The sequence below is a fragment of the Podarcis vaucheri genome (assembly GCF_965113315.1).
Source record: "Podarcis vaucheri genome assembly, chromosome: 8".
Classification (NCBI taxonomy): Eukaryota; Metazoa; Chordata; class Lepidosauria; order Squamata; family Lacertidae; genus Podarcis; species Podarcis vaucheri.
In genome coordinates, this window is record NC_138766.1 from 16022654 (window position 1) to 16094742 (window position 72089).

The 72089-nt window shown below is 43.8% G+C and overlaps 2 long non-coding RNA genes across 3 annotated transcripts in view; one reads left to right on the forward strand and one right to left on the reverse strand.

The window, feature by feature from the left end:
• Window positions 1-12173, forward strand: part of LOC309538956 — an 18144-nt gene extending 5971 nt beyond the window's left edge. Inside the window, exon 3 of the long non-coding RNA XR_014222546.1 lies at window positions 11701-12173. This is a non-coding gene — a long non-coding RNA (uncharacterized lncRNA). The remainder of the gene's footprint in view (window positions 1-11700) is intronic.
• Window positions 12174-31605: 19432 nt separating this feature from the next.
• LOC309538913 lies at window positions 31606-49233 on the reverse strand. Of its 2 annotated transcripts, XR_014222491.1 has the most exons (4): window positions 49069-49233; window positions 47952-48107; window positions 39714-39857; window positions 31606-31770 (listed from the first exon to the last, which is right to left on the reverse strand). It is a non-coding gene; the product is annotated as an uncharacterized lncRNA (long non-coding RNA). The 2 variants fall into 2 exon arrangements; XR_014222492.1 differs by lacking the exons at window positions 39714-39857; window positions 47952-48107; window positions 49069-49233 and adding an exon at window positions 33480-33650.
• Window positions 49234-72089: the final 22856 nt, after the last annotated feature.

A 72089-nucleotide genomic window follows, 5' to 3' on the forward strand; every position in this document is an offset into this window, starting at 1 on the left:
CCCCTTGTCAGGGGTTAATGAGAGTTGCGGCCCCAAACAGCTGAAAGGCACTAGGCTGCAAAATGCTGACACTCCATTTAAGGAACTCTTTAACAACTTGCCATAAAATGAGATTCTTTAATACAGAGCCAGTCCAATGTCTCCTATAACTCCCATAATGTGGGCAGCAATTCTTCTGGTTCTGCTAAGGAACCATTCCTTGGTATTATCTATTGGAATTACAGCATTGTGACATCAAAGACTGGCTCCACAGTGATATGCCTTAACTGGGTGGCAGACGCATAGTCCTCTGAGAGGAATCCCTTAAGTTTTACCAATAATTGCTATTATTTCATATATCCCTTCCAATATCTCACTACCTCCATTGCCACTAATGCAAACCAGGAACACAAATGTTAGTTTGAAAATAATTTCCCAGGGCAAAACTACTATGTGTCCCTCTGTAAATAAAGAATTATCCCCTTTCATCCAGGATATGGACTATCCAAAGAAGCTGTGTGTTTGTTGTGTGGAACTGCAAAATAACATACCTTTAATTGTGTTTGGACCATACGTCTTAGCAATTATAGCCAGCTGTTCCCTCAATTTACTCACCAAATAATAAGTCCCCCAAGATTTTACCAGAAACTGTTTGCATAACTTGGAAAACAGAGCTCAGCTGTTGCATAAATGGCAGGTCACACTCCCCCCCCCAAACTGTATAATTAAATTATTCTTCATGCCTTCACAGGGATGCAGTTATTGATTATTTAGAGCTCAATCTTCCTTCTCCCTGTGAAACTGAGGACCAGTTTATACATTCAACAGAATGAAGTGATGAAATTTCTCCTGGATCACATACCACAATAGACTGAAAGCAAGGGATCACATGTCTCAATGCTCTTCCTAAACACTACCCTGCTCATATGGAACTGGAATGTCAGGGAGAAGGGTTGGCCTAGTCTTCTCCCTCGCATGCTATGTGCAGGTAGCCCTTTAGTTGGGGGAGCATTCAGACTCTGAAGAGGTACAGGTCAGGCAGTGCCAGCCACTGAGGTGGTTCCCTAAGGAAAATACAAGCCAACACTGCGTAGAAGCAGAGAGAGGCTGCCGTGGTTTGGGTGGAGGTGCAAGTGTTTAGCTGCATACCTCCATATGGACATCCCACCATAACCACCAACATTTCTCCGATGAAAATACAGATGTCCCCTCCAGCATTTCTCCAATGAAAATAGGGACATCCTACCTGTACGCCAGCTCCCTCAGCCAGTAAAGCAAGATGAGCGCCGCAACCCCAGAGTCGTCTGCGACTGGACCTAATGGTCAGGGGTCCCTTTACCCTTAACCTTTTACCATACCCTCCAACATTTCTCCGATGAAAATAGGGATGTCCTACCATACTCTCCAATGTTTCTCTGATGAAAATAGAGATGTCCCCTCCATCATTTCTCTGATGAAAATAGGGATGCCCTACCATACCCTCTGTAATGGCTTGGGTCTCTCCCACAGACGCGAGACAACTCTGAGATTATCTGAGATTTATTGCTCAAACATGCAAATCATTTCAGAGCTCACTCACTCAGCATCTTCCCCGTCTGCTGTTGCCAAGTCTGAGCTCCGCCTCTTCCTCCTCCAGCAATAAAGCCCTCACTTTTGCTTTCTTTCACTTCCCCACCTCTCACAAACTCTTTCAAGCCTATGCGTTTTTGGAGAGGCTATTTCCGGTGTCCCTGAGTCTGAGCCTGAGCTTGAACTGACAGTTTGTGTTTTGCCCCTTGGACTCCCCCCTTCCTGCTCTTTGTTCTCAGAGATCAGGTTTCTACTGCAGCTTGGCTGCTCCTCCCCCATTCCGCATTCCAGCCTAATCTCTTCTCCTTGCCTCTCAGCGTTTCTCAGCCTCTGTCAGCTGCGTCTTGTCTCTGACACCCTCCAAAATTTCTCTGCATAAAATAGGGAAATCCTACCATACCCTCCATCATATCTCTGATGAAAATAGGGGCATCCTAAGGAAAAGTGAGACATTCCAGGATCACATCAGAAACCAGGTGTTAGGAATGAGCCAGCTCCCAGTGAAGGTTTTCAGCCAACTGCAGGAAGCAGCCAGGAACAGAGAGGCTTAGTCGTTAGGCAGGGGGGAGCTGACAGCTGCAGATTTCGGCTCTTTCTGACCTTGATGGGCAGGATGATAAGGCAGTAGCTGAGAGCAGGCTAGAACACAGCCAAAGCTCACAGGATGCTCAAACAGGAGCAAAAAAGCACACAGAAGTATGTCAGAATAGGAAGGGGCTGGAGCTAATCCAATAAGTCTGAAGAGTAGGAGAATGGGAAGGCTGCTAGATAGGAAGCAAAACAAGAGACGCAAGGGATGACAGTTCAATATATTCTGTAGAAGAATATCTTGAAGAAGTCTTCAGAAGGGGCATCCTGAGTAATGATGCCAGAGGCTTTGTCAGAGCCATCCAGAGCTATCTGTTCCTTTTCCCAATAAATCCTCCTTTTTAATTACCTACGCTTACTGTGTTATCAAGCTGGGAACCTTGACTCCTGACAAACGGCTTCTGTAAATTTGGGACTGTCCCTGGAAAATAGCGATACTTGGAGGGTCTGCGCTGAATGGGTATTGACTTGGTGACATCAACAAGCTGCACTGCAAAAAGCCCTCATCCTGCAATTCTGCACTTGCATGGCATTGGGAGCAGTGGCGGAGGAACCCTCTCCGGCACCCGGGGCAGGATGCCAAGGAGCAGGGCGAACAACCTAGCGGCGCACACGCAACATCCGTATGGACTGTACACGCGTGGTGGCCCATACAGTCTCCGTGCGAGGGGCAGCCTGTACGGACGCCCATATGGATAGCGCATGCAAGCGGCAGCCTGTACAGACTGCGCTCGCACGGCAGACCATATGAACTGTGCATGCATGGCAGCCCGTACAGTCACTGTACAAGAAGCAGCCCGTACAGACACTGTGTGAGAGGTAGCCGTACGGACACCCATACGGATGGCACGTGAGAGCGGCAGCGCGTACAGACGCCACGCAAGCGTCACCCATACTAACTGTGCATGTGGCCTTGGCTGCTCTACAGCTGGGGGGCAGCGGGCCATCTTGTCACCCCGTCAAGTGGTGCCCGGGGCAGACCACCCCCTCTGCCCCCCCTTCGTATGCCCCTGGTTGGGACTTGCACCCCAACCACTACTGTAGCCTCCCAATGTAGCAAGGAAACAGCAAGCTGATCTTCCCTCTTCCCTGCATCCCCAGCCTCTGGGCACTCCATCCTATTCCATAGTGGACAGTGTGTTCACTTCACAAACTGCTCTGTCTGCAGAGTGCTTTCTTTATTACTTGATTCTGCTGATAGTATAAACTGACCCTGAGTAAATTTATTGCAGGCAAATGTCTGGTTCTTTGGTTTCAGGGAGACTTCTAATAAAATAACATCTTATACTGAATTGCACAAAGACTGGCAAAGCCCTCTGGTTTCTCTCTTTAGATATTTTCATGCCTAATAATAATTTCATTGGTTTGCTTCATATGGTTAGGGCTCAGATAATGCAGAGAAAATAATTCACAAGAGACCGAAATGATGGATTAGCAAGGGATGTGAGCCACCACTGATAAAGACAAGAAATATTGGCAAAGAAATACAAAATCCATCATACTAATTCAGTTGAATTAAATGTATCTACACTCTTCAGCCCTCGCCAAAATAAAGGAATGTAGTTTTTTAACAGTGGGGAAAAAACCCTGCTGCTCTTTGTTCGCATTAAAACTGAGAATTTTGATGAAAATTAAAGCCGTACACTAATTAATGGTGAAGAGCATGATGTAGCCAAATTGAAGCCCTTTTAAATCCCACAGAGATTCAACAGGAGAGTTAAACAGCAATAGGACAAAATCAATGGGATGGAAATGTTTTACTGTTAAGTACCTTCCCCCGACACTTGTTTCTGTTGAGTCTACAACAGGAATAACTCAATGGACTGGCATCCATGTCAATCTCTTCCAGGAGAGATGGCTATAAAACTTCGGTGGTTAGGTGGGATGGTTTTTACATATGGGGCCAACCAAAAGTAAGGCAACACAATAGGTAACGGTAAACATGTTGCATTTCTCTGAACAACACAAATGAATGCAAGATCCAGTGTTTTAATACAGCAAAAGTGGAGGAGAGGGAGATTTTGCACTCAGGCCCTACTTGCAGAGGCACCTTGTCGGCCACTGCAAGAAAAGGATGTCGGGATTCAAGCCTTATCAGAGGAACTGGCCACTCTCCAGGCACCCGGCTTGAACTCCTTGTTGACCTCCCTGTCTGCGTTCCCGGCAAGATACAGGCTAGGTCACTATCGGCGATCCTCCTCATGCGCGAGGAGAACACACCACTCTTCCCTGCCTCCCCCAGGGAGGGGAAAGAGACAGACAGAAATGTATTTACATAGCTTTATTTCTGTCTTTCCAGCAGTACAGAGAAACACATCTGCTCTCTCCAGACACCAACAGCAGAGGAAAAAAACTCCACCCCTGTACTTCCAGTACAGGTCAGATGACACTCTGAGCTAACATCCGGTGCTCAGTACAGTGAAAAGACTGCCCCTTTGTTTCCCCGGTACAGTCCCAAACATTCACATCCTGTTTTGCTTTCCAGCCACCTGCAGCTCGCTCCCGCATTGCAGCTTTTCCGTAACAAAGGATGCTGGATGAATTAGGCCATTCGCTGGCTTGATCCAGCAGGACTATACCCTCCAATATCTGGGTAATCCAAATCAGCAAGATCCATTTTTGATCCCAAGCTCCCACCAGAGCCAGCAGACTCACACCAGAGTGTCGAACCAAAAAACGGGACATTCTGGGATCCAATCAGAAGCTGAGATGCCTTCTGTAATTTCAGTATGTCCCACTTAAATCAGGATGGTTGAGTAGTATGCAGGACTCTTATGTGATATTATCTTTTTTATTATACTAATTTAACACTTGGAGTAGGACTACTGCTGGACTGTGTATGTTTTCTCACTGGCTTTGCTACACATGCCAATACTGCTACTCCTCTGGAACTAAGCTATTAATGAATAGTGCGGTGTTATTCTCCCTTAACACACAACCCTTTACTGTTTGTTGCACTTATTTGTGTTTTTTACCAAAAGCAAGAAGAGAGGGACAAACTGTTTCTTGAAAAATATGCTTTTGAATTAGGAGTTCCCTATCTCATGAAGCTATCGTGCCCACTCAGTTCATTGATTTATCTACCTCAGTATTTTCTATATTGAATAAGGTAAAAGGTAAAGGACCCCTGGACGGTTAAGTCCAGTCAAAGGTGACTATGGGGTTGCGGTGCTCATCTCGCTTTCAGACCAAGGGAGCCGGTGTTTGTCCACAGACAGCTTTCCAGGTCATGTGGCCAGCATAACTACACCGCTTCTGGTGCAACGGAAGACCATGACGGAAACCAGAGCGCACGGAAATGTCATTTACCTTCCCGCTGCAGTGATACCTATTCATCTACTTGCACTGGCATGCTTTCAAACTGCTAGGTTGGCAGGAGCTGGGACAGAGCAACAGGAGCTCACCCTGTCACGGGGATTCGAACCACTGACCTTCTGATCGGCAAGCCCAAGAGGTTCAGTGGTTTAGACCACAGTACCACTCGCTGTTCCCTCGGGTTTCAAACAGAAGCCTCTCCCTGCCAGGTGTTACTTATCAGGGATTTGCAAAAAGTACAGCATCTGTGTCAACAGTTCTACTCTGTAGTGCAGCAAGGCAAGGCCCAACCAAGGGGTAAGACAAGGCAAAGCAAAAAAAAAAAAAAAAAGATTCAGGCTGTGCTCTTGGGAACAAAAAGAGCTCTGAAGCTGCTCTAGCAAGGAACAAGCTGGACTGAACCCTAATACAGTAGCAACTAATTAATGATGACAACAGCAACATTTTTGTTGTAGGTTTGTCTTTCTTAAAAAGAACTAACAAAAAACATACTGCAACTCTGTGCATGTTTACTCAAAGGACGCCATGAGGACTTCAATGGAACTTCCTTCTGAGCAGTGCTTTTATTAAAAGTTAAAAAAAGATGTTTAGGGGTACTCTCATTTTCCTACTCCCTCAATAAGGCCAAACTTAGATTCACAAAATGTTTAGGGGTATGCGTACCTCTGCGTCCCCCTAGAAAAAAAAGCGCACTGCTTCTAAGTAAAGTGTGCATCGAATGGCAGCCCAAATCAAAATCAAGTTATCTGATTTTGGAACAGTAGTCCCAGTCAGGGAACAATTATGTGCTAGTTTCTGACGATGTTTCCATTACTGTCTGCTAAATATTGTCAGGGGACCACCGTGATGAAAAATAGGCCTGATTTAATACACTGCATATACTAAAATGAATAATTGAGTATACATATTAGGTACTTAACTGCTTGGTACTTTGCTTGATTAAGGACACATCTGTACCGGGAGCTACCCATGTTTTCTTGCAGTGCTTTTGTGGTGAACAATGGCTGAGATCCAAAGCACCACTTTAAGGCATGGCGGGGGCTCACCAGTGCCTGGTGGGATTTGAGCGGCCTTCTCTCTCTGGGAGCAACACACCATGCCATAAAATACTTTGGTGGAAAAAAACTACGTTCCAACAGCGGTTTTCAAGGTAGTGTGATGATTTGCTGGGGGGAGAGGTTAAGGGGGGTTAAGCAGACCCCTTAAGTGTCCGGTTTTAATCGGAACAGCAGGAATTGACAGAAGCCACCCCAATCCCAAATGCCAGGTCTAGGGGGGGGGGGCGTGTTGTCGCAGTAAGCATCATTACACAATAGGTGAAACATGCATGAACAGTTTTTAAAAATTTCCTTCTCTTTATGCTCCCATCGCCCCCTTATTTTTATTCAATGGCCCCCATTGCACCTGAGGCCCCACCCCCAGATTGTTCCACCACCCCCAAGGGGGCGGTATTTCCCACTTTGGAAAAAATTGTTTTTACAGTATTCTTTTCGAGATGCAGAGATTCGAACTGTATGCAGTATTCCAAGTGTAAGGTAAAAGATAAAGGACCCCTGGACGGTTAAGTCCAGTCAAAGGTGACAATGGGGTTGCGGCGCTCATCTCACTTTCAGGCTGAGGGAGCTGGCGTTTGTCCACATACAGCTTTCCGGGTTATGTGGCCAGCATGACGAAATCGCTTCTGGCACAACGGGACACCGTGATGGAAACCAGAGCACGCGGAAATGCCGTTTACCTTCCCACCACAGTGGTACCTATTTATCTACATGCACTGGCATGCTTTCGAACTTCTAGGTTGGACACACCCACCACGGCTAGCAGGCCATTGGTATAGCTCCTCCCCACTGGGAGTTGGATACTGATTTGGGAGATTCAGGGCAGACAGATAAGAAGTTCTTCACTCAGCAGATAGTTAAACAATGGAACTCACTGCCCCAGTATGTAGTGATGGACACCTACACTGGTGGCATATCACAGAGGATAAGGCTATCAGTGGTTAGCAGTCATGAGGACTAGTATGTATTGCCTCCATTATCAAAGACTGCATGTCGCTGAATATACCAGCTTCAGGAGATCATGTGTGAGTGATAGAGAACCATTGTGCTTCTGTCCTGCTTATGGACCTCTCGTTGGTCTGATCTGGAAGGGCTCTTATGTTCTGTATTAGGAATTCAGACTATGAACTCGTGTGTCTCCTGGCAGCACGGGATTCAAAGGTTGCAGCGTCTATGGAATCAGGACTGGATTGAAAATGTAATAAATGCATAGTAATACCTCAGACAGGAAGATTTGCAATGTCTACAGTATGTCAGATCTAATAATATAAAAACTTCTCCAAACTGCAAATGTGCAGCTGCAGCAGAACTTTCCCACAAATAGTTCTGCTTCCGCATTTCAAGATGTAAATGGAACAATCACCCCTATAAATGTATGCTATTAATTTGTAGCACATGAATTTCTGGCATACCTGTGGATAGGCGAGCTTCTTTGATCAGCAGACAGTGCAATCTGGAGTCCTTGTATCATTTTAAATTGAACACCAGCTAAATGCTGGCTGTTAAATGTAACATAGGAACAAACTATAATTCTAAATTAATCCTAGTTGTAGGCTGGCCCTGAAGTTAGTATTTGGCTGAAGAGTTTCTTCTGCCTTTAATGAGTTCAAAAGAAGTACCTTCAGAGCTTGTACTTGACTGTAAAGTAAAAAAGCATTATAATATTATGTCTGAAGCATGGAGCCCCATTACAGCGAGGGGCTTTTGTGAAGCTTCATGTCAGGTCTATAACATTTAAATCATCCCAAATTCCAGGCCCCTGTTGGGATTTACAAAACATATATTTTGGTATTCCACAAAACACAGGCACACTTGTCAGATATACCTCTAGAGGAAAGAAAAGCCAGATGGTGAAAGAGAATGCAGGCATATTCCATAGGGGAACACAGAAGTCCTCCAATATACATGGCAATCTAATGTGAAAGGAAATTAATTCACAGCTCCAAAAAGGAGGATGCTCTGAGAGGGAAAAGCCATTCCCCACTCATTTTGTAACTAGATTCCACTTGTGCATGCACTGGGTAGCAGTAAAGATCTGTCCCAAGGCATAATGCAGATCACTGAACACAATTGATATTGTGCTATTGCTGTGTGCATTTGACTTACAGGGAGAACTTGAATATGCAGTTGTTGTTTAGTCGTTTAGTCGTGTCCGACTCTTTGTGACCCCATGGACCAGAGCATGCCAGGCACTCCTGTCTTCCACTGCCTCCCGCAGTTTGGTCAAACTCATGCTGGTAGCTTCGAGAACACTGTCCAACCATCTCGTCCTCTGTCATCCCCTTCTCCTTGTTCCCTCCATCTTTCCCAACATCAGGGTCTTTTCCAGGGAGTCTTCTCTTCTCATGAGGTGGCCAAAGTATTGGAGCCTCAGCTTCAGGATCTGTACTTCCAGTGAGCACTCAAGGCTGATTTCCTTCAGAATGGATAGGTTTGATCTTCTTGCAGTCCATGGGACTCTCAAGAGTCTCCTCCAGCACCATAATTCAAAAGCATCAATTCTATGGCGATCAGCCTTCTTTATGGTCCAGCTCTCACTTCCATACATCACTACTGGGAAAACCATAGCTTTAACAATACGGACCTTTATCCATAAAAAAAGTCTGTGAAAATACAGAGCTGGAAGGAGCTGTTCCGATGCAAAGCTCCACCAAGACTAGCTTCATTTGCAGGGCTATTTGCAATCTCTTTGCTCCTTACACAGAGGCCACCCACCTGTCAAATTTGGCCTATGAGAAGTGAAGGAGAAAAGTTCCCTAATCCTGCTCTTAATATTGCAGAGGAACAATGCCCCTCTCCTGTTGCTGTCACAGAGCTTCATTTACATCTTCCTAATCACTAACCATGATGTGATTTAAGGTCACATACAACAGTCTTTTTAACCAAAATGCTACTTATTCTTGGCCTTCGCCAACTCATCTACAGTTCCCTCTGGCAGCTTTTAGAGTTGTAGGCCACTTTGATACAAAATTCTGAGTGATATTCTGTAAGGCACCCCTTTCACTCAAATTCAAATACTATCTCACCTCAAATTTAACAAGGTGATTTAAAATTCAGGGTTGGATCCTAGTACTAGTAGACTCACTGCAGTTAATAAAAATGATTGCCTTGAGTTCAATAATATCTATTGGTCATTAGGACTGGATACAACCCTCAGTTCCATTTCTATGGTTTGGTATATTTCAGGGAGGGGGATCTCTGTGTGTTTTATGCTTCTGTTATCAATAGCTATTTCCAGCCTTTTCTCCTTTATTATCAGACAAAAACAACCGTCTGCTGGAACTGAATACCGTGTTTCTTGAGCCCACAGCTTTACAGATTTCTCATATTTTTGAACTTTTTCTAGTCTAGATTATTTTCACACAACAATAATTATTACCTTGACTGTAGTCCTTGGCACAATTAGATTGCTGAAACCTCTCAGCAGTCTAAACGCTTTGAATATTTTAGTCCAGGGAATATTGGTAATCATCAAATGTTATCTCAATAAAAGTGTTGATCTCTTAAAACTGAATCTTCAGACCACATATTCCAAATGGTCTCTTTGGCTTCAATATAATTAAATCAGAGACAATTATTTGAATGATGTTCAGTTACATAGACAGTAGGAATCCAGCAAGGCTACAATCTAACATAGGGTTGAGACCCCTAATTCCCCGATATGATTTTGTAAGGTTTAAGCATCTGTCCATAAACTTCTCAGACTGTACCACCCATCCCTAAGAAATGGGCTCCAGGTATGTATTTGTCCCCTTTTCCTCTGCTTTTCAAATCACATTTGCAGATTACTGTACACAACAGAGAGGGGGCAGAACAGTGCTTGCAAGCTCCCCGAACTCCTATCCATGAAGTTGTTATCTGCCCATGCACAATGGCTGTCTCAAACATACACACCTAAGTTTAACTGTGAAGTGAATGTGGCTTATGCTTTGGACGAATGCTGATTTAAGGGAAAACACATCCAACGGGAGTTTTTCCTCAAGAAATTACAAGATAGATATAGACTGTGGCTATCAGCATGTGTACACTGCTTCAGTGCCCGTGGGGAGAGCACACTGGAGTCAGAGGAAGTGGTGATGTGTGAGCCTCAGAGTGGATAATATAACATTTACCATAATGGCCATACTTACATTTATATTTTGGACTATTCGACATTGCCTTCTTGAGCCTCCTTATTTCAACTGTTAACAATGATCCATTGAGAAACTCCCCTGAATTCAGTAGGTCCTCATTTGCAAAAGAAAGCAATTTGCAATATGTTTGTTGCACTGTACTTTCCTGAGAGGGGGCATAATGCTTTGGAACAGACTTTGAATTGGCAACATAAAACTGATTCCATGCTTCCTAAACTGTCATGCTTCAACCACATTTGAATTTCACATATGGAGGGCCATCACTTTAAATCTGCTTGGGAAAATAAAAGTCGAAAGTCGAAAGCGCCCATCCATTTTTTGTGCACAGAAAAATAGAAGAGCCTGAATGGATGTGTAATAAAAGGAAAGATGTCTGCAAAGAATGAACGCTGTGTACTAATTCAGAATTCTCAGCCTACTTTAATGTCATTTCAATTCAATTGTCCTCTCCAGAGAAATGAATTTCATGAGATAATTGTTTCATTCTACAAGAGCCTCCTGTCAAGGGACATCTACAGTTAGCTATTCACATAAATAAATATGTATCACCACAACACATACCAAAATCATAAAAAGTACAAAACCAATAAAACAGTTCAAGCTTAAACTTTCCTTGAACTTCAGTGATATACAAGGTGTGATTGCCCAAGGCCCCCATCCCTTCTCCTGCCCAGCCAAAAGGCACACAAGATGCCTTTAGCTAGTAAATAATAAACAGCACAAATTGAGTGTGTTGTGGCAATGATTGCCACAGCAAGTGCATTTAGAATAAAAGCCCATAAGCTTAGTGACCTGAAAACCTCCATTTGGTGACATCGTTTGTCACATTGTGATGAATAAAATAAATGTCACTAAAATAACCTTCCTGTTGCTTCTCTCTGGACTCTTACGTTTGCATTTCTTTGTAAGCCTGTTGCATAACAACAACAATTCTGTCTCACTGCACACTACATAACCACAAATCCCTGAAATATATGGTAACCTGAAATATCTTATGCAAAATATATGACAAGGGCACAAGAAACTCTGACTCAGAAATCCTCCATTGTCTCTTCCTCTAGGTTTATCTTCCAGATGAAAGGAACTGAGATAGTCACTGTGGACTCTGGATACATCTTAGATGTGGCCAACAACAGATGCAGAAGAAGGAATTTGCTGTGTTTCAAAGTCCCTGTAAAAGCAAGATTAAATTCCCACTGTCTGTCCTATGAAATATAAATGTTGGTTTCAGGCTTCCCCATCGACTGCAGGCCCTTGGTGGCCCTAAGAAGTGGGCGAATGTGAAACAAAACTTGAATTACCTCAAGAACGAATTCATTATGAAAGACGTATTTGTCAATGGCATTTGTAAGATCTCTGGCACATGACCAGATGGTCTTCATTCTCAGTACACCACTATGAGGTGAGTACCGAGGAAAACACCTTCACAGGCTGAAACTTGTATTTGTAGCAGCTGAGCTTACCAGCCACCATTCAACTAATAACAAGAGCAAACTTGCTCGTGGAATTCAATAAAACTGGAATTGGAGTTGAATATTGTGGCCCTAATATTTCCTAACATTCTGGCATCCTTTGAATCTTCCTATCGGCAAGCATTGTGGACTTTTGTGGTTGTTTGAGACGTTTCAGGCACTTCACACCAACCTGCCTGCAGCAGAGGTGGAGAAACCTCAGGTCTGGGGGCCAGGCTCCTCTGGCTAGTCCTCAGGACACCATACTGCCTCCCCAGCCACACCCCATCTCCCAAAGCTGCCCACCTCACCGGCCCTACCTTGCAACCTTCTTTAAGTATTTCTACCTGACCGGAATGTGTCCTTGAATGTATCTTACAATGGTTCTTGCTTTCCTGGAGGAGACGTCTGTAGGAAGTAATTTACAGTACAAAGGGAGAACTTAATATTTATCACTCTGTCTACTTTTTCACCTTTGGCCTCACCAGAAAAGCGTCAGCCCCACGGTCTACAGCAGGCTCTAGCTGAACACCCGGTTTATGCAGGGGCAGACTTTGGTAATTTTTTGTAATATGGCGCCCTATGTGAGGCCAAAATTTGACATGCCCCAGTGGATCTTCTCAATTATGGCTCTTCTCAATTTTGCACCCCCACGACTTGGTACCCTGCGAGGGAGGGGGGAGGCAGGACTGCCTGCACTGACCTAAATATATCACTGGTTTATGCCTGCAAAAGCATGCATGCTTCCCCAATGGCTCCTCATTGTACCACTCAACACCACTGGAAGATGGTTTAGCGCACTGCTCTGCTCCTATTAAGCGGAGCAGCTCTATGTAGTTGGGTTGGTGAGTTGTTGTTTTGCAATACTCAGCTTGTGGTTGGTAGGTCTAATCTGTTTTTATATGTCTCTTAAAGACGTTTTATCTGAATGCCATTGTATCCTTATATTAATTTATATTAAAATGGTGGGGGGAATGTAAGCTGCTTAAAGAAGAGGTAGTTTGTATAGTGCCTTCAGATGCCCTCAGTTGTCAGGGATGATGATAGTCAGCTAATATTGCTGGGCTACAGTTACTTTTTATATTATAATTCAGGGCTGCCATAAGTCTGTTTTTTCCTTGATGTTACTGGGATTCCAAAGGCAAAATTGATGTCCGGGGGGTGGGGGTGGATTTCGGAAAGGTGGCACTTTGTCCTGGATCTTAGGAGTCAATCGCAAAATCATGATTATTATTATTTTTTGCATTTTTGTAAAAAAAACCAAAAACACCTCATCAATTTCAGTGGTTTCCTGGTTTTTACTTTTTGAAATATGGCAACCCTATTTTTATATTAAGCAGTGTATATATATTTTTTTAATAAAATAAATAAATCAGGACTAGCAGCCATAAGCTCCACGAATTGGTTAGCAGCCAGCCCCGTGTGTTGCAGCAGCAGCAGCAAGTTCCATAAATTCATTATGCATTGCACATAGAAGTATTTCACTTTGTCTCTCCTTAATCTACTGTCAATCAGTTACAATGGATGAACCTGAGTTCTGGCATTATGAGAGAGAGGGAAAACACCTCTCTATCCACTTTCCCCAGACCTTTGCATAATTTTGCAAAACTCTTATCTTGCCTCTCCTTCAGTTACCTTTTCTCCAAGCTAAAAAGAAGTCTCATTTGTGGCTGCCTTTCCTCAGAAGGAAGGTGGTCTTCTTGAGATAGAGCAACCAGAATGTGACACAAAACTCCAAAAGCAGCCACACCATAAACTTGCATAACTTTATGGGGTGTGTAATTGTTTTGCCGTTTTGTTTACTTTTTATCTTTTTATTTTATTATGTGAACTGCCTTGAGATCTTATGATGAAGGGTGGTTTATAAATGTGTTGTTGTTGTTTAAAAAATAGATACTGGTCAGGTTAGCCAGATTGATTTGAATGCTGTCGGCGGATTTTTGTTGCTGTCTTGTTGGGCTGTGTATGTGATAAAGGGGAACCATATCAGGATGAAGACATCTTCTTCTATTTGTCCCCATGTCAGTTTCAGTTTTGTTATGTACTGAGTTGAATAGGAGCCAAAATGCAGCAATCTGATTGGTCCTAGAACAATAGGATTCCGAATGCAGCAGTCTGATTGGTCCTAGAACAATGCAGCAGTATGATTGGTCCGCAGGAGCCACCCAATCCAGCTCCAGGTGGAAGTGAATCCACAACCTGATTGGCCTACAGGAGAATCCCGGAATTAGCCAATCACATGCAGCCCATTGTGTAAATAATGTATATAAAGCAGATATTGTGGGGGAACTTCCATTCCTCCTCACCACTATGAGCTGAATAAAGAGCATGAAATCCACTCTAGACTCCGAGTATATTTCAAGTTTGTTGGTTAGTTTTTCTAATAAGGCTGTTTCCCATACCTTTAGATAACATTGGTCCATGCTTACTCCTGACAGGTCTCTCCAGTGCCTGGCTATGATGCTTCTGGCTGCTGAGAGTAGGTGGGTTATGAGCTCTTTGTGTTGTGAGTGGGCATTATTACGTGGATGATATTTAGTAGGGCCAGTTCTAGCCAACCCTAACCTCTCTCACCACCAAAGGAATACAAGCAAATAGTAAAGAGAAGCCACAGAAGTGACACTGACACAAAACTCCACACGTACACTAAGTAGAATAGAAGCACTGCCACTGGACCCCACCCCACTCACCATTCCCCCCTCCACCTCTTTCCCCCTTTTCTTCCCAATATAACCCTAACGACTCAACAAATGAAACTGATCGGTAGAAAATGTAACTTGAAAAAAGAGACATTTCACATACTTTTGTAAACAAAGAAATCTTTAATGAGAGAGAGAGAGAGAGAGAGAGAGAGAGAGAGAGAGAGAGAGAGAGACTGATGTTACAGTAAGTACAGAAATTTTTGAGTAACAGAAATCTCTACATTATCACTAAATGGACTAAATTGATCATGAGCTAGAACATGGGTCAGCAAGGTAAGGCAATTGCCTTCTGGATCCAGCCCACAGATGGTCCGGGAATCACCGCATGGATCAGCATGGGGATTCTGATCGTTCGGGTTGCGCCATGCCTTGTGCCGATCAAATCGGCCGCGTTGCCTGGGGGCTCGGCTTTGCTCAGCGCTTCCCAGTGGAGAGGTGACGGTGGTTTTCCTCGCTGCATCCCCTTTGCCGGGTTGCTGCGCTGTGGGAACCACAGCTTGAGGCTTCATTTGGCTGCTGGCTGGGGTTTCTGCCTTTAGCTTGGAGGGGCTCAGAAGTTGAACATACCTGTGCTTGGAAAATTCCTTATTTTGGCTGCTGGTACCTTATTTTCAAAGCTGTAAGTTGACAGCTATGCACTCATCATCCCTCGGCCACTGCCACCGCCAGACCCTGCCGCTCATAAGGCATAGGTAAGCAGCCACCGGGGCTCATCCAGTGCTGTGGAGAAGGGAAGGGAGAGTCAGGGGGATTTCCCCCAAAAAATATAGTCTGGCCCCCCACAGGGTCCGAGGGACAGTGGACCAGCACCCTGTGGGAAAAGTTTGCTGACCCCTGAGCTAGAATCACAGAGCTGGAAAAGTCCTCAAAAGTCACTTAGTACAATTCCATGCCAACACAGAAATCTGCTATGTCATAGAAGTGCCAGGCAACCTCTGCTTTGCCTGGTCACATGGCAACAGTCTATACTACTCTCTTAGCCTTTTGGTACCTTTTTCTGGTCTGGTTGTGGAGGTAGAGGGTAGCAAATCAAGTGGAACTAATATAAGATCAAGGTAATGACTGTTTTCTTGGAACATCTGTGTCTTTCTCAACACACAGCAACTCTTCGTTTCAAAGACTTCCTTCAGCAATTGCTCCACTTAGCCACTGATCTGAATCTGCCATCTGGAGTTTGCATGTGTTACTCTCAGTGATTTTCAGCACAATATTTTGAGACAGCTCACGATAAAACCGCTTCCTGACGTTCGTCGCCAAACAAACTTTTCCACGGGATGCTCTGCCTGGTGCAAACGTGAGATCCTATGGAAACAGCATGCCAACAGCCAACTCTTGAGCAAAAGCTGGAGTGCAACAGAAATGACAGCACCACAGTAGGCCTAAAAGTTTTGCCTAAAGGAAAATTCAAAGCTTCAGCACAAGGAACCATCTCTGGAGGGATTCAATGGGATTTAAAAGAATGTTCAAAAGAATGGTGAAATTTAATTGGGGAGGAAAAATGCACATCTCATTTTGTGTAAAGTTTGTTTAAAACACAGAGCACTCAAAGGATAAAATTTACAGCCTGTAATGCTTTGAAAGAGAATGTGATGAAAATGATGTATAGATGGTATATTACACCAGTGAAATTAGCTAAAATGTATAAGACAAATAATAAATGTTGGAAATGTAAAGAAAAAGAAGGAACATTTTATCACATCTGGTGGGAATGTAAGAAAGTAAAGAACTTCTGGGAAATGATATATAATGAGATGAAAAAAACAGAAGCCTTTTTACTTGGTATTATAGGCCAAGACCTTAATAGACAAGATGTCAAACTATTCTTATATGCAACAGTGGCAAGAGTATTGTTAGCCCAGAAATAGAAGCAAGAAGAAATTCTGATGAAAGAAGAATGGAAGATGAAATTAATGGACTATGCAGAATTGGACAAAATGACAGGAAAGATTCGAAACCTGCAGGACCAGAGATTTACAGAAGATTGGAAGAAGTATATGAATTATTTGAAGAGCAACTGTAATCAACAAATTATGCTAGTAGGACTACAAGAAGTTTTGTAAGGAGAAATATGCAAAGTGTTACAAAGTAGAAAAGGAGATATTGGTTATGAGTTTGAAATGTAATAGGGAAAAATAAGAAATGCATACTAAGAGATTAGCTTGGAAAATTTTCAGACAGGACTGATGGAAGTCAAAAAAAATGAATAAGATGTAAAAGTATGTTTAATTACTGTTGAAAATGGTATGTTAAAAAACTAATAAAAATTATGTATAAAAAATAAAACACAGAGCACTCCCTCCTCAAGCTGACTCTGCACATAGAGAAGGCTGGAGAGGTTTCAACCGTAGTGGTCGGTGGGGTGGGGTGCTATTGTCTACCTGGCTTCCCAAGGTGCTGTCGGTAACCAAGGGGGAGAATGGTAAATGTAAGGTGGAGGAGCAATCAGTGTGGTGTGATGTGAGGAGAATCAGAACTTACAGGGTTAAACAGTTCTGAGTGACGTCTCACATTCTGAGGCGTGGCTATGTTTCACATACGGGAGTGTTTCTCTGTGTGTGAGTTCTCTTTCGGTTTTGACCGAGAGGCGAGATGATGTCTGCTCTTTCACCGGGCTAATTTATGATGTTATTCTACACGATTAAAGACTGTTGGAGATAAGCAAGAAGCCTGCGTACAGTCTGATTTATTACCCACACACGGCAACAGTTTCTCCCGCTGTGGAACTCTGCTGAGACTAAGCTAAGAGAGAGCTAAAGAGAGCTAGGCACAGGAGCGCAGTGGCGCAGCAGAAATGTGCCGGATGCCATCCTAATCCCACAGTGACAACACCAACCTCCCTGCCGCCTTGCCCCTCTCAGTTACTGGCAGTAGCCTCCATGTTAGAAAGCCAGGTGTGCTGGTCTGGGGGGGGGGGTGTTACCATGCAGCGTGGTCTAAGTCCGATCCTAGGTCGAGGGTAAGGAGGCTGTCTGTCAGGGGCGAAGCAAGGTCCAAAGCGAGGAGTCGGGCGTGGTCACGGTGCCGGCAGGAACAGGTTACCAACGATGTTGCTCCCGCAACCTGGGACTGGGCGGGCTGGCCTTTATCTCCTCCGAGGCATAGGGCGGCCCCGGTCCACAGGTGCCTCGCCTCTCCTGGCCTGGAGGCGAGCACTCCTCCTGAGAGAACTTAGTTCCCTCCGCCTCTCTGCCCTGAACCTCTGCAGCTCAGGAGAGGGTGGAGGGTTACTGGACCCAGAGGCAACCTCACCTTCCCCTGACGGGGCTGGGAGAGGAGCACCTGCAGGCAATGGGTCCTCGATCACCTCCGGAGCCAGAGCGGATTCAGCTGGTGTCTGCTCCTGCACAGGTGAGGGCCCTTCAGATTCAAGCCCCTGCCCCGGCTCAGCCGGCCCTGGAGGCGGGGACTCCTGTGCAGGCTGGGATTCCTCAGGTTCAGCCTCTCCTCCCAGCAGTCCTTCCTCCTCTGGTCACTACTGTAGAAATACAACCTGACTGCCTGTCTCAGGCACTGAGGTCGTCTGCTAGGGATTCCCGCATGATGGGGTTAGTGTTGCCAGCATTTATGTCATGTTTACAGACATCTTTGCAACACGTATTTGTTCTGCCAGTGGGCCTGGTGCCTGAAGCCAGTTCCCCGCAAAGCATGCCCTTGGGGTGTTGAGGCATCGTAAATCCCCCAAAAGGAGCATTCCAGGGACATGGCAGGGGTAGAAACAGAGAAGTGGGACTTAGGCTGGATCCTAAGCCCATTCAACTCAGTCATGTGACACAGTGTGAAAAACACTATTATAAAGGTCTGATTTCCTTTTGCCGGGCTTAGGCAGACCAGCAGCAGCCCCATCACAGAAAGAGGAGGAGGAGGAGGAGGAGGAAGGAGGAAGAAGAAGTTGTTTTATAAATTGTGTGTCTTTGTTTGTTAATATGATCCTTTTACATGGTTTTGTATTTATGGTGTTATATTCTACATGGCGACTTTCTCAAGGAGTTGAAAGATTCCATCAATGGTGTGTCCAAAAAATTTTTACATATCATTTGGAAAGACAGGTGAACTAAGGCCACTGTACTGGAAGAAGCAAGGATCACCAGTGTGAAAGCAATGATTCTTCAACATCAACTTCATTGGACTGGTCATGTTGTGCGGATGCCTGATTATCGCCTTCCAAAGCAACTACTCTATTCCAAACTTAAAAATGGAAAGCATAATGCTGGTGGTTGACAAAAGAGGTTTAAAGACTCTCTCAGGGCAAATCTAAAAAAACAACAACGCAGGATAAACACCGACAACTGGGAAACACTGGCCTGCGAGCACTTCAATTGGAGAAAAGCCTTTACCAAAGGGGTCAAGGGGTTTGAAGACATTCAAACTCAGGACAAAAGGGAGAAACATGCTAAGAGGAAAGCACATTTGGTAAACCCTCACCTTGATCAACTCCTGCCTGGAAACCTATGTCCCCACTGTGGAAGGACGTGTGGATCCAGAATTGGCCTCCACAGTCACTGACTCACTGTTAAGACCGTGTTCATGGAAGACGATCTTACTTGGCTATGAGTGATTGCCAAAGAGGAGGAGGAGGAGGAGAGGAAGAAGAAGAAGAAGAGAAAGAAGAAGAGAAAGAAGAAGAAGATTGTGACTGGTTGTTATTTTTATTGATCATATTTTAGTAATTATTTGTTGTAATTGTAAAGAGTGAATTTCTGTTTATTATTTGCTGGTGTTTTGAGTGTTAGTTTTATTGTGTACTACTATATTCTAATAGATTATTGAATACTACTTTATTTTATATATGTCATTCCATTTTAAAGTTATGTTTTAGTATGACTTTTTGTGTTGGATCAGTTTATTCTAAGATATATGCTCTTTGTTGTATATTTTGTTGCTGTAAACTGCCTTGTGTATAACAATATTAAAATATTAAAATTAAAAGTGAAATGAAATGTGAAATGAAATGAAAATGAAGTGGTGTAACTTTATGCAGCTTACCTTTACGCCAGCTTGCTTTGCACCAGCTTCTTGTGCCTAGGATTGCTCCCTCAACATGCAATTTTGAATATTTAATGCTGTAGAAACAGACCTTCTTTTAAAGCAACGTATAATTGTGTGGGCTCTCAGGCTCCAAGTCCCTTGCACTGAGTTCACAAAGTCGTGGGGAACATTGCTTTTCAGCCAAACAGCCACCTGCAGTGCAAAACTCAGAAATGCCAATTGAAATTAAAGGCCTTTTTAATGTCATCATTTATTCCTTGTGACAAGTGCCTCTTACTGAGTGAACTTTAAGAAAGTTAGGATTTCATGTATCAGCAATGGTTTCCCTCCAAGCTAGATACAAATGGCATTTCACAATTCTTTCAGCATCCTGGACAGCTAATCTGTGAAGGGGAAATGAGACCTGGCTCCAAATATCAATTCACCTATAGTATCCGACAAATGAACTAAGTGTCAAATGTCAGAGTGGCAGCTGAGACAGCGAGAATGAGAGGAATTCAGTGGAAATGTATCTAAAGTGAAACCTTTAAGGCAATATGCAGGAAGGCAACGGAGGAATATCAATGGCTCGCATCTCATATATTCAGGCGATGCATGCTCCCACCAGGGGTGTCCCTAAACATTTGACTTGTAGAAGGTAAGAGTGAATGAGAGGCTTTATTAAATATGTGTGGAAATCCCTTAAGAAATTTTGCTAATCCTATCAAGTCTCTTTTAACTTTCCTCAAAATTCATAAGGGTGTTTAACCTGAGGAGGACCTTCCAAATTCACTCTGAAGCTGACTGCAGCTGAAAGTCAGCATCACACAAAGATGCACAGAACCCCCTGAGGTGGTTGGCTAATTTCATTGGATTTCTTTTGACTTCCATTAAAATCCCTGCAGCTGTTTTGGCTAAAGGCTGAACTGGATTACGCATCATTCATACAATTAGCAATTGTGTGAATTGCTTTTTAAAAATTATATTGTAGATGCAGGGTTGAAGGACGGGAGATTGCAATCTGGTCCTCTCTGGAAAGGGAGTGGCAGGGGGCATGACCTCTTTGCCCCTGCTCCCCAGTGTGATGCTGATTCAGATCAGGTTTCCTTTACCAGCTATTTACACTGAGGAATTCTCCCATACACTCCAAATAAAGATTTCCCTCCAGTATAAATAGAGGGTGAAGAGGATACGATCCTGATCAGGACAGCAGGTGGAGGCAAAGGAGTCCCCCAGATCCAGTTCTCTGTGTCTACAGATTCTCATTCTGCAAGCCATCCATGCAATTTTAATTGCATCAATGGTGTCACATCTAGTTCTACTTCCTAATCCAGGTCCTAGGTGTACTACACATTTAAAGCAATATCATATCAATTTAAACAGTCACAGCTTCCCCAGAAGAATCTTAGGAAGCGTAGTAACATAAAGGTTTTTAGAGTTGTTAGGATATCCCTATATTCCCCCAGAGAGGTACAATTTCCAGAGTTCCCTGTGAAGACTGATGGTGGTTAAACCACTTTGAGGACTGACACTTTTAGGTACAGACACACAAACACACCCCAAGTATCATGTCCCCCCCCTCTCTCTAAAGAACAGATGAACAGTTTATTCAAAACAGAGAGCTGTTGTCATGTTCTCTAGTAACTGAAATATAGTTGTCCAGTATAATACTGGTGAAGCACCTAAATCAGTGATGGTTCCTGTAGGGCTGCCATACGTCCAGAAAATCCTGGACATTGCTGGGAATTCAATCCCTAAAATGGCGTCTGGATGGAATTAGTTATGTCTGTTCTGAACATCCAGGAAAACCCGAACATAAGCTCGCGAACACATCCCACACTTTCTGGTACAAATATTATTGGTACAAAAATGTCCCTTATTTCAGAACCTCCTTGTTTTCCACAAGACAACTGTTTAACTTCCACTCTTCTTTTGCCGATTTTCTTAAAAGTAGCCCCAAAAGGGCAAAAAAAGGATCCCCCCGAAAAAAAATCGAGGGGGGAACTTTTTTGTCCGGATTTTCACTTTCTGAAATATGGCAAGCCTAGGTTCCTACAGAATTAATGAAATACTTGGTGAAGAAAAGACATAACAATATAAATCAATAGCAAGAATTCGTTTTTGAATGACACATTACAGAAGACATTAGCATGAATTGTGCCCACTCAACTCATGGTAAATTGACTATTTGATAGGGAATTAATTCCCTGACTGGGAAACTCCATTTGGATGATACAATGCAATGGGAAGATATAACTGCATAGACTTATGTAGGTCTGCAGTATCAGCATAGAAAAGGGAGATGGAACAAGTGACTATTACTCATCTTCCATTTTCCTTCTGTGCAACTGGCCTAACAATATAGTCTCTAACAGAGCTGTGTTAATAAGATAAGGAAATATAGTAATATACCTAAGCCTTGAACATTAGCTGTGCTATGGATAAATCAGACTCTAGAGATAATGATTATGGAGCAACATCAATAAATGATTCTTAAGGGGTAAGGGTAAGGGTACCCCTGCCCGAACGGGCCAGTCTTGACAGACTCTGGGGTTTGTGCGCCCATCTCACATCTATAGGCCGGGGGCCAGCGCTGTCCGGAGACACTTCCGGGTCACGTGGCCAGCGTGACAAGCTGCATCTGGCGAGCCAGAGCCGCACACGGAACGCCGTTTACCTTCCCGCTGGTAAGCGGTACCTATTTATCTACTTGCCCCCGGGGGTGCTTTCGAACTGCTAGGTTGGCAGGCGCTGGGACCGAGCAGCGGGAGCGCACCCCGCCGCGGGGATTCGAACCGCCGACCTTTCGATCGGCAAGCCCTAGGCACTGAGGCTTTAACCCACAGCGCCACCCGTGTCCTAGAAATGATTCTTAGCGAGGGTCAAATTAATGATTTGTTCAAGTTGCCAATGCAACTTCCCTCCTCACTTCAATTATCCAGTAATACATATGACCCTGTTACTGTTTTCCTTCAGGCAGGATTCAGATCCTTTCACAGAGTTCCATAAGTGAAAAGAGTGAGGGCATTGGCTGCTGTTTCTTTAGCTCTCTTTGTGTGTTACTTGTCTGTAGGCCAATTGTGTGATGACTGCGGAGCAGGGATGCGCTTTTAGCCTCAACTCTTGACTTTGCATCTACTTCTTGGAACTAATGTGTTGCATGTGGTTGTGAATGGAGCACGGGAAGGAGAGCAACAGGAGCTGAGCTCTGCTGCCTACATACAGCAACTCCTAGATGGCATTTTGTTCTTGAGCCAGCGTGGTGTAATGGTTAAGAGCAGTGGACCATCTGGTTCACTTTGGTTCACTTGCCTGCTCCTCCACATGCAGCTGCTGGGTGACCTTGGGCTAGTCACACTTCTCTGAAGTCTCTCAGCCCCACTCACCTCACAGAGTGTTTGTTGTGGGGGAGGAAGGGAAAGGAGAATGTTAGCCGCTGTGAGACTCCTTTGGGTAGTGATAAAGTGGGATATCAAGTCCAAACTCCTCCTCCTCTTCCTCCTCCTCCTCTTCTTCTTCATGAGCCTGAGAAGCTGAGGACACAAATTGACCAAGGGAGACTGGAGTGCTGACAGACAGAAGTGGAGAGTGGACATTCTGGATTGGAGGAGGTATTTATTGTTTATTTTCATTTGAACTGAAATGGAGACTAGATAGATCATCTCAGGAGGATGGGGTGGGGGCTGCCTTGGAGACTGAAGAAAAAACACTGGGTTGGGAAGTTTCCAGTTCCACTCCAGCATTTTGCCCTTAAGCCTCCAGGGCAGTCCCCTCTCACTTGCTTTCCCCTGAAATAATCCAGCTGAAAACCAAAAGAATGGGCATAAGAAATAACTTTGGATATGGAAAAGAATGCAGTGATGGAAGGAGAGGAAGTGTGTTTAAGAAAAATGGAGGAGTTTTCCACAGTAACATTTGGATTGAAGACGGGGCTACATTGATTCACAAAAGGGCCTTCTGTTTCACCACCTACCTGCCCCAAGAAGACAATGAATACACCATTTGCTTTTTAACTATTTGAATCTTGAATTCAGCCAAGTATGAGCATCTGAACAGAACTGTTAAATCACTTTTGACGCCCCCATATGACGCCTACGTCTTGCACTGAATATAGTACTGCCAGCCTAAGCAGGTGAAAGATCTTCTGTAGCATACCTGCTTCACAACTCATGAAACTCAAATTCTTTGCATGGGTTAGGGTTGGCACTCTGGAAGGGCAGGGCTCATGTGCCTTTCACAGCTGTGTGATGGACAGAAATGAAGCAAGGCAAGGCTTGTCTCGTATGAGAAATGCTTCCCCTGTTGGCATTTTATATGTCAGGTATCTGATGACTTGAGTTTGACCCCCGAGTTATTTGGGGGCACTCCACCCCCTCCACCTGCAACACAGGGCAAAAATTTGCATACGACATAAAGTTTATGTAAATTTTATGCAAACTTTCTTCCCCCTGTCGTGAGTGCAGAAGAGGACTCAGCCCACATACAGTACACTGTGACCAGAGAACCCAGTTGGGAACCCTGCTCCAACCTTCTTAGTGAGCACGTATGGTGCTATTTTAGCTACATAAGAATCAGCCCTCAGAGAATAAATACATATGATGTTTGCAGGAGATTGGCAAATATGAAGGAATTACTTCGAGATCCTTTGAATGTTTGCTGATAGCAGGCTGTTGCTTTAAGCTGGTTTCTTCTTTCAGAATTCTAATTCTTAAAATACTTTAATATCATGAAAAGTGCTTAGGGCTTTAATAAGTTTTGTTTATCATTCCCCAGACTTTGCCCTCATCCAGTTTCATAAATATGCCCGAGTCATTCATGTGATGTGCTCAGCTCCTGATCTGGGAGCTCTCTTAATGCTCTGCAAGCATCCTGTTTTCTATTACTGGGATTATTATTTTGCTGTTACAAGCTGCTAATAATACCTTACATTTATACAGAGCCTTGTATCTTGAAAGCATTTTGTAAATTTATATATGCAAATGATAAGGATTTAGGCATACTTTTTATTTGGGGGAAAAATCACTGAGGATTATATTACACACTCCAGGTGTGAAATTCAATAGCTCATTCACTATATGCAGAAATAATGGTGCCACAGGTACAACAATATTGGGATCATGGGCCGTTGAAACCCGGGTAAATAATATTTGGAATGTGGCTCTATCAGATCACCTTAAAAGGTAAAGGTAAAGAACCACTGACAGTTAAGTCCAGTCACAGATGACTCTGGGGTTGCGGTGCTCATCTTGCTTTACAGGCTGAGAGAGCCGCCGTTCGTCTGCAGAACGAACGTTTCTGGGTCATGTGACCAGCATAACTAAGCCACTTCTGGTGCAACGGAACACCGAAGCCAGAGCAGCACATGGAAATCATAGAATCATAGAATCATAGAGTTGGAAGAGACCACAAGGGCCATCGAGTCCAACCCCCTGCCAAGCAGGAAACACCATCAGAGCACTCCTGACATATGGTTGTCAAGCCTCTGCTTAAAGACCTCCAAAGTAGGAGACTCCACCACACTTCTTGGCAGCAAATTCCACTGTCGAACAGCTCTTACTGTCAGGAAGTTCTTCCTAATGTTTAGGTGGAATCTTCTTTCTTGTAGTTTGGATCTATTGCTCCATGGAGCAATTGCTTCTCTGGAGCAGCAGAAAACAACCTTTCTCCCTCCTCTATGTGACATTTGAACATGGCTATCATATCACCCCTTAACCTCCTCTTCTCCAGGCTAAACATGCCCAGCTCCCTTAGCCGTTCCTCATAAGGCATCGTTTCCAGGAAATGCCGTTTACCTTCCCACCAGAGTGGTACCTATTTATCTACTTGCACTTTTTGGCATGCTTTTGAACTACTAGGTTGGCAGGAGCTGAGACCGAGCAACAGGAGCTCAGCCCATCACAGGGATTCGAACCGCCAACCTTCTGATCAGCAAGCCCAAGAGATTCAGCAGTTTAGACCACAACGCCACCCACGTCCCCTTACTAGTTATAGAAGGATAATTAAAGGCACTTCAAAGATAGACACTTTTAGCAAGACTTGGCTTCTCTTCTTTTCCTTTATAAATGAGACAGAATATACTTTTATTCCACCCACAACACATGAATCTCTGCGGAAAGGATCTTGAACTGACAATACTTAAACAAACGTATTGCTTGTATACTGTGTACTGCATATGAAACTTAATAAGAATGTACCACTGGACAAGCTTCTGTAGTTATATGTTGTTCTTGTATTTACATGAAAATCAATAAAAATATTGGGATCATGGGCTGTGGTTTACAATCTGCTAGCCCTGATGCTGCTACAATCCCAGAAGACCTGGTCATTCATTAAACACTAGGTTGAATTGTTTGTTAGTGCATGTAATCAGCACTCCATTCTAATGTGGGGCAAAGAGAAACTGGCTGGCAGGTGCCATCTTGTGAGCCTGATTTCATAAAATATTCTGATAGCATGTTAATATGTAAAGGTAAAGGGACCCCTGACCATTTGGTCCAGTCATGGCCGACTCTGGGGTTGTGGGGCTCATCTCGCTTTACTGGCCGAGGAAGCCAGCGTACAGCTTCCGGGTCATGTGGCCAGCATGACTAAGCCGCTTCTGGTGAACCAGAGCAGCACACGGAAACGCCGTTTACCTTCCCGCTAGAGCGGTACCTATTTATCTACTTGCACTTTGACGTGCTTTCGAACCGCTATGTTGGCAGGAGCAGGGACCGAGCAATGGGAACTCACCCCGTTGCGGGGACTCGAACTGCTGACCTTCTGATCGGCAAGCCCTAGGCTCTGTGGTTTAACCCACAGCGCCACCCGCGTCCCTATGTTAATATGTAGGTGGCCACTTACCACGTTGTCTTAGGGCTAGCTTATATATATATATTTCAAGCATTCAATAGCCCCTCCTCCAGCCCTCAGAGGAGCATCCACTATTAAAACAATGGGGAAAATGAACTATCTGACAATAAAACACATCGGAACAGCAGTAAAATGAGGGCTGCTATACGTCTGGGATAATCCTGGACATTACCGGGATTTCAAAGGCGGAAGTGACGTGTGGTGGGAAGGTGGTGGTTTGTCCTGGATCTCTGGCAAGTCAATCAAAAAAGATTAACAACAACTTGGTGGTTTGTCTTAAAAAAACCAACAATTTTCGGGATGTCCTGGTTTTTACTTTTTGAAATGTGGCAACCCTACATATCAGAAAACAGTGTACTGCTATATATGCCTGCTCAGATGTAAGTGTAAAGGGACTTGTATATCTTTTGCATGTTCTTGAAACTAATTCATTTTTAACATGACCCATACTGAATGGGATTAGGAGGATTTTGTCCATGTGTGTAAACACATGTGTTTTACTGTCACACTTAATGCTTGTTTTAAAAAGCACCAGCATAAACACAAACTGTCCAGCAACAATCATATTGTGTACTGCTAACCTGACTTGGCACCTACAAAGGTGACTGGGTAGAACCCAGACTTAATTAGAGATGACCTATTGATTTCAATTGGCCTACTTTAAATCTAGATCAATTCACTGTTGGATTTAAAAATGAAATGTTTCAGCTGAATATGAAACCCTTTGATACGTTTACTAAATTTTGTTAAGAATTTGTTTAAGAATTCCATTTTGACATTTGTAAACTGCTTTGAGGGTGGGTGTGTTTTAAACAATCAAGCAAAGTATGAATTTTGTGCAATAAATTAATCAAAACAAATTGGCAGATAAATAACAACAATTATAGGGACACAAAAAGAAACAGGTTTCATATATCAACAGTGATGGGTTGGCCATACTCAGAATAGACTTATGGGCATGACTAATTAAGGTCCATTGATTTCAATTGGCCTATTCTGAATAGGACTTACTTGGATGCAGGTTAATATTTGGTACATCTAGGAAGAGCTGCTAATAAAAAAGTTGATATAGTTAATAAAGAAGAAAATATGAAGCAGGAGAAATAGGTGACAACACTAAGGTACAGGAACTATTATAGAGTAACCCTGAGAAGTTGAAAATTAGAAATACTGTACAATATGTTAAAGAGTAATTAGAAATTAAGGAAAGGGAACAGAATATGTGACGTCATAAAATAAGCTGAATGATATGATGAACCAATCACTTAACAGATCATTGTACTTAGGTCTGTTCACCTCATGAAGAACAGTGTGTAAGTAACTGTTGATATATATCTTGCAGTTTCATAATCAATCAATACGATTGACTCCTTTGAGAGTGGTTATTACAGCTGCATCTCTGCATCAAAAGTGATTGAATGATCCAATCATACCCAATTATACATTTAAGTCAATTTCATGGCAAGATCATTTACACACTGTAAGAGGCTACAGGGAAGGGCGGCCAACTAGGGTTGCCATATTTTGAAGAGCAAAAAAGAGGACACATTTGCCAGCTTCTACTTTTAACTATGGGTCACTATGACAACTCTACCCAGGAAAAAGAGGACATGTCCTGGAAAAAGGACATATGGCAATTCTAGGCTCACAGGAACCTTTCGTTATTTCATTTATTTATTCCTTGCTGCAGTGCATACAGTTTGGGAATTCTGGAGCTAAAAAACCCGTTATGCCCCCCACACCGGCAATTTCAGAGCAGTCTCATTACTGCCTTAGTAATATGGCTTTTACTGTCGTCCTTTCATTACCTGAGTCCTAGTGAACCAATGAAAATCTAACCGTTACAAATACAGGGGGGGGGGAGAGGGAGCCTTAGTCTTTTAATTACAATGGTACTAAAAATAGCATCCTAGTTCCAGGCAAATCAAAGTTCTTTGTTTTCCTTTCCAGTGTGCACTTCATGATAATCATGCTACTTGTTGTAAACAGTAAACTGAGCCAGCTAGTCAATTAGCCGAGCACTCTATTAATCTTTTCATAGAAAGAAACATTAAATTCAATTAAAATCCCTCCACTTAAAAATGATAATGAGCACCCTGATCCACAGATATTTTGTTTAAGAAGGGGGATCTGGATTTAAGCCGATTTCATTCCCTTGAAGTTTACGTATCTGAGGGTTCATGTGACATAACTTGATACAATCCAAGTTATGCTAGTTAGTCGATTTCACTACGTTACATATTTATGCAAAATAATCAATTATTAATCATCTATTTTGGTATCATAAGTCAATATGAAAACAGGGTCATTACAAAAATAAATTCAATTCTATTCTTATATGATGGCATTGTGTGTTCCAGTAGCTAATAAATAGCATCAATTTGGTAGATCAAACAGATTCATATCTTGGATCAATTAAATCACTTATATTTTCTGTTTCCATTGATGCCATTTGCTGCTTTCTTGTGACAGGAGGAGTTAGGAGTTAGTCACAGGTCCAAACTGTATTTAAAACCAGTAATAAATTTATTATAACAGGTTTTAAAAAACAAAGACTACAGTGGTACCTCGGTTTAAGTACTTAATTCATTCCAGAGGTCCGTTCTTAACCTGAAACTGTTCTTAACCTGAAGCACCACTTTAGCTAATGGGGCCTCCTGCTGCCGCTGCGCCGCCAGAGCATGATTTCTGTTCTCATCCTGAAGCAAAGTTCTTAACCTGAAGCACTATTTCTGGGTTAGCGGAGTCTGTAACCTGAAGCGTATGTAACCTGAAGCGTATGTAATCTGAGGTACCACTGTACTGTATTCTGTTAAATAAAGCTGCCATTATAGGGTTCAAAGGCAAGTTATAACCCACTGAGATGCAACCCCTAAAACCTGGGTCTTTGTGCCATTTGATATCTGTGCTGCAGGTGGACAAAATCTGAATAGGGCACAGAGCACTTCCAGCAATGAATAGAGCTGTGGAAAACATTGTTTTTGGTCTTGCCAAACACTGGTGAAATAGGAACTTGCATTGCAAGTTGGATCATCTTAAACGATGGTCCAGGTTGCGGGCAGGCCCTCAACACAGCTCCACGCTCCACCCCAGCGTGGGTGGAATGAGGCTTTCCATGCTGCGGTGGCATCACGATCACCCCAGGCCTCCTTGGCCAATCACTTTGAGTGGGGTGATCGTGGGGAGGTATATAAGCGGCAGCGTGTCGTGTGCTGTGCATCTGCTTTGCGCTGCCAAACACCCGGGCGCACCCGCCCTTTTATTTTAGGTCTCCTCGGGCCTTGCTTTGGACTTTGGTTGGTCGCCTGTCTTGGGATGGGGGATGGGTAGGAATTTTTCCATTTGGCAGATTGACATGTGCTGGTCCCGGGGGCTAACCGAGAGGCGAGGTCCGAGTCCAGTCCGAGGTCGAGGGTGCAGTATGGAGGCAGTCCATCAAATCTGAAGCTGGGTCCAAGGCAGGGAGTTGGGTGAGGTCAGGAGCTCCGGCAGAAGAGCAGGACAGGGTGCCGGCAGGAACAGGCTACCAACAATGTTGCTCCCGCAACTTGGGACTGGGACTGGCTGGCTTTTATCTGCCCCGAGGCATAGGGCAGCCCCGGTCCACAGGTGACTCGCCTCTCCTGGCCTGGAGGCGAGCACTCCTCCTGCGGGAACTTAGTTCCCTCCGCCTCTCTGCCCTGAGCCTCTGCAGCTCAGGAGAGGCTGGAGGGTTACAGACCCAGAGGCAACCTCAGCTTCCTCTGACGGGGCTGAGAGTGGAGCACCTGCAGGCAATGGGTCCTCCATCCCCTCAGGAGCCAGAGCAGACTCAGATGATGCCTGCACCTGAGGATCCAGCCAGGCTCATGCCTCAGCCCTGGCCCAGCTGGTTCTGGAGGCAGGGAATCCTGTGCAGGCTGGGATTCCTCAGGTTCAGCCTCTGAATCCGATTCCCAGGCCATCACAGGCATTGGCCACTGGATTTTCGCCTACCTCTTAGCAATCGGCACAACTTTGTAAGGTTTGGCGGTTAGGCATTGTGGGGGAGAGCAAGTCGGCCATCGCCTGCCCCTCTACGTCCAAGGGTATTCTGTTAAAGGAATCCGGGGCCTGGATCCTGTCTGAAGTCTGCTTGAGGGGCTAGGGCCATGCCAGACCTCTGGGAATACCGAGGAGAGCTGCAGGCAGGTTCCCCCTATGTGGCTACCTCTTTTGGTGGTTTACCCTTTTATTACTCCCTGCAAGGTGAGCAGGAGTCAGATATAGTCTATTGCCAATGCCTAAGACAATACCACTCACATTTGCTGTAATCAATAAAGTTGTGGCCTAAATTTTGCCCATTAACCCTAAACCAAAATTCTGTGTCAATGTGAATTTATTTCTTATGGAGGGCTGGCTTGGGGCCTTGACATGCAATTCTCTTAGAGCCGGGTAGAGAACATGTGGCTCTTCAGAAGTTATTAGACTCCTCCTACCATAAACACCAGGGTGCGGGTGGTGCTGTGGGTTAAACCACAGAGCCTGGGACTTGCCAATCAGAAGGTCGGTGATTTGAATCCCCACGACAGGGTGAGCTCCCGTTCCTCGGTCCTTGCTCCTGCCAACCTAGCAGTTCGAAAGCACGTCAAAGTGCAAGTAGATAAATAGGTACCACTCTGGCGGGAAGGTAAATGGTGTTTCCGTGTGCTGCTCTGGTTCGCCAGAAGTGGCTTAGTCATGCTGGCCACATGACCCAGAAGCTGTACGCTGGCTCCCTCGGCCAGTAAAGCGAGATGAGCCCCACAACCCCAGAGTCAGTCATGACTGGACCTAATGGTCAGGGTCCCTTTACCTTTACCTTACCATAAACACCAGCTAATGGTCAGGGATTGTGGTAGTTCATCATCATTAGGGGGTCACACTCCTGTCTTACAGACCCTACTGGAAGAAAATGTGTCTGTTCTATTTAATAATTTCAAAAATCAGCAGTTAGGAAAACCTTTGGGGTCATATTTTAAGAACAGCTTTTATGGAATTGTATTTTATGAACAGCTTTTATGAACCATTTCCTTGAGTCATCTGAAGCAAAATGTTCTGCAGCCAACCTCTCACTACCCAATGGTGCTGTGATGTCATCATGTCCACTGGATGATCTTTGACTCATATGACTAATCCAGGAAGAGAGAAGAAACAAGCTGACCTGAAAGAGAGAAAAAAATAAATTGTGCAAAATTCACACAATCTTAGTTATAGGGGACAGTGTGCTACCCCAATGAAATTGCTAGTTTCTACCCAGCGTTTAAACTGAAGAATACTTAGCACAGTTTTGATATGCAAATTATGTAGATACTTCTACTCTTAAATGGGTCATACTTCACTTGGATCAAGACAAAATACACTCTGATTTCTATAATTGGCATTATCTTCAGTTCGGGACCAAGCTATAAGCGTTTACCATTACAGTGGTACCTCGGGTTACAGATGATTCAGGTTACAGATGCTTTAGGTTACAGACTCCGCTAACCCAGAAATATTACCTCGGGTTAAGAACTTTGCTTCAGGATGAGAATAGAAATCGTGCGGCAGCGGCAGCAGGAGGCCCCATTAGCTAAAGCAGAACCTCAGGTTAAGAGCAGTTTCAGGTTAAGAACGGACCTCCAGAACGAATTAAATTCTTAACCCAAGGTACTACTGTATAGTAAACTGGGTGTTATTAATACCCTTAAATAGCTCATGCGAATCTTGATAAAATGCTAACTCAAAGTTCAGAACTAAGGTTATTTCATATATAACGGAAAATATCAGTGCTTGCGGATAAGACTAATGATTCAGAATCTATGCATCTAATGGAAGACATCCAAACCAGATTACTAACTCCTATATGCCTAGTTTTATGGTTATATGACTGAACCACTTCAGCCTGCACTTAGTGACTCAGATTCAAATATGTCATCTCCCACCTGCAGTCTCAAATGGAGCAAGCCAAATGCTAGTTTAACGGTGAGAACTAATCCATGGGGACAAGGATGAAGTGATCGTGACTTGAAAAAGCAAGGACTTTTAAAAGAATAAATTTGAATATAACTTAACTACACTACACTTTCATACGTCATTAGGCTAATACTCTGCTTAAATATGGTTATCCATCATTTCCTGATTAAAGCTTTTGTGCTCAGTAACATATGCTTATGTGAAGCCAATACGTCCCCCCATTATTTATGCCATCGATTTTTTGAAAAATATATATAGAGAGAGATATTCATTTGAGAAATTACTGTGCTTGCTGCAATCCTAATCCCAAATGGTGAGACTCCAATTACATATAATAGTTCAGGATAGCTGCTTGGTTAAACCAACCTGGCTTTGTTGATCCCACCCTTAAGTCACATATGAGTTTCCTGGATCATTTTCTTTAACTTTTCTATATGGTCTGTCTTTCCAGGCAGCTATCACAAAGTTCCTCCCACCACCAATACTTGGCCCCTTTGAAACAGAACATAATACACCCTTTTTATTTATTCATTTTTAACCATCAAAATTGCTGCTCGGTAGCTTTGATTTGCCCCATACCCAGGATAAAGACTCTACACATGGCTATGGTCAAAGGACATATTTATGAAAATACAACAAAGACAACATGCGCAAAGCCAAACAAAATCTAGTGCCTCCTTCATCCAAGCTATTGTGAAGGGAGGCAAAACCATTTTCTCATAGGTGTTGGACCTGACAGGTGCCAGCCCCAGCCCCACCCCAACCTGGTACTCAATGATCATCAGCTGGCACCTGACAGGTTCCAAGATCATCACACCAAGCATCCCCTTCCTCAGCCGGTCAACAATAGGGGTTGGTTAGTAGAGTAAGGTCTACCCAACACACCTCAGACTGCTGACCATTATCTAAACCTCTTACCTGCCCACACTAAATGCCAATAAACCAACCAGCCACATTAAGCACTATACATAAACTCCACCACAAGGCAATCAAAACACAGGCCTTTGCTTCTGAGCCAACACTCAAAACACTGCTGGCACGAGATCTCATATTGATTGATACCATCTCCCTGCAAATTCCTAACAAGTATCCCAGCATTTAAATTTAGAGCTCAGCTTTATCTCAGAACACAATTGCCATGGGTACCATGCTGTTCTGGAACCAATCTTTGAGCAGATAGGAACATAATAGGTAAAAGTAAAGGATCCCTGGACAGTTAAGTCCAGTTGAAATTGACTATGGGGTGCGGTGCTCATCTCTGCTTTCAGGCCAAGGGATCCAGCGTTTGTCTGCAGACAGCTTTTATAGGTCATGTGGCCAGCATGACGAAACCACTTCCGGTGCAACGGGACACAGTGATGAGTGCATGGAAACACCGTTTACCCTTCTGCCACAGTGGTACCTATTTATCTACTTGTGTTGGTATGCTTTCGAACTGCTAGGTTGGCAGGAGCTGGGACAGAGCAATGGGAGCTCACCCCATCACACAGATTTGAACTGCCAGCCTTACAATCAAAAACCCAAGAGGCTCAGTGGTTTAGACCACAGCGCTACCCTATAGGAACATAATAACCACTGGAAGATAGGACCAAACCACTGACATGAATGTGGGTCTCACTTCCCCCAGTGCAGGCTGCCTACCATTCAAGGAAATTTCAGTGACCGCTCTGTACCACAGACTATATTGAAATGGTTTGGATAAGGAGTACTATCTCATAGGGCCTGGAGTTGAGTCTCCATGATAAAATGATTTGGAGGAGCCTTGTTCTACATTATGCTGTTTATTGTGATTAGATCACAGGGAGCATGGTGTAGAGCCTTTTCCATTATAGTAGCCAGTGTCATCCTGGTATCTGATAAGCACTTCTTCATACATTCGACAGGTGCTACACAGCAGCACTTTCCATGAAGAAAATTCATAACATGTTAAGCAGAACTGCAAAGTGTGTGATGATTCTGAGCTGGCAGAAAACCCTTTCAGCTCCTGGTTGCAACAGGAGTTGGCTAGGTCTTCATGAGATGGATGTGAATAAAGCCGTGTTTATGATGTCTTGGCTATGTTCTGCTTCCTTGGCAGCAGCTAGGAAGTTTCAAAAGAAGCAACTGAATAGATTTTTTAAAGGCTGTTTGATTAGCTTTGATTGACTTTCATTGTGCATTCTCTCTATTCTTCTCCTGATCAACTGACTATTAAATCTAAAGAGACAAGCGGCAAAAACATATCAGATCCTAGATCCATTATATTTGTTGAGGTCATTAGAGAGATGAGCATATTAAGCAGACCAATAACTCTTAGGTCCATCCATTTCTGTTCAGCTATTTTAATTTGCCAGCGTATCTTGGCATGGGAGGCTGCGGGTTTTGGATTCCTGCATTGATTCCCATTTAGATGTAAGATAATATCTAAAGTCACTATGGAGAGTCAATGCATTCTACAGTGCAGGGATGGGCAACATCCAACGTATGAGCTGAATTAAGTCCACCAGGCCGCTCCAAATGGCAGCATTTTTACTCATGGGACCCTGAATTTTGAACATATTATGGCAGGTGTTTTCACTGGCTGCCAGTGTGTTTTCAGGCCCAATGCAAAGTGTTGTCTGTAACCTATAAAACATTATAGGATTTGGACCCCAGTATGCGGGTGGCACTGCGGGTTAAACCACAGAGCCTAGGACTTGCCCGATCAGAAGGTCAGCGGTTCAAATCCCCGCGATGGGGTGAGCTCCCATTGCTCAGTCCCAGCTCCTGCCAACCTAGCAGTTCGAAAGCACGTCAAAGTGCAAGTAGATAAATAGGTACCGCTCTGGTGGGAAGGTAAACAGTGTTTCCATGTGCTGCTCTGGTTCACCAGATGTGACTTAGTCATGTTGGCAACATGACCCGGAAGCTGTACGCCGGTTCCCTCGGCCAATAAAGCGAGATGAGCACTGCAACCCCAGAGTCGGTCATGACTGGACCTAATGGTCATGGGTCCCTTTACTTTACCTGAATGAAAATCAATTGTTTATTATTATTATTATTATTATTAGTAGTAGTAGTAGTAGTAGTAGTATGCTTAAATTCCACCATTTGTATTTTATGACCCCAGGGCAGGTTACACTATAAATATATTAAACAATCCATAAAATACATAATTCATTGTAAGTATTACTTGACTACCCAGGCCTTAAGATCATCTACAGAGCCCTTCTCACAGTGCCTCCTCTGTCACAAATGTGAAATGTGTCAACAAGAAAAAGGGGTGGCTCCCTGCCTATGCAATACTCTCCCCCAGGGAAATTTACTTGGTATCTTCTGTACAATCCTTTCAGCGCTATGCAGAGACAGTCCACACACCCCATACAAGTGTGTGTGTGTGTGTGTGTGTGTGTGTGTGTGTGTTAGTAATTTTCAGTTTTCACAGGGGGAAGGATTTTAGGGTTTACAGCTAACATCTCCCTCTCAATGACAGTTTTATCGTGGTTGCTATTGTTGTTTCTAGTACAGGGAAGCATTCCCTCCCCCAATCTATTGTTTTGTGTAATGGATGGGTGGGTCATTGATGTTTTTATATGAGATGTAATTGTATTTGTGTGTTTTAAATCATATTTCTTATTTGTATGTCGCCTAGAGGCTTCTGTGTAGGCGATGCACAAATCGAATAAATCATCATTATCCTGCTAAGAACAACTGTGCTTGCAGTTCTCCAGTTTCATGGAGAACCAGCTCTCAGATAAGGCAGAAGTGTACAAAAGGCACTTCACACAAGTAGCCCTAGAAGATGATAGATAGATGATAGATAGATAGATAGATAGATAGATAGATAGATAGATAGATAGATATAGAAAGATAGATAGTATGTGATGCTTTATTCACGATATATGAAAAACAAGTGAATTGCACACTCCTTAGACTTATTCCATCTAGAATGTTCTTAAAACTTTCAGATATGCTCACAACATTCATTTGAAATCCCGTGTTATAAAGAAAGGCAGAAGTGGAAACATTTAACTAAGCGGTTCCAAATCTATTGCGTGGGTGGGTGGGTGGGTGCGCGCAAAAGCCACAGCCAATACGGCTTGTATACTGCCCTCTGCTTCTCCTCCCTAAATTAGTCACACGGGGCTCTCACCCAGTCAAGGGTCATAATCTGTTCAGCCTATCAGATGGCATCGATTTGGCCAAGTGACAGTAAAGGAGGATCCAAAGAAACAGGCAAACCCATTGAAACAAAAAGCCAGTCTTCAGAATTGCCCAAAGTGTTTGCTAAAGAATAGTTTCAGCTACACTAAATGATATGAATGAATGAATGAGCCCCCAGTCTTTCTAGACGCCCTTTAAAAATTCCACAATGCTCTACTAGGTTAAATGCTAAGCATGTTAGAGAGATATGTTTGTTGGAGGGGTTGGAAAAAACGGTTCTTCCACACATCTCTTCCCAAACTCAGGGCAAGCAAAGATCATGCCTCCATGAGTGAAAGATTGTGGTTCACTGGCTCCATTTGTCATCCTACTTTATCCCAGTCTTAAATTAATCCATTAGGCTTCAGCATATCCCAAGATAGGACAAGTGCTGGATGAGCCACAGCTTGAAGAGCATCTGAGAACGATATCTCAATAGAACAGCATTACCTTGTGACGCATTTAAAGTGGTTGTCTAGGCAGCTGGGCTGCCCATGTAGCAATGTTATATCCAGCATTGCAAAAATATTTATAACATGTTGAGTCATTAAGGGCTGGGCTGCATGAATTAATTTATATGATCTGTCATAGCATTATGTAACTGTTTGACAAGACCTACGCCTTCCTCCTCGAAACTGCTGAGCATCACTGTCACTGATTATTTGACCAATGGTGCACATGTACTTAACTGGCTGAGAATGGGTATAAAGTGGTACCTTGGGTTAAGAACTTAATTCGTTCCGGAGGTCTGTTCTTAACCTGAAACTGTTCTTGGGAGCCAGTGTGGTGTAGTGGTTAAGAGCGGTGGATTTGTAATCTGGTGAACTGGGTTCGCGTCTCCGCTACTCCACATGCAACTGCTGGGTCACCTTGGGCTAGTCACACTTCTCTGAAGTCTCTCAGCCCCACTCACCTCACAGAGTGTTTGTTGTGGGGGAGGAAGGGAAAGGAGAATGTTAGCCGCTTTGAGACTCCCTAGGGTAGTGATAAAGCGGGATATCAAATCCAAACTCCTCCTCCTCCTCCTCCTCCTCTTCTTCTTCTTCTTCTTCTTCTTCTTCTTCTTCTTCTTCTTCTTTTAAAAATAATATTTATTACTTTTCCAACAATTTAAACACTACAAAAAGAAGGGGGGAAAGAAAAAGAAAAAACAATACTATACAATACCAGAACACTACATAACACTTAACACATTAAATTAACAAAACAAAGCAAAAAACACATCAAACAACATCAAATCAACAATAAACAATTTCAATATCTTATCTTTCATTCACTTATTTCAACGAACTCCTCACACCTCCCTTTTTGTATTCCACTTCTGTTAATTGTTTCAGCAATTCCTTTCCATCTTCCTCTGTTTTCTATCCTATAATTATCTTAACACATTCTAACCTTATTTTTTCCTTTAATACTCTATTAATTTTATCCCTAGTTCCTTATAACTTTTCTACTAAAGCCATTTAACTTCATTCCAACATTTTTCTAACATTCCTTAATTTTACAATATTTCTGTAAATAGTCTTTAAACTTTTTCCAGTCTTCTTCCACTGACTCTTCTCCCTGGTCTCGGATTCTGCCAGTCATTTCCGCCAGTTCCATATAGTCCATCAACTTTATCTGCCATTCTTCCCAGGTGGGTAAATCTTGTGTCTTCCAATACTTCACGATAAGTATTCTTGCTGCTGTTGTTGCATACATAAAAAAAGTTCTATCCTTCTTTGGCACCATTTGGCCGACCATGCCCAGGAGAAAGGCCTCTGGTTTCTTCAGAAAAGTATATTTAAATATATTTTTCATTTCATTATAAATCATCTCCCAGAATGTCTTAATCCTTGGGCATGCCCACCTTCAGTCTCATTGCATTTCCAACATTTATTATCGGGCAAATGGTAAAGTTTTGCAAGCTTGACTGGTGTCATGTACCACCTATAAATCATTTCCATTAAATTTTCTCTTAGGGCATTACATGCCATGAATTTCATACCTGTGGTCCATAACTGTTCCCAGTTGGCCATCATTATGTTATGTCCAACATCTTGTGCCCATTTAATCATAGCAGATTTCACCGTTTCACCCTGAGTGTTCCATTTCAACAGCAAGTTATACATTCTTGACAAATTCTTAATTTTTGGATCTAACAACTCTGTTTCCAATTTTCTTCTTCTTCTTCTTCTTAACCTGAAGCACCACTTTAGCTAATGGGGCCTCCCGCTGCCACTGCACTGCCAGAGCATGATTTCTGTTGTTATCCTGAAGCAAAGTTCTTAATCCAAGGTACTATTTCTGGGCTAGCGGAGTCTGTAACCTGAAGCGTCCGTAACCTGCAGCATCTGTAACCCAAGGTACCACTGTATCTTGCCTTTGGGTTTCAGTATATGGAGAACACAAACTCACTGGTCATCATTTTGGATGGGATTGTTAGGGACGACTTTGGGAGGAAGCGCCTGGAGTAGTAAAGTTAGGGTTTCGATTTCTGAAATATAAACCCGAGCTATTATTGGCAGTGTTATTAGTCTGACAACCTGAAGAAGGAGAATCTGGTCAGCTATTACATTTTTAATTCTAGGTATTTTAAGCAGCCATTGAGGGATTAAACAAAAAAAGGAAGTTGGCTTTTATGGCAGGACAATTATTTTCAGGAATATGCCTGAATGTCAGCTAATAACACTGCTGGTAAAAACTCAGGTCTAGACAGTGCTCTGTCAAGCACTTGCAGTTTACTCTTCCATCTGCAGAAACCCAAGAGCCAAAGTTAATTCTGTACACGTTGCTTTCCTAAACACTGGGAGATCATCTCGGCATGCCATTTTGCCTGTGGGAACCAGGCAATGGATTCTTGCCACTGAGCAAATTGTCACAACCGCATTATCTCCTGATAACACAAGGCAGCACAGCTTATGTCATTCAGATGGGCACCCAGAATATTCTATGTAAAGGCTTAAATTGAATAATTCCCCTCCAAGGTACAGCATTTCATCGTGTTATTACCTTTGCTATTCACTCTTATCACGGAAGCATTTCCCTGCAGCTCTTCTTAAGATGCACCCATTCTAGGATAGCTTGAATGCGCACAAGTGATGCAGTTTCCATTTAGTGTGTTCATTCATCCACCACAATTACTTCTAAGCAGTCCTAAGAATTATTCAACAAAAAATTGTGTTATTGAAAGTGAGAGAGAGAGACAGAGAACAATTGGTCTGCCGGGAAGCTGTTAATGGAACACCCTTTCCTAACTACATCATTAGCTCGATTGGGAATGAATACCCATTTTCCAGGCAAAGTTCTCTCTTTTGTTTGAGAAAGAAAAGTGATTTACAACACAATTCTCTGCATGTCTACTCAGAAAGAAGTCAGATTGAATGCACTAGGTCTTGCATCTGTGTAAATATGTTCAGCATTGCACTGTTAATTATTTAAAGCCACTTTGGCTGTCGGTTCTGCATTTTAACATTCCTACTTAAAGTTGGGAAATTTCACGAAACACATTCTGTTTATCTTAAGGCTGGTGTTCGTGTTAAAGCCACTTCTGAGCTGGAGAGGAGATGGGGTTGTGGGCTTCACGCCCTTCCCACGTGTGCGGGGGCTGGCTTATAGCCCCTGCGAGACTGGGGGAATCCTCGGACGCGTCATCTCCTTTGCCAGCCAATCAGCTGGCCTGGGAGGCGTGGCCCACACTATTTAGGGCTGGCGCAGCCGAGGATTTCCCTCTTTCTTCACTCCAGCTGCCCCGGTTTCCTACCCTCCCACCCTTTAGGCTTGGCTCTCTGACATTGCTATGGACTTTGGTTGGTTGCCGTCAAGGGGCCTGGTAGGAATTTTTTCCACTTGGCAAATTGGCACCAGCCATTTGGTTTTTCGCCTACCTCGTAGCAAATCATCACTTCCTTGGCATTGGCGGTTAGAGATAGGTGAGGGTATTGTTATGCAGATGAGAGGGGGGGAGGAAGCACCATCACCTTCCCCCATATCGAAGGGTAGTCCGGTAAAGGATTCCGGGGGGCGTTGCCCTGTCCGAAGCCTATGGAGGTGTGGACCTAAGGCACGTCCCCGAGCGGTGACCCCGGGGGAGCTCCTAGTTGATGTGCATCAGCAAGACTCCCCCTACTGGCGGTTAACCCTTGCCGGTCTTCAAGCAATCAGGCTGAAGCCAGTTAGTCGATAGGACCAGTGCCTAAGCCAATACCGCTCAATTCCTGTAATCAATAAAGTTGTGGCCTATTTTCGCCCATTAACCTAAAATATTGGTGTCTTGTGTCTTTATTTCCGATGGGGAGGTGGGAACTTGCCATGCACTTGTGCAAATATAATGTTGCTCTGGTAGAATGTTTGGGGGGCTTTCGTTGCCTGCTAGAAAATCTCTAATGTGGACAATTTGAGAGGAAAAGCTTTTGTAATGTATCGTTTCCCTTTTTATTCTTCTTTTGTTATTGCTTACTTTTCATATTATCCCAGAAGAGAAGAGCTGAATACAGCTCAAAATGTACATGGCTTCATGTTATTATTATTATTATTTTGTAATCTATGGGGATGCATGAATCTGTCAAAGCTGGTTTCTCTCAGTTTCTCATTTTTCCATCCTCAACTTTAGTTTGCTGTATTCCATAACAGTTTGTGGTTCATATATATAACAACTTTCTTCCTGAAAATCTGCCAGCATTTTAGTGTGCATTTCTAATACACACATTTGATTTGTACAGGTAATTCTGCATAATATGCATATATTTTCCTTTAATATGGTGCATTTTCTATGTTGTTGTCCCATAATATATGCATTTTAGAACACATTACTTAATTAGAGACATAAAATTAAGTGACATAGCTGTGTTTAAGTCTGCATGGTCAGATTTCTGGAGGTATGAATTTCTCTTCCATCTCTTTAAATTCCTAAAAATTTGCCTTTACCTTTAAATATTAGCCACACTAGTCATGATAGAGAACAAAGAAAGGCATAGATAATAGGCTTGTTGATGCATACCTCTAGTTGAGGTAAAGGGATGTGGGTGGCGCTGTGGTTCAAACCACTAAGCCTCTGGGGCTTGCCGATTGGAAGGTTGGCAGTTTGAATCCTTGCGACAGGGTGACATCTCTTTGCTCTGTCCCAGTTCCTGCCAACCTAGCAGTTCGAAAGCATGCCAGTGCAAGTAGATAAATAGGTACCACTCCAGCAGGAAGGTAAACGGTGTTTACGTGTGCTCTGGCTTTAGTCACGTTGTTCTGTTGCACCAGAAGTGGTTAAGTCACGCCAGTCACATGACCGAGAAAACTGTCTGTGGACAAACGCAGGTTCCCTCAGCCTGAAAAGCAAGATGAGCTCCACGATCCCATAGTCATATTTGACTGGACTTAACCGTCCAGGGGTCTTTTAACTTTTTACCTCTAGCCGACGAAGGAGCCGTATGCGGAAACTGATGCGATTTCAGTTCCATCTGTAAATAGGAAGGTGTTATAACTTTCCTGTTCTTTTGACATCCTAATGCTAGTTTATGATTTTGTTTGCATGCTTTGGGGGGGGGGGCAGGGTGGGAAACCATAAATAAATAAAGAAGCAAGCAAACTAAAGTCACGTATCATTCACCTTGTGTGTACTAAAGGTAAAGGTAAAGGGACCCCTGACCATTAGGTCCAGTCGTGGCCAACTCTGGGGTTGCGGCGCTCATCTCGCTTTATTGGCCGAGGGAGCCAGCGTACAGCTTCCGGGTCATGTGGCCAGCATGACTAAGCTGCTTCTGGCGAACCAGAACAGCACACGGAAACGCCGTTTACCTTCCCGCCAGAACGGTACCTATTTATTCACTTGCACTTTGACGTGCTTTCGAACTGCTAGGTTGGCAGGAGCAGGGACCGAGCAACAGGAGCTCACCCCGTCGTGGGGATTTGAACCGCCGACTTTCTGATCAGCAAGTCCTAGGCTCTGTGTGTACTGTGCAACTTAAAATGTGTATCCCTTAGCCATTTTGCATTTACTAACTAGACGGCTCTGGAAAAGCCTGATTTGATCAGCCTAATGAATAAGTAAACCCTATTTGGAAAGAATGGCAGATGAAGATGATGGATTTTTCGGAGCTAGCCGACCTAACCGGAAGAGTCCCCGACCAGAAGGAGAAGGAATATCAGGAAAGAATGGAATAAATTGAATGATTTAGTTAAATTTGTTAAGTTAAATTAACCAGAAATAGCTTGCAGATACTTAATAGGCTTAGGATTTTATTTATGTTAAGTGATGAATTAATATGTGTAATTATATAAGGTGAAGATTTAAGGATGTTAATGTTTAAGTTAAATTTCATAAAAATTGGGATTTGGAAAACCGTTAAAAGGACATGCAATGAAATTCAACCAAGGGGAAGCGAGGAAGTCACTTAACAAAGTTAATAACTGTAATTTTCAATAAGGCTATGATTTATGTTTGTTATTGTCAGGGGTTCAGGAGCAGAGGCGAGGGCAAGGGAGGAAACGGAGAGCGAGGGGGAGGAGGCAGAAGAAAGGATGAGTGATGACGACGACCCGAGATCTCCGAGTCTTTCCAGTGAATCAGAAGATTCACAAAAAGGAGCACCAGTGGCCAGGGCAAGGGGGGAGACTAGGGGGACACCCCAGGAAGATAGAGCCAGAGGGGACTCAGAGGAGAGCAGTTGGAAATCGGGACCAGCGTCACCGCCAGAGAGTAGGAAAGAGGAAGAGCGCCAGGGATCAAGCGCTGGCAGCTCGCTACAGGAGGGAGGGCACGAGTCAGGAGTGGCCACACCTTCATCGGGGAGCGAAGTGACGGTTAGACGGAAAGTGGAAGGTTGGGCGCGCGCGCCAAGTTCAAATGCACAGGAAGGTGGCGCAGTAGGCAGCCCGGAAAGGGAGCCAGGTCCTAAAGCCCGGCGCAAGGAGACAGGAGAGTCAGGGGGGTCAGCGTCAGAAGAATCCCGGAAGGAAGAGACCCAGGGGGGCAGAGGGACCCAGAGGAGAACTGTCAGGCGGAAAAGGTGGAGCAGGGCTAGGATATTAAGTTGGTGCGCAAGGGGCGGAGACTCAGACGGAGCTTCGCCGATCTAAGCATAAGACGTAGGGTTGCACGCAGCAGCTCGAGAATGGAGGCTGTAATTCAATAAAGACTTTTATTTAACGATCGCTGGCTAGCGTGATCCTCTGTGAGCTCGGATCTGGAAGTAACCCTGACAGTTATGTTTGTTTGTCTTGTGTGTTTGTGTGTTTGTTTGTTTATAATATTGTGAAAACCAATTAAAAAAAATTGGGGGGGGGAGTAAACCCTATTTGAAAAATCAGTCTTCTGCAGCTCACCTTTTAGCAAGACTTCTGATGGCAGCCACTGCTGACATTCTCTTTAAACATTTTTTGCATCAGGTTCCATAGCAGTCGCAACTTATCCCATGTCAAGGGCAGTAAATGCATCATTTTAAATAAGTCTGAAGCCTCTGTTAAATAACCATATCAGCATGAAGCTGATAAAATGGTGGGGTTTCCTCCCCGTCTTCCAAGATGTAATGTGCCTAGATGATGTGTCAAGATGAAGCTCTCCATGCTGAAGCAGAGCTTGCCACAAGGTGACAACAGAGTTCATCAAGCTGCAAATGGATTCAGTCTCTTCCTTTCCGAAGTATCTTTAGCGCTGAACACTGTAGGAAACGTAGGGCTGCCATACGTCTGGATTTTCCGAGACATTACTGGGATTTCAAAGGTGTAATTAATGTCTGGGGGGAATTTCCAAAATGCGGTGCTTTGTCCTGGATCTTAGGCAAGTCAATCAAAAAATCATGTTTCGATTTCTTCGGGTTTTCCGGGGGGGGGGGGAATTGGGGCCTTCCTTTAAAAACTTCTGGGGTGTTCTGATTTTCCCTTTTTGAAACATGGCAACCCTAGGAAATGTGTTTTGCAAATCTGTCTTTTGCAGTTCTCATGTCCTAAAATGTGATGGGTGGGTAGTCGCGACTATAGTGAGAGGGTCACTTCCCCTCCAGCCTGAGAACTGATTTATTCTTCTTTCTTAGCGAAAAGTTGTTACGATGGTGGTAAGCTGAAAATGCCTAGTCTGGTCACTTTAACAGCAGCACACACCATGGCCCTGATTCAGGCACTGTAATGTGCAGCAAGGTATTCATAGCAGAGGGGCCATCTTGAGCAGAAGGTGGGGGGACAATGACACATGCATGATGGGATGCTGGGAGGAGCCAAGGGGTGGAGCCAAAGGCAGCAGCAGCATGGCTACAATGGCTGCTGGCCCCTCCTCTCTGGCGGTTAGCCGCCGCCTCTTCTTCCTACCACCACCACCAGCCTGGGGCTGCTTCCCCCTTCCTTTCCCTCAGGATGAAGAGGAGCCAACAGCTACTGAAGCCACACCACATGCAGCTCCACACACAGCCTTGACTGCCCCCTGATTGTTCTCAATATTGGGGGGGGTGTTCGTCCAAATATTTTATTGGGGCATGGGCCCGTTACAGTTGGCGTCTATGAATCATAGCCCAGGAGAACTTTTTGAGAAGAAGGAGGCACAGTCAGACTCTCCTCCATTGGTGGCGAGGTGGTGAGCTCTCCTCCATTGAAGGCAAGAAGCTGGGTGGTTGTCAGTCAGGAATGCTATAGCTCAACACTCTTTGACCTGGTATCTTTCATATGTTTTGGACTACAACTCCCATCAGCCCTAGCCAGCATGGCCTATGGGTTCCTCTTCTTTGGCAATCACTCGTGGCCAAGTGAGGTTATCTTCCACGAACACGGTTTTAACAGTGAGTCCATAAGTGACTGTGGAGGCCAATTCTGGATCCACACGTCCTTCCACAGTGGGGACAGAGGTTTCCGGGCGGGGGTTGATCACGGTGAGTGTTTGCCAAACGTGTCTTTCTCTTAGCACATTTCTCCCTTTTGTCCTGTGTTCAAGTGTCTTCAAAGCCCATGACACCTTTGGTAAAGGCTGTTCTCCAATTGGAGCGCTCGCAGGCCAGTGTTTCCCAGTTGTTGGTGTTTATACTACATTTCTTTAGATTTGCCTTGAGAGAGTCTTTAAACTTCTTTTGTTGACCATCAGCATTACACTTTCCATTTTTAAGTTTGGAATAGAATAGTTGCCTTGGAAGATGATAATCAGGCATCCACACCACATGACCAGTCCAACGAAGTTCATGTTGAAGAATCATTACATCCCTATGGGTAGGGTTGACTGAAATTGTAGTCTAAACCATCTGTAGGACATGAGGTTGAGGAAGGCTTACATTGCAGATCCTACACTGGGCTGGGTGGCTTCCAAGGTCTCCTCCATGATTCTATGGCTCGGGTCATGTGTAATTTCAGCCTTGCAGTTGGAGGTATGAATTGACTCAGTTGAAAAGTTTGGGGTGGTGTCAGGTGCTGTGAATGTTCCAACTGTGACAGACCAGCCATACTATGACATTTTTTGATATTAGAATCAATATATGATGACCATGCATGTGTGAACCAGCAATAGTTGAAGAAACATTCCTATTATTTACATTGCTCATTATGTGTATAGCAAATGTGTGTAGCAAAAACTGAATTCAGGTGCAACTTTCTCAATTGCTTTTCCCCCACCAAACAGCTTTGCAGCACCGAAGAATAGTATCTGCCAAATGGTGCCTTGTTTTTCTTTTAACTTTCCCAGCATGACCCTCAGGGATGAAAAATAAATACATTTCAAACAAAATCCTGGAAAAAGAAGTCCTATGAAAATCCTAAGAATTACAAGCTGCGGTTATGAAAATTATTGTGTATTTTTCAATAAACCCCAAGTATGTAAAGGGCATATTTCAAATACCACAGCTAAAGTACATAAAGCTATACAGGTTAGACCTTCAGCTGCTGTAATTCATCATAGCTTTATTGACTTCTGTGGCCAAGCGGCTGAATATATCTTTTGTAACAGTATATAACTTGCTTCTTAAAACTTCTTCAGTCCCATTTGCTTCCTATTGAATTAGTTATATGCTTTGGTTTCGGAAATGCACGTTGCAGCTAAGGTGAACTATTGAGGCCATTTCACGAGGCTGCATAGCTCTCTGCAAATACAATAACCAAACACAGAGAGCATTTTAAAAGCTCGCTTTTGCTGGGGCAGATCATGAGTGCCTCCCTTCCAGAAGTATGAATGAAAGAGAGTCTTCTCAAAACTGGGCAAGGGCTGAGTGCTTTGCATGCAGAAGGTTCCTAGCATCTCCCGGCAGGGCTGAAAATGTTCATTGTCCGAAACCTTGGAGAGACACTGCTAATTGATGTCACAGAGCATGCCAATCAGTAATCACACAGTCCACAGTTAGAGTTAACTCTTTATTAGCAAAAATACAAACTCATAGACTTTCAGGGACTCAGCTCCCCTCCCCCCTTGGCAGTACATAAACAGAACAAAGTGAAAGGAGTCTCTTACCAGTTAGAGATTGTAATGATCACAGCAAGAGAACAAAGAAACCATTCCTAGGAATGAAGGTGCTCCCAATTAAGGATTTCACCCACTTCCTCCCTTGTCACCCACGTCACTTCCGCATCTTGCAACCTGATCTCGCAACCACTGTGCTTTCTGTGCTGCCACCTTATCTGCTCTCCTTGACCTTGGGCTGAGCGGATGGACACTTTCCAGCAAAAGTGAGTCTGCTAACTCTCTCCCAGTTCTTCTTCTCCTAGCTGTTTACCGCCCACTTCTTCCCAACTTCTGTCTTCTGAACTATGTCCCTCTGCAAACCACTGTTCCAAATCTATACTGTCCCGCTGCTCCTGGGAAAATTCAGGATCCTGCTCAGGAGCAGGGGGGGAGGGGAAGTCTCCCACCATTCAACCGCAGTGCAGCCCTCCTCAGCACGGTCCCTGACACCTAATGAGAACAGCAGCTCATTTCTGGTGGGTCTTCCTCCATGAAATCAGTTGCTTGGCCCTCATTCTCCTTGACCTCTCTACTGCCTTTGATACACTTGATCTCCCTCTCTTCCCCTTCCTCCCACCCACCCTCTCTCCAACTTACATCTGAAATCTCTATTATTCTGTGTATGGTGCTATTACAATTTGTTGGAAAAGAATATGTAAGGAAAACAATAAAAATTCACTTGGAAACAAAATCTCTATTATTCTGTCCTTAGATGCTTCTTTTCCTACCCCTCTAATTAGGAGCCTTTCTGTGAAGCTCTGTCCCTGCTTTCTCTCTTTTTACTGGACCAAGCAGAAGTTAAGGGTGGGGTAGGGTGGAGCTGTCTTCCTGACACTGGTGTCACTACAGCTTACCTGGATGGGGGTGGGGCAGGGTAGCAGTGAGTTTGGGGCTGTATGGATGCACAACTCGTAGGAACACCAGGTTGGCACCATGGATTTCTTTCTATGTCCTGGATTCTTCAGTACCCAACATTCATCATGCATGCAAAGTTTATTCTTGATATCTAGCTGTTTATAAAAGAGGAAGGTAACCTTATTTTTCTTTTCAAAAATTGTTTCATCCTCACCAGTCTTTCTTTGGACAGAAATCTAATAAAGTTTGTTTCAGAGAGAGAGAGAATGACTTTGTGGCTACTTTGACAGGTCGAGGTGCAGCTTAGCTTGTCAAAAGCAGATGTACCTAGACACACCGTGTCAACTTTTGAGCTGGTTTTAATGTATGTCCAGAAATTATGACACCTGAGTTATCAAAAGGAGACAGTTTCAGAATTACCTGGTCTATTACTCAGTTGTACTTGAAACAGCAGCAGGGGAAAAATTAGCTATGCATCATCCACCTCTGTGATTTGCTTTCTCAGAACCAACACCTCCTCTTTGAAGTTTATTTTAAAAGAGCTTTAGAGTGACAACAGTTGGCAAATGGCTGTCTGATCTCATCATACCCAAAGTTAGGCGTAAGAGGATTGCAAATTCAGCTTTTACTGACATTGTGGACAACATTATTATTATTGGGAAGATCATTTTTGTCATTGAGAAAGTCATGGAAACATAAAGAGCACATTTGCAATAGTGAAGTGACACTTTCCATTTACACATCAGCCAACAAAAAACGCTGTTTTACAGGCAGGAGAGGAGATTCTAAGTCTTAAGAAGCCTTATTCAGCAAGCACTTTGATAATAATTATGTCACAGCAGAGACCAATTTGACTGAGTTGGGCCCTCTGTCAGAGACCTGCTGCATACCCAATTGAGAATGTGGACCAACAGCCATCGTGGGAGGGCATGTTGCTCAGTTTCTCTCTTTTTCAGGTGGGCAGAATCCGTACAAAGCCATGCGAGTCTGTAAGGTGCATTCGTGTGAAGACATAATGTCAAGGCCTCTCCCTTCCAGGCAGGGCGCATCAGCGAAAGGTCACAACACCCAGCATCTGCTTTTGAGGTAGGAAATTCAGCATTAGGTTACAATCACCAGTTTCTTTCCTTCAGACAAAATGCGCCAGCACAAGATCGCAGAAGCCAGGCTCTCCTCTTCTGGAAAGCAGCCTCAACAGAAGGTCACAGTGACCTTGGAAGTCACAATGGCCGGTTTCTCTTCTAGCAGCAGGCGGCATCAGAATTAGACAACAATGGCCAGTTTCTCCCCTTCAGGAAGAGGCGCATCAGCATGAGGTCACAATGGCTAGCCTCTCTCCTACAGGCAGGGGAGCATCAGGATGAGGTCACAATGACTAGCCTCTCTCCTACAGCCAGGGGAGCATCAGGATGAGGTCACAATGGCTAGCCTCTCTCCTACAGGCAGGGGAGCATCAGGATGAGGTCACAATGGCTAGCCTCTCTCCTACAGCCAGGGGAGCATCAGGATGAGGTCACAATGGCTAGCCTCTCTCCTACAGGCAGGGGAGCATCAGGATGAGGTCACAATGGCTAGCCTCTCTCCTACAGGCAGGGGAGCATCAGGATGAGGTCACAATGGCTAGCCTCTCTCCTACAGCCAGGGGAGCATCAGGATGAGGTCACAATGGCTAGCCTCTCTCCTACAGGCAGGGGAGCATCAGGATGAGGTCACAATGGCTAGCCTCTTTCCTACAGTCATGGGAGCATCAGAATGAGGTCACAATGGCTAGTCTCTCTCCTACAGCCAGGGGAGAAGCACCACTTTAGCTAATGGGGCCTCCTGCTGCCACTGTGCCACCGAAGCACGATTTCTGTTCTCATCCTGAAGCAAAGTTAGCTAATGGGGCCTCCTGCTGCCGCTGCGCCGCCAGAGCATGATTTCTGTTCTCATCCTGAAGCAAAGTTCTTAACCTGAAGCACTATTTCTGGGTTAGTGGAATCTGTGCTTCCTTATTTGGTCTACATTCCTATGCAGTTATTCACTAAGTCAAGGAAAAAGACCACATCCTGACCAGAACTTCTAAACATCTCCAGTTACGAGAACCACGTTTCCAGTTATGAGAAGTGGGTCAGTCTGGACTGCTGACATCTGCCTAACTTTAATAATAATAATTTATTATTTACACCCCACCCATCTGGCTGAGTTTCCGCAGCCACTCTGGGAGGCTCCCAAAAGAATATTAAGAACACGATAAAACATCAAACATTAAAAACTTCCCTAAACAGGGCTACCTTCCGATGTCTTCTAAAAGTCAGATAGTTGTTTATTTCCTTGACACCTGAAGGGTGGGCGTTCCACAGGGCAGGTGCCACTACCATGAAAGCCCTCTGCCTGGTTCCCTGTAACCTCACTTCTCAAAGTGAGGGAACCATCAGAAGGCCCATGGAGCTGGACTGTTTGGGCTGAATGATGGGGTGGAGACGCTCCTTCAGGTGTACTGGGCCAAGGCCATTTAGGGCTTTAAAGGTCAGCACCAACACTTTGAATTGTGCTCAAAAACATACTTGTTACATTAGTAGTTTATGTGAAAAACCAACACCCTCATTTCTCACATGCCCATGGAGTACACCTCTTTATTGCATTTATTTATTCCATATTTCCTCCATGGAGCTCAAGGCAACATACAAAGTTCCTCCCACTCCATCTTATCTTCACAACCATGTGAGACAGGTTAGGGCTAAGAGATGCCCATGGATACCCATTCATGAAGCTGGATCTGACCAGACACCCAAGCTAGGGCCATATCTTTCAGAGGAAATAGAAACTACATTTCATTGGCTCTCACCCAGCCCATTACAAATGTCATATGCCTATTCAGGACATCAATGCCACACATGAAATAGATGAAGATGAGAGATAGACATGTGTTTCATTGGAATGTTGGTGACATTTCATTCCAGATCTCTGGCTAACCTTTCTCAGTAGTTTCATGCAGGATGTTGAGCAGAAGAGGGAACAAAACATAACCCATATGCCACAGGGCATGGCACCCACACACCCCAGTTGTTGTTGTTGTTGTTGTTTAGTTGTTTAGTCGTGTCCGACTCTTCGTGACCCCATGAACCAGAGCATGCCAGGCACTCCTGTCTTCCACTGCCTCCCACAGTTTGGTCAAAGTCATGCTGGTAGCTTCGAGAACACTATCCAACCATCTTGTCCTCTGTCATGCCCTTCTCCTTGTGCCCTCCATCTTTCCCAACATCAGGGTCTTTTCCAGGGAGTCTTCTCTTCTCATGAGGTAGCCAAAGTATTGGAGCCTCAGCTTCAGGATCTGTCCTTCCAATGAGTGCTCACACTCCCCAGTAACCCCCTTCTTAAACCCGCCAGACATGATAGATATGGAACCATTGAAGTATGGTGCCCCCAGTTTCCACATCCCACCATTTCAAAATGTATTTTTAAAGCAATTTACAGATTTTTTAAAAAATACTACTACTAAACAACGCACAATTAGTAAGAGCAGCGAGATAAAAATAGCAACAAAATTAAAAACCACTCAGCAGCAAAGAAAATAATCCAGTTAAAACTCTCCAGTCATAAAGCAATACAAATTAAAAGCTCTAGCAGTTTCTTTCAGCTCAGAGAAGTAAGTGCTGTAATGCATCTGTGAAAGAATGAAGATATGTGTTCGGAGAATGCAAAAATGTGCAGCTTTCTTGTAAGAAGCAAGACCAGCGGCATTTCTTTAATCCAGTTATGCTGCTTGAGACCCTTCTAACTGGAAATACCTGATAATCTCTACATGCAAAACTGCAAATGCCCCTCTGTCAAGAGATTGTCTCAACTTGGAAATTAGTTGTTTGAACCCTATGTGACCAAATTTAGTCAAAATTACTTCTGCAGCAAAGAACCAATATAAAGGTGTAAACTCTTAGTGTGGTGGTAAATGAAGACTAGGGAGTTGTTGTTGTTTAGTCGTTTAGTCATGTCCGACTCTTCGTGACTCCATGGACCAGAGCAGAAGAAGAAGAGTTTGGATTTGATATCCTGCCTTTCACTGCCTTTAAGGAGTCTCAAAGAGGCTAACATTCTCCTTTCCCTTCCTCCCCCACAACAAACACTCTGTGAGGTGAGTGGGGCTGAGAGACTTCAAAGAAGTGTGACTGGCCCAAGGTCACCCACCAGCTGCATGTGGAGGAGCGGAGACGCGAACCCGGTTCCCCAGATTATAAGACTACCACTCTTAACCACTACACCACACTGGCACTCCTGTCTTCCACTGCCTCCCGCAGTTTAGTCAAACTCATGCTGGTAGCTTCGAGAACACTATCCAACCATCTTGTTCTCTGTCGTACCCTTCTCCTTGTGCCCTCCATCTTTCCCAACATCAGGGTCTTTTCCAGGGAGTCTTCTCTTCTCATGAGGTGGCCAAAATATTCGAGTATCAGCTTCAGGATCTTTCCTTCCAGTGAGCACTCAGGGCTGATTTCCTTAAGAATGGATAGGTTTGATCTTCTTGCAGTCCATGGGTCTCTCAAGAGTCTCCTCCAGCACCATAATTCAAAACATCAATTCTTTGGCGATCAGCCTTCTTTATGGTCCAGCTCTCACTTCCATACACCACTACTGGGAAAACCATAGCTTTAACTATACAGACCTTTGTTGGCAGGGAGACTCGAGTTCAAATTCCCACTTGGCCGTGAAGCTCACTGGTTGACCCTGGTCCAGCCACACTCAGTCTGACCTACCTCCCAGGGATATTGTGAGGATAAACTGAGGGGAAAGGGAATCACACTTCATACATATGCTGCCTTAGGCTTCTTGAAGGAAATGTGGGATACAAATTTAATGACTGGCTGAATAAAATGCATACATTATAATGTAAATTTTAAAATGATACCCCCTGAAATCACAGTAATTCAAAATAACATGATTTGAGAATAAAATAACTAGACAGTAATGGAAACGGAAAGAGAAGATCTTCAGTAATGAGGTACCAAAGGACTATAACATATATTTTTCAATATTTTACACGTTTGGCTAAATCTCAAAGAGTCAAGAGTCAAGTTGTGTTTTTTTAAGGTAATATGGAAGATGTAGTATTTTCATACGTTCTAATTTTTATTGTTTAATTAACATTTCCATAACACTCCTACATCTTCAAGTTTTAGAAAGGCCACTGAAATTAGGCTCTATTCAGTGTCGTAAATCTTTGCCTGGGATTGCAAATTTGCCCTTAAATGCAAAACTTAGAAACATTAAACCACTGGGCTATTTTTTTTTTAAAGTCAATTATTTAAAGTTTATCTTTGGGTGGATGAGAGCAAAAGAACTTATTCATATAGTATTCTCTGAGAAGGACTAATCCCTAGGAAATTCTGTAAGCCTCCTTCATTGTAAGAGACTTTTTTAAAAAAATTCAGTGTAATTTCACACGTGCCTGGCTGAACGACGACAGGAATGAATACGTATTAGAGACAAGGAGCACACGTTGGCATGGCATGCCTCTGAGCCAGAGAGCCTTGCGGGGTTATTGTATTACTGACAGATGACTGATCAACTTTGACAGCCTCAATCACTTCTCTGTGTAGTAGATGGAATGTCTGAATTCCACACTCTGTTGACATCTCACTTAGACCATAATGTACGGTATTTGGGGCTACCCTTGAAGACAGTTTGAAAACGGCAGTTAGTTCAAAATTCAGCAGCCGGGATTTTGACTGGGATAACTCATGGGATATGTATCTTGCCGCTTTCAGAGATCAAAAATGGTTATCTGTTCACTTCCAAGTAGGGGAATGGGAGAAATTTGATTCAGTTTGCATTTAAAGCATGGGTAGGCAAACCAAGGCCCGAGGGCCGGATCCAGCTCAGTCGCCTTCTAAATCCAGCCTGCAGGTGGTCTGGGAATCAGCATGTTTTTACATGAGTAGAATGTGTCCTTTTATTTAAAATGCATCTCTGGGTTTTTTGTGGGGCATAGGAATTCGTTCATTATTATTTTTTCAAAATATAGTCCGGCCCCCCACAAGGTCTGAGTGACAGTGGACCTGCCCCCTGCTGAAAAATTTTGCTGACCCCTGATTTAAAGCCAGATCTATAAAATCTGCACTTTCCAAATCAACATGAGAACCAAAACACAGTCACCCATTGAAATTTGCACATATCCAAATTTTGTGATGCAGTTCTCCCACCAAACAATGCTTATAAAAATGAGCATTTGGGGTGTGTGTGTGTGTGTGTGTGTGTGTGTGTGTCTTCCCCCTACATGGTTGGGCAGCAGTGGTACTTTTTATACAAGCTTCTTGAATGAGCCAGTTATATTCATTGTGATTGAAACAGGCACCATTCATTTCAATGGGATTTGGGGAGACAATGTCCCAAACAACTTTCCAAGCATTTAATCAGCACACAATATATATTTTGGGGCCCAGCTACATAGCAAACTTTGGCACCACAAGCAATAAACAAACCAGGCTTCTTGCTATCCTCAGGAAGTCTGTGCGGAAAACAGCCAGTTGGCAGTTTTATTACTTTTCGCACTAATCCAAAAAGAAATGGTGACAAATGCTATGCACTGAAATGAAGCAGAAGGATATGAAGTATGAGGATAAGGGAGGCTCTGTCGTTATTAAAAGTGAAAGGAAATGGACCGACTAGTCTCAACTAGCCTTGCACATGGGTAGAGATTAGAGGGAAGAAGCTGTAGTGAGGGCTATCATTCCCAGCGTTTGATTTCTAACATGAAGTATCCCATCCACTTGGAAGTCATGCTTCTGAAATCCCAGAAGCATGTGATGATGATGCTCCCTACACCTTAGAGCCTGCCATGGTCGTGGAGCCTCTCTGACTCTGGTTATGGATCCTTGTGCTGGTCTCGTGGGTTACCCGAGAGACGAGGTCCAAGTCTTGTCCGTGGTCAAAGGTGCAACATGGAGGCAGTCCATAGTAGCTGAAGCTGGGTGCAGGGCAGGGAGTCGGGTGAAGTCAGGAACAGGCTTGCAAGCAGGGAGCCAGGGCGGGTCAGGAGCTCAGCCAGGAAAGCAGGACAGGGTTCAGGCAGGAACCAACAATGTTACTCCCGCAACTTGGGACTGGGGCTGGCCAGCTTTTATCTGCCCTGAGGCATAGGGCAGCCCCGATCCTCTGGTGACTGGCCTCTCCTGGCCTGGAGGTGAGCACTCCTCCTGATGGAACTTAATTCCCTCTGCCTCTCTGCCCTAAGCCTCTGCAGCTCAGGAGAGGCTGGAGGGTTACCGGACCCAGAGGCCACTTCAGCTTCCTCTGACGGGGCTGAGGGTGGAGCACCTGCAGGCAATGGGTCCTCCATCCCCTCAGGAGCCAGAGCAGATTCAGCTGGTGCCTGCACCTGAGGATCCAGCACAGGTGAGGACCCTTCAGGTTCAAGCCCCAGCCCCGGCTCAGCTGGTTCTGGAGGTGGAGACTCCTGTGCAGGCTGGGATCCCTCAGGTTCAGAATCAGGTCCGAATCCCAGGCCATCACAATCCTGCTGCTCTGGTTTCTGCGCACTGATCCCCATCCTCCACCATCTTGCGATTACTTCCTACACCAACCTCTCCTTCCCCATCTCCATCTTGCCCTGGTGTGTCTCAGGCCTTGCTACACCCCACACTGGGATACCCTTCCTCTTCTCTATTCATGACAGTTTATGACTGATTCCAATCCCGAAATCTTTTTCACGTGGGCTATTAGCAGCAGGAATTGGAATTGAAATACTTCATTGTCACTTGTACAACTTGTATACAGTGAGATTACACAAGCACCCCCCACACAGTTCTCTTAGTCTTAATTCCCTTCGTTTACTGACGCACACTCACCAAACCCAAAGGTCAGTTACCCTGTTGTTACCTTTTCATTCAGCAGCCTAACAGCCCACGGATAGAAGCTGTTCCTTACCCTGTTGGTGCAACTAATCATGCTTCTATATCTTCTGCCTGAGGGCAGGAGATCAAGAAAGTGCCAGCCAGGGTGTGAATCATCCCTGAGAATTTTCCTCACTCTCCTGAGGCAACGTTCTTCTGCTGTTTTATCCAGCAGATTCACGGGAGAGCCCATAATATCTTGTGCTGTGTTCACCACCCTCTGTAGGAGCTTCCTATCAGTTAAAGTCAAACCAGCGTACCACACCGTGATGCAGTATGAAAGGACACTTTCTATTGTGGAATATTGTGGAACGGTAGAAGGAGATATTCTGCTCTGGTCAGACCTCACCTGGAGTACTGTGTCCAGTTCTGGGGACCACAATTCAAGAAGGACACTGACAAATTGGAACGTGTCCAGAGGAGGGCAACCAAAATGGTCAAAGGCCTGGAAACAATGCCTTATGAGGAACGGCTAAGGGAATTGGGCATGTTTAGCCTGGAGAAGAGGAGGTTAAGGGGTGATATGATAGCCATGTTCAAATATATAAAAGGATGTCACATAGAGGAGGGAGAAAGGTTGTTTTCTGCTGCTCCAGAGAAGCGGACACGGAGCAATGGATCCAAACTACAAGAAAGAAGATTCCACCTAAACATTAGGAAGAACTTCCTGACAGTAAGAGCTGTTCGACAGTGGAATTTGCTGCCAAGGAGTGTGGTGGAGTCTCCTACTTCGGAGGTCTTTAAGCAGAGGCTTGACAACCATATGTCAGGAGTGCTCTGATGGTGTTTCCTGCTTGGCAGGGGGTTGGACTCGATGGCCCTTGTGGTCTCTTCCAACTCTATGATTCTATGATTCTATGATCATCAAATGTTGATTGACATCGTTCTTTCGCAATACTCTGAGGAGATGGAGTCTCTGTTGGGCTTTCTTAACCACCATTTAACACATCTGCATTCAATCCCTCCACTCTAAATGCAGAATTCTGTCACTTTCTCACTGCTGTGACTGCTGAATAGTAAACCTTTAAACTGTGGGAGTCCTCCTGGATAGCATTCTTCTGTAATCTCTACACCTCATTGTTGGACCACACTTCTTTCCTGTTTTTTTCTGGTGTGATTCCATTATCGGAAGCCTTCATATAAAACGACTACTTCCCATGTCAGGCTTTCATACAACCTAGAAGTAAAAATAATGGCTCCCCCCTTTTATTTTATTTTACTTCATTACTCACAAATCACTTATTTGTACTGCTGCCATGACCCAAACGTGGTTTCCCAGGAGGACAGTCCCAGTCTGGCCCCCAGAGTGGATATGTACATGAATTTACATAAATAAATGTACCTACACAATTCTACAATCTGATATTATTCCAGTTTATGCAGCTTCATAGGAATGTAATTAAGTTTTAATCCTGATTGCTATTAGAAGTTATTTGAGAGGTAAAGCAGTGTAGTTTATACGCACGCCCTGCCCCAGGGATTAGATGTGAGCTCCCTCTTTCTCCATTAGGCTGCATCTGCACTGCACATTAGTGGCTGCTTCTGATTTTGCTAAAGAGCAGCATAAATTAATGAAAAGCCAGATTTCTATCCCTATTAATTAATGTGCGGACTGGTCATAGAAGATCGCATATTGTTCAAATAGCCTTTTGCTAATGCAGATCACTTTTCTATTGCATATAAGGGCAGAGGAAACAAATATGATTGAAGAATGTAGCTGAAGAAGCCTGCCTCTACTTGAAAAAGCAGGAGCATAATATTATTACTAGTTGGCCTAGGCTTGGGTCTTGGAGGTTTGTAGTGCTTTTTATAGATTTTGTGACAAGAACAGTGTAATTCTATAACGTCTACTCAGGTGCAAGTCTCATTCTGCTTTCAGCCAAGTAAGTAGGTATAGGACTGCAGCCATAACTATATACAGTATCCTGAGTGGTCTGTCATCCGGTACCTGGGTTTCTCTCTCTCTCCCAAAGCTGTTATCTTAAGGTGGGCAGCTGTTCTCTCACTTGATGTGCTTTGCATCCCTTATCACACATTTATATTGTTAATTTAAATATATGCTTATTATTGTCAACTTTCCTGACCCCTCCATTCAGACTGTGTCTTTTTGTGCACAGGGGAACTGATGGAGTTCCTCACTAAGGCATAGGAACGGATCCTTCAAATAAGGACAATGGAGCAAGGAAACAGACTGCTCACAGGCAAATAAATGCAAATAGACACACAGGGGGTGAAATATCATGTTTAGAAGACTGTTCAGTATTGTAAATGGACATATCACTATGGTTTTGACTCACCTGTCATGTGACGGATGACAAGGAGTTTACAAATGGGCTTAACAAAATGGGTTAACAAGGGACGCAGGTGGCACTGTGGTCTAAACCACTGAGCCTCTTGGGCATGCTGATAGGAAGGTCGGCGGTTCGAATCCCCACGATGGGGTGAGCTCCCGTTGCTCTGTCCCAGCTCCTGCCAAGCTAGCAGTTCAAAAGCATGCCAGTGCAAGTAGATAAATAGGTACCACTGTGGCGGGAAGGTAAACGGTGTTTCCATGGGCTCTAGTTTCTGTCACAGTGTCCCATTGCACCAGAAGCGGTTTAGTCATGCTGGCCACATGACCCGGAAAGCTGTCTATGGACACACGCCAGCTCCCTCAGCCTGAAAGCGAGATGAGTGGCGCAACCCCATAGTGGCCTTTGACTGGACTTGACCATCCAGGGGTCCTTTACCTTTTTGCCTTTACTGTTCCTTAATGGCTTTCAATCTGTCTCCAACCTTTCTCTGCATTGCACCCTTCACTTGGCAGTGGAAGTGGCTGAAAACAGCTTCGATTTATAATTTTGAAAATGGGTAGAGCTGTAACTTTAGTTGTACTGAAATGAGTCTAGGAGGTCTAAGGGTTGTTGCTGTTGCCTCATGGGAATCTGAAGCAGGATTACAGGTTATGTTACCTCCTTTTGGAGTCTGATTACTTCCAACATACTTTTTGTGCATTTATAGAGAGATATTACAAAAGCACTGCAAATATCCGGTATTTTCCTTTATGTTTTACATGAAATTGTTTTTATAGACAAAACGGTTTTGAATGCTTTTATTTTTGACGTTGATATTGTTAGCCATGTTGAGGTGCTTCATAGAAAGTGGTTCGTAAATGGAACTGAATTAAAAAACAAAAATTATAACACCGCATTTTTCGCTCCATAAGACGCACCCAACCATAAGACGCACCCAACCATAAGACGCACCTAATTTTTAGTGGAGGAAATCAAGAGGGGAAAAAAATCTGAATCAAATGTTGTTGAAGAGGAAGGAGGAGGGAGGATCAGACTAAGGCATCACAACCAGAGGGGCTCGGTAAGGGTTCCCTTCCGTTCCTCCTCCCGCTTCGCTGGGAAGCCAGCAGAACAATAGGCACTGCACAGCTCTCGCTCTTGCTCTGCTGGCTTCAGCAATAGCTGCACAGCCTGCATTCGTTCCATAAGACGCACACACATTTCCCCTTACTTTTTAGGAAGAAAAAGGTGTGTCTTATAGAGCAAAAAATATGGTCACACCTGCACAAGAAAACACTCTGAGAAAGGGGGCCACTTTTGAAACTTCCTCGCACTTAAGAAAATGTGGGTTACTTCCCTCTTTTTCTGGCAAATGGTTGGGAATTACCATACAAGAAAGAGGACTGTGGACTCAGCCATACAGCTGCAAAGGAAATGTTTTAAGTGTGTTGTAAAGTGCATTATACAAATGTTATGCTAGATGGCGGTGGTGAGCAATGGCAAATTCAATATATTTTTCAAAACGTTTTTTTGAAAAGCATGTTCACATTGTTTTTTATATGTGCGTAGATTCCACCTGTGTCTCTTTGCAAAAACACAGCACTCAACAGCATTACTTGGTTCACAAGAAACTGAGCATCAGGGGGGCCACAGTCTTACCTTCTGCCTGACACTAACCATAAACGTACGTTTTTGAACTAGGCTTCCTAAGCAATACATGAAGTCTGGGGCCCCAGAAGAGAGGAGAGCTCCTTCATTGCAGGTTTCATATAAACTCTACCATTCAGTATCAGAGATGGTGACCATGCTCTTAATGTGAATGCTATAAATGTGCCCCCATTTCAGAGAAGTGCAACTTTGCTTTCATCTCTTGCTGAAAATTCACGATATTGTTTTAGTCGTGTGTGTATGACAATCGAACAACAAGACTTGGGTCACTCTTACTAAATCATTGTCTTAAGCCCAACCCCAAGATGAGTGTCAAGCAAAAACAATGTGTGCTTTGAGCTTTAGCTGTGGAATTCAAGAAAAAAACCTACATTAACAGCTATCCTCTAGGGATCTGCAAGGAAAACCAGAAGCCAGATGTTCACCTGGCAAAAGCCTGGTTTACTTCCACTGACTGCAGCAACGCCATGCAAAACAAACCTGCTGGGAATGCAGCTGCCATTTCCTGATGTAATGAGATTTCCCCAGTGAACTAATTTTGAAAGAAATAAAATATAACCCCTGGTGTTCTCCAAATAACCTCTGCAAATACCAGCTCCAGCATAAAGCTACCACTATCCCTCTGGGGCAAGTTTGGTGCAATTAAAAGAAGACATTTTGACCCAGTTGCCTTATCTTTGCTTCAGCCCTTCTTTTTAAACACTTTAATAAATAAAACAAGTGGATTTAATTGGCTAACAAGAAGCTTAGGGTAACCTGGAACTGCTTCCACATCAAGGGAAAGGAGAACTGGGGGTCACTTACAAGCTCTAAGCATACAAGTTACCTGCTAAATGTAAAGGAGAAAATTTCTCACTGAGCACTAATCTGCATTCTGGTTTAAATGAAAAATGAATTGCGTTGCAAACGGCACCGCTGCCTTTTCCTTGCTAATGATGCACAGTGCACTTGTAACTGAGTTGAGAGGAAAGGAAATGAGCCAACTGCTGTGCCCTTTTAAGTGGCACTTGCAAAGAAGGAAAAGGAATCACAGTGCAGCTGCTTTCTAGTGTTGGTGCGATGATGGGGTGGGATTTTCCTTTGAGAAAGGCCCATAGCTCTGTGACACAGCACATGTCTAGCATTCAGAGGGCCCCAGGTTGCATTCCTGGCATCCCTAAGTAGAGCTGTGAAAATGTCCAGCTTGAAACCTTGAAGAGTTTCCGTCGTCCAATAATGAGTTAGATGGACCAATGGTCTGATTCAGTATAAGGTAGCTTTCTCTTCTGATCACTGGCATTTTAGGACACAGGTGGCACTGTGGGTTAAACCACAGAGCCTAGAACTTGCCAATCAGAAGGTTGGCGGTTTGAATCCCCGTGACGGGGTGAGCTCCCGTTGCTCGGTCCCTGCTCCTGCCAACCTAGCAGTTTGAAAGAATGTCAACGTGCAAGTTGATAAATAGGTACTGCTCCGGCGGAAAGGTAAATGGCGTTTCTGTGCACTGCTCTGGTTCGCCAGAAGCGGCTTAGTCATGCTGGCCACAGGACCATTAGGTCCAGTCGTGGCCGACTCTGGGGTTGCGGCGCTCATCTTGCTTTATCAGCATACAGCATACAGCTTCCGGGTCATGTGGCCAGCATGACTAAGCCGCTTCTGGCAAACCAGAGTGAACCCGTCGGAGTGGGACCTATTTATCTACTTGCACTTTGATGTGCTTTTGAACTGCTAGGTTGACAGGAGCAGGGACCGAGCAACGGGAGCTCACCCTGTTGTGGGGATTCGAACCACCGACCTTCTGATCAGCAAGTCCTAGGCTCTGTGGTTTAACCCACAGCACCACCCGCGTCCCTCGTTAAAGAATAGGATGTCCCTATTTTCATTTGAGAAATGTTGGAGGGTATGTGAGAGTGGGAACACATTTCCAAAGACCAGTGGTAGGAAACTTTCTGACTGGTTCAAGAAGTAGCCAGTACCTCACAGACCAGTTTCATAAGAGTCACAAAAAAGAAGTTAAAATACATGACAAGAAAGTCAGAGAGAGCTTCCTCCATGCTTCTTGGGCCTGGCTGGGGTGTGTTGTTAGCTATTATTATTATTATTATTATTATTATTATTATTATTATTATTAAACACCACCTTTCCCCCCAACATTTCCCCATATAAGGAAGGCACTTGTTTTACAGCCCTTCTGCCTGCACATCTGACTTCCGATGTAAAAGGGACTATTATAGCTCTCTTGCTAGTTAACATTGATTAATAGTGCAAAAATGCTGCAAGATTTGGCATCATTCTGTAGTCATTCTGCAGTGCTACAAAGTCAAAGCAATGTACTGAAGTATGAAGCCCAATACATATAAGAAAAAGAGAGGAATGGTAGCAATTTACTGGAAGCTATTCTAGCAGAATGACTCTACATCTGAATTATTCACAAATAAAGGAAACCTCTGTATTAAAGTAGGCCATCCTGCCAAAGTAACAAGCTCCCCCTTTTTTTGCTAGCTTTTGTTAGTTTTAATTTCCTGTGCTTCAAGTCTTTATAAATAAAATTGCCACTTGCTATTAAAAGAGAGCGAAACACACCAGAGCTGATTGCAATGAATGTTATTAAACTAGCATTTGATCTTGGTTCAGAGTGTGGCAGTGGGCATGTGTATTGATAATGCAAGAAAGAAACTCAGCTTAAGCCAGAAACAGCCACCATAGCAAAATGCATATTTGCTCCTTTTTAAAAGGTTGATCCATTAATATATTCTGCTCTGTCCCACCAACCACTGGATATTTCAAAAGACATATAAATAGGGATCACTCTTCTCATTGTGGGCTTGCCTTATGGAGGACTCAGTCTGTCCTTTTAATGAGAGATCAGACCTATGCTCATGTCCTTTCATTTCCCCTATCTCTTCCAGTGTTGCAGAAAACCATAGTTTACTGTTTCATCCAAACCAGACAAACCATGGTTTGCTCAAGCCAGTTTCAACTGGGTTTGCAATCGAGCTTTGGGATTTGTGCAAACCTTTGTTTCCTGGTTCAGATGTAATGGAGAGCTATGGTCTGTTGCTCAACTGGATGTGCAAAAGGAAATCTGAAGGAAGCAGCAGCACCGGGCTCATTCACCTTTCACTAAACCATGGTTTGGTATTAAATCTGACCTTCTCTCAAATCTGCCAGGTTCTCAACACTAGAAGACAGATTGTGTTCATAAGATTACAGTAAGCTGCTTTATGCCAAGTTACTCTCTGGTAACTCTTTGTCTATTTGTCTTAGCATTGCCTTTTCTGACGGACAACAGTTCTCCAGGTTCCCAGGCAGAGGTCTTTCACATCACCTGCTACCAAACCTCAGCTGGAGAGGCCAACAACTGTCTGGTGGAAAATGAATTCTTCTACCATTGAGCTATGCCATTTTCCTAGTTCTTTGTTTTGTTTTATTATTCTATCCTGAGTTTTAGTACACAAACCCCAATATGATAACTTCAAAATCAAAAACCTGAAGCCCGTCCCAATAACCCCAGCCACCCATTCTCTCGTTTGCAAAGGAGACCTAAAGGAAATGGTTAGATAAAATTGTCTATAGCAGGCAGCCCCAACCTGCACCCCTCCAGATGTTTTGGCCTACAACTCCCATGATCCCTCACTAAAGGACCAGTGATCAGGAATGATGGGAATTGCAGTCCAAAATATCTGGAGGGCCGAAGGTTTCTAAAGCACCCTGTGAGCACATAACCAATAAGTGGCCAAAAAATTAATTGTGTTTCACATTCTTTAATTTTTGCCCAGTTTACAAAATAGAGTTGGGTTTGGGGGTTTTATTTTCCTCTCCAGAAAAGACTAAGTTGATTATCAGCATCAAGTTAGTTATCTAAACATTTGTTTCATGAAACCTAAGTAGAAGACATTCAAAAAAGGCTCCTGCAAGTTTCACACGTTGTCTATTTAATAGCAGCTTACTGTTTTAAAAATCCATCTAACCAAACCATTTCTCAGCTGAATAACAGCAATGTCTTTGAAATACCCCGGACGATACAAGTGGATGAGTGTTGGAGGATGCTTCCAGCTCTGTTTCAAATTAATTGCGCTTGGCAATGTTCATTCCACATTTGAAAAATGAGAAAGCTAGCAAGGTTAGCTAACACATAAACAGAATAAGGTGCAAAGTTTTTTTTTAATTCTTTGACCTGCTAAGTCAATAACAATGTGATTCAATAATTCAACTGTCTCACCTTAATTCAGTGGAGCAGAATACCAGCTGAAGTAATTAGTCTTTATCTGGATACAGGAAGAAAAGAGAAGCTTGAACTTTTTTTTGGGGGGGGGACCAAACCTTTAGCGCTTCAACTACCAGCACATAAATTATTATTATGTATTTTGCAATTGATATTATGACAAAGGATTCACGGGAAGTTTTCGTGCATGTTGTTGTTGTTTAGTTGTTTAGTCGTGTCCGACTCTTCGTGACCCCATGAACCAGAGCACGCCCGGCACTCCTGTCTTCCACTGCCTCCCGCAGTTTGGTCAGACTCATGTTGGTAGCTTCGAGAACACTGTCCAACCATCTCGTCCTCTGTCGTCCCCGTCTCCTTGTGCCCTACATCTTTCCCAACATCAGGGTCTTTTCCAGGGAGTCTTCTCTTCTCATGAGGTGGCCAAAGTATTGGAGCCTCAGCTTCACGATCTGTCCTTCCAGTGAGCACTCAGGGCTGATTTCCTTAAGAATGGAGAGGTTTGATCTTCTTGCAGTCCATGGGACTCTCAAGAGTCTCCTCCAGCACCATTATTCAAAAGACTCACTACAGTGGTACCTTGGGTTACAGACACTTCAGGTTACAGGTGCTTCAAGTTACAGACTCCGCTAACCCAGAAATAGTACCTTGGGTTAAGAACTTTGCTTCAGGATGAGAACACAAATCGTGCTCCGGCGGCGCGGCAGCAGCAGGAGGCCCCATTAGCTAAAGTGGTACCTCAGGTTAAGAACAGTTTCAGGTTAAGAATGGACCTCCGGAACAAATTAAGTTCTTAACCCGAGGAACCACTGTATTGGTCTCATCCGATCAATTTGCCGGAGCCTGTCTGCTCTTGCAGGAGAAGGCCCTAACTCACTGAGACCAATCGACTGCCCCCACCTGGTTTAGCCAGCCAGTTGAAGCCATTCCCAAGGTGTTGCTGCCGTCACATGCTGACAGCTTCTAGGAGCCACAGGTGAGAGCTGAGAGTGTATGGGGTGTTAGGAGATGGGTAGTACATCTGGTGGGGGATACATTGTGTTCCTTCTGAGGTAGTTTGTCAACCTTTGGTCCTAGCACTGCTCTCAGCTCTCACTATGTAAACTATGGCTGACTTCTTGGAAGAGTTTGAGTTCCTCAGCATATTTGGTTATTGACAATGTATTCACCTGTGAGTCTGGTCATCAAAGCAGTAGCTTTTCCATCTGGGAATGATGCATAGCTTATTAATGATACAAAGCATCTTTGAAATCTCAAACAGGCCTCATAAGTGGCAGCGCTTGCTGTGTGACAATAGCAAGAAACGGCAGCTTTCACTTTGGGATATCAGAGTTTCATAAATATAATGTGACATGTTTGCTTTCCTTTTCCTGAGATGTTTGTGAAAAACCCATCTGCAATTCCCCATCCACTGGAGAAGTGGCTCGTATCTGATCTTCAGCAAAGCAGACTGCGGTTGGCTTCGGCCTCCTCTGCTAAGATCCAACAGCAAAAGAAAAGCAATGATGAAACCAATTAAGCATGAATGTGCACATTTCAGCAGCAGTGATTTCAGGATAGAGACATTGTCAAAGTTTGTAACCATCGAGTTTGGAATTTGAATTTGTTCAGCTGGTAATGCCATCTATAAAACAAACTGAGCACAGCGTCGTCAGGAAGTAGTTTTCTTGCTCAGAATGTAAAACAAGTATCTGACGACTGGCCAGGCTAGATATGTGATGAAAAGTTATTCAGTGTTAGCCCCTTGCTTTCACTGAAACTGCCTTGGGTTGCTGCACATAACACATACCCTCCAATTAAGTGTCTCTATTTTCCCGAGACAGTCCTAGAATGATGAATAATAGTAACAATAATAATAATTTATTATTTATACCCCGCCCATCTGCCTGGGTTTCCCCAGCCACTCTGGGCGGCTTCCAACCGAATATAAAAAACAATACAGTGTCAGACATTAAAAACTTCCCTAAACAAGGCCACCTTCAGATGTCTTTTAAAAGTATTGCCTTGACATCTGCTGGGAGGGCGTTCCACAGGGCAGGCGCCACTACCGAGAAGGCCCTCTGCCTGGTTCCCTGTAACCTCACTTCTCACAGTGAGGGAACTGCCAGAAGGCCCTCGGAGCTGGACCTCAGTGTCCGGGCTGGATGATGGAAGTGGAGACGCTCCTTCAGGTATATAGGACCAAGGCCATCCTGGCTTCTGATTTGAGCTTGGAATTTCCCTATTCCCCCTGCCAGCTTCACCAAACCCCTGCAACGGGGTGAGCTCCCATTGCTCAGTCCCCGCTCCTGCCAACCTAGCAGTTCAAAAGCATGTCAAGTGCAAGTAGATAAATAGGTAACGCTCCAGTGGGAAGGTAAGCGGCGTTTCTGTGCGCTGCTCTGGTTTGCCAGAAGCGGCTTAGTCATGCTGGCCATATGACCCGGAAGCTGTACGCCGGCTCGCTCGGCCAATAAAGCGAGATGAGCGCTGCAACCCCAGAGTCGTCCGTGACTGGACCTAACAGTCAGGGGTCCTTTTACCTTTACATGTCCACTCACTCTCATCTGTGCACCTCACTCATACAGAATCTCCAATACAGGCTGATTCTGCCAACCTTCCTAGCACCACAGCAAGCACAAGGCAGCACGGCACATATAAACACAACAGCTCATGGCCAGACTTCTGCCCCAGGAAACCCTTAATTATTAATTGTTACAATTCACCGGGAGGAGAAGCAAGCAAGCAAAAAAAACCCGCAACGTCACTTGCCCCTAACATTTATTTATTTTTTTCTGGGCAGCCTTACAGAAGCCACAGGCCAGAGGTGTCAGGGCCAGAGGTAAAAGGGAGCAGATAAAGTAAAACTTGGCTTTTATACAGTAGGCTAGTTTCTGCACACACTCACCAACAACTCTCCATCCAGCAAGCAAGAATTATTGTCGTGGTTCAAGGATACGTTGCACCTGGCCCCAAACACTCAAGGGCAGTGGCGTACCGTGGGGGGTGCAGGGGGGCGGCCACACCGGGCGCAACATCTGGGGGTTAGGGGGCGCAAATCCACGGGTTAGGGGGTGCAAATTCACGGGTTAGGGGGCATAAATTACTTGCCTTGCCCCGGGTGCTGACAACCCACGCTACGCCACTGCTCAAGGGGAGAACAAAGAAGGGCCAGTAAGAGAGGTTTGTGGAGAGTCTTAGGGGCCAGCCAAAGAGGATTGTGGGGGTGCATTTGGCCCTGGGTATGAAGTTCCCCATCCCTGCTCTTTACCAAGATTGCCATAAACATTGCAGGGATAATGCAGGCCAGTTTGATCACAAGGGCCGGCTTCTGGAATCATAGAATTATAGAGCTGGAAGGGATCAGCCCTCTGCAATGATGGGATCTCAGCTAAAGCATCCATGGCATATGGCCATCCAACCTCTGCTTGAAAACCTCCAAGGAAGGAGAGTCCACAACCTCCCAAGGGAGGCTGCTCCACTTAAAACAGCTCTTACTGTCAGAAAGTTCTTCCTGACATTACTCTCAATCTCCTTTATTCTATTCTATTCTATTTTAAAATTGCAAAAAGCTGTATTTTTTTCTAGTACTTTTATTTCTGTTTTTATTTTTGCATACCAGTTATCAGAGGAAAACGCAAACGCAATCCCCGCATTTGGGGAAATCGCAGGGGTCAGCACACCCGCAGTGCAATGGATGAGCCTCACCTTGGGAAAACCTCATTCATGATCCAGGTGTTTCCCCCACTAGGTAAGTATCGGAATCTCCTTTCTTGTAGCTTGAAGCCATGGGTTCGAGTCCTGCCCTCCAGAGCAGGAGAAAGCAAGCTTGCTCCATCATCCGTGAGATAGCCTTCTTCAAATATATAAAGGGCTATTATATCTCTTCTCGGTCTATTTTTCCCCAGGCTAAACTTGCCCAACTCCTTCAACCATTCCTCATAAGGCTTGGTTTCCAGGCCCTTGATCATCTTGGTTGCCCTCCTCTGCACACATTCCAACTTGTCAATGTCCTTCTTAACTTGTGGTGCCCAGAAGTGGACACAGTATTCCAGGTGTGGTCTGACCAAGGCAGAGAAGAGTGGTACTAATGCTTCCTCAGGCTGTGTTCAAAGCATAGCTAGGGAATAAGTATGAATCTTTTCAATGTATGGTTAGGGACAGCATATTCTGGAAAGAAAAACCTTTTAACCATATGCAAGGCCTCCGTGATTACAAAATTAATGCATTTATTAAGTTCATATAAGCGTCACCTGCTGACCATCATAACCATTTTTCTTTAGGGAACATGAATGGACAGGCATTTATTAATTTAGCATGTACAGATAACACTAAATGCAGGAAGTATTGAAAAAATCAATGAACTTAAAAGTGTGTTTTTTAAACTTCTATTTTGCAATAAGCTGTGCTCTTTAGAAAGGCCTCTTTGCAAAACAGAAGTAATTAAACAAGATTTAGAAACTCATTTGTATTTTAAAACATTCTTAAATGGAGATAAATAATGTATTTTTGCTGGAGAAAAAACTGTACCAGCTAAATGTAATTTATTACTTTGTTTAGTTTCTCAATAATGTGCTGTTCATCAAAAGGCAGCAAGAAAAATCCATCTCCTGAAGTCATAATACATGTGCCGGAACTAATTGTAGCACACAGGAAAATCAATTTCAGATTCCAGAAAGTGTTTTCATGTCTGGAATATAAAAGAAAAACAGTTAAGCTCAAATATGTGCACTTGAACCCAGTGCTTGATTTCTAAACAAAGACAAACTGGACTTCAAGCCAGCCTCATCCCAGATCTATTATTATGATTATCGCCATTGGTTTATTAATTGCCTTCCAAACAACCATATCAAGGCAAATTACACATAGGATTATTTAAAACAGAACACAAAAGCATGAAATATGTTTGAAACAAAACTGAAACCCTAAGAACAAAGATATTCATGGTAAAGACCCATTCTGAGAGCAAGTGCAAAATGCAGATATAAGTCCTAGGGGTGGAGCAGTTTGATTCAGTTCACAATATGCAACTCCAAACACATCCACCCTTCAAGATCCACAATTCTCCCATTGCTTGAAGTGCAGTTGTCCAGCCAAGTAAAAAAATGCATATACTGTGGTAAAGTGTGCATATAAATGCAGCAGTGTGTACATTAAAGGAAGTTGCACCCCAAAATGTGTTTATCATGAGGACTTTTTAAATGTTGAAATGTGAAGAACTAGATTTAAGATGGAGGAACAGAGAGAAGTTGAACTTGGCGTGTTTGCCCACCCCTGCATGACTCTTAGATATTGTGATTGTGCAATTTTAGATTATAAATGCAGGGCCACATTATTGAAAAGTGTGTGGGTGTCCCCTCTGCCTCATATTCTAGTTACTGAAAACATGGGCATGGAGATTTTTGACACGAGGCAAACTTACAAATATGCAGTCTCTCGCATCATGCACTTCAAAGGAAGTTGTATCACGTGGCTTATAAAGGGAGCAGTTTAAAGCAATAAATACCAGCGTGATTCTTTGCATATTGACACAAAATTTAATTCTACAATATTCACTGGAGAATACTCCAGAGGTGGATTTAGGGCAGTGATGGCGAACCTTTTAAAGACCAAGTGCAACCCAAAACCCACTTATTTATCACAAAGTACCAACACGGCAATTTAACCTATATATCTCATTTTTTCTGTGTGTTTCACGTTTCTTCTTTATGACTGTTGTCAGAATAAATAATCCTTCATTACATTCTTCATTAAATTATCTTTCAGTTGATATATAATTTTATGGTATAACTCAGTGCTTTTTTTCAAAAAAAAAAAATGTTTTGGGGTACTCTCATTTTGACTCAAGAAAATCACCACCAGGGGAAAAATAAATATAGTGGTACCTCAGTTTTTGAACAGCTTAGTTCTCGAACTACTTGGAATCTAAACACTTCAAACCCGGAAATGAGTGTACTGGTTTTGGAACTCTTTTTGGAAGCCGAACGTGCTCTTTTCTGAGTATAACTTCCGTTTTGACTTAAACCAGCTTTAGTTCGGCAACTGAGCCCTGGCTGAGTGAGAGTGAACAAGTTATGTTAGTGTTGGGGGATAACTAGCCTCACATAACCAACATGCTTAAGTCTAATTAATTCAGGAAGGGGTTAATGCCATAGAGTAAGCCGTCCTGCTAGACTTAGATAGGTCACTCCCCCTCACCTTAGGAAGAAGGTAATCAAGCCTGTTGTTGTATGTCAGTCTACCAGAGAAGCTCAGCGAGTCAAGAGGTCTGAGCTGGTTGCTTCAAGTTCAGACTGCATGGCTCTAACAAGCCACTCTTATTTAGAAAGTTTGGAACTAAGCCAAGTTTTACTGCCTGTGCAACATTTTCTGAATGCTTTATGGGAAAGCACCTGAAACTGACCTTTGGAGAGTTTATAAGTAAACCATTTTTTAACTTACCAAATATGTGATGTATTTTTTCCCTATGCTAACTGAAGGGGTACGTTTTAGAACTCACAAGGGCATATTTTAAAGGTTTAACAGCCTCTATTTCCATGCTTTGCTTTGCTGAATATTTTGTGATTTTAAATCTCTGCTGTGGTTCTCCCACCAAAGAGTATTTGCTCCAAACTTCTATTTTGGCATCCAGGAGTTCTCCTTTTTGTACCTACATTTCTCCTTGCCACCAAAAAACATATATTTGGCTGAGCTGTGGTTGGGGACTTAATGCCGGCTGAGCCAAAGAGCCACTGCATTCAAAGCTGCTCGTTCCAGCGGAACTTCCTATAGGATTGTCCCTCGTGTAACCCACATGTTGTTGTTGTTTAGTCGTTTAGTCATGTCCAACTCTTCATGACCCCATGGACCAGAGCACACCAGGCACTCCTGTCTTCCGCTGCCTCCCACAGTTTCGTCAAACTCATGCTGGTAGCTTCGAGAACACTATCCAACCATCTCGTCCTCTGTTGTCCCCTTCTCCTTGTGCCCTCAGCCTTTCCCAACATCAGGGTCTTTTCCAGGGAGTCTCATGAGGTGGCCAAAGTATTGGAGCCTCAGCTTCAGGATCTGTCCTTCCAGTGAGCATTCAGGGCTGATTTCCTTAAGAATGGAGAGGTTTGATCTTCTTGCAGTCCATGGGATTCTCAAGAGTCTCCTCCAGCACCATAATTCAAAAGCATCAATTCTTCAGCGATCTGCCTTCTTTATGGTCCAGCTCTCACTTCCATACATCACTACTGGGAAAACCAGTTGAGTTGCCATAAGAGTTGCCAATTCATTGCAGTTCAACTATGTGTTTAGTCTTTTCAACATTATTACTGAGAATAATGCATTTCTGCAGAATGCCAAAGAATTATAAAAGTTTGTTTCCCCCCCAAATGTGATACTTTATCATGATGACTTCACACACATCACACACCCAATTGTTCCTATGGTATACTGAACAGGGTACTATAAGTCCAACAGCTTTTATCACCTAATTCTTCACATCCCAAAATACATTTTGGACACAATGCCACGCTCCCATTTTCTCCACTGACATTTCCGAAACAATTCCACCAGCATAAAATTACCCAAGCAATCTGACAAGTGTAGATCTTGCTAATGTCTAAATTATTGTAGCAACGAGAAGCTGTGTGTTTTGTGCATTAAACTTTAAACATCATCCATAAAAGCTCAACTGCATGCCTGCTTAAATATGGGTTACGAAAATATCTATTATCAGAAAGGCTCAAATGGGATTTAACATTTGCTCTTCGGTTAAGTTGATGGTAATGCAGACTCCTTTTGTTTGTTTGGCTTTTAGGTGATAAAACTGAAAACATGAAGACAGCTTTAATTACAAGCATTCAATAATCCTACACTGAGATTTGTTTTTAATAGCCCGAGGGGCTATTTTGACTTCTCTACTCATTTCTCTGTGTATTAAAAATGCATTATTAGTAGCGTTCACAAGATTGCTTAGAAGTCTGGGCTTTTTATCCTCCTCCTTTATTTTTTGTATACTAGAATTATCTGGTTTTCTTTTCTATTCATGCATTTCGTTAGCCTGATTCCTTTCAAAAAGTGAAGTCTCTTCAGTTAGAAACTTATATATCTGAAATATTCAAGGATGGTTGAAGGACCAGATAATTCAGTTCCAGCAAAGTATGTACTTTGGGCCAAACTGCA